Here is a 72089-nt window from a genome sequence, read left to right as displayed (position 1 = left end):
GTACGCCGGGTGGAGCCATCACTACTCACCTTCACGCCACACCCACCTTTCAACATCCTCTTCCTCTACGCAAGACCGCTCCATATCCAATCTTCGAGCAAGTCACATTCTTGCTCCTCTCATGGCTCTAGCCCATGGATGGCGCCCGCCAGCAAGAAAAGAAAAGTTGCGGCCTGTGGCACGAGCTCCACGGCCGCCGGGCCTTCTCTCATGCCATCCCGTGTCTCTAGGAGGAGGACATGGGACCAGTGCTCCCGCTGGTGGCCGACAACATGAACAAGGGGCGAGCAATCGACATATGGCCGGGTTCGCCAGCGTAGAGCAGCGTGGTGAAGACCACCTAGCCCTTCTTCCTCCACATCATCTATGTCGGGCTGGCCGGTCGTTCTTCAATATCATCTACGCCATCCTTTCCCATTTTAAACTCTAGGCTCTGCACCTTCATCCAACTTTGTCCTCCTGCTGGATATCTTCTCCTTTTACTGCGAGGTTATCGTGGGCATGAGGCCCTCGGTGGCGCTCTTTTTTCATTTCTTAAGGTTGCGGTTCACTGACCCGGGCAAAGCGCTCGGCGTGCGTCTCCTTCATTGATGTCGCGGGTGTAGGCACTCCCTAAAGGCTTGGAGGAAGGTGGAAGGCTATCGACACCACTGGGTCTTCATGGACGCAAGCCTGGAGGGTCCGCTCTTGGCGACCTCCATGGGTCCGCCAGAGCAAACCTTCGGCTGGAGCCACAAGAAGCTCACCGACCCGAGGGCGGGGCCTGCCTTGTGGCGAATTGGCACCCTTGCTGAGGCCCGCCCGATGGTGGCGATGATCATCAAGGAGTTCCTGGGGCATCCCATTGCTGCACTTTAGGCGCACTCGCGTCCCTTGTGGCCTACACGTCGGCGGCGTGATGCACGACGAGATGGATGGAACCTTGGGGGATCTACTTAGGTCCGGACCCGAGGACCTTCCGAGCGCCACGCCACCGCTATATGCCTGCGATGACATGAAGGAAGTGATCACAGAGATACTTGTCTTTGACGAGTGGGGGCTTGTAGGGTCGCACAACGGTTACACCATCATGGTGTTGTCCTCGGGCGAGGACGGAAAGCGACTAGGACTCGGAGGCGATCGAAGGAGAGGAGGATGCCGGCCGGATACCACCGCCCAATCAGCATCCGTCCTTGCGCAACCTTGGGGAGGACGTTGTCGTGGATGAGCGGCACCACGCAATTCCCCTTGGGCTGTGGCCGCAGGAGAAGGAGCGGGGTCAGGTCCCATGGCAACTGATGCGCTGGTGGCGGGAGCCTCTCATGATGGGGTGATGTGTGCCCTAGCGATGGATGTATCTCTCCGAGGGGCCCCTCAGCCCCCCGGATTGGAGGGAGGCCAGGGTAAACTTGTCGTGGACCGCGTCGAAAGCCCCTCTCATGGCGGCATGGAGACACGTGAAGGCGGCGAGGGCATGCCACCCGCCATTGAGAAGAAGAGGAAGTGGGCCACCAGGGACAAGTAAGTACCTTAGTCCATCTTCATATTGTTCACCCGCGACTGGTTTACTCAAGCCAACCCTTCTTTGGCGCAAGCGCCCCGGTAGCGGCGAGGACAAGAAGAAGAGGTCCACCATTGGGGCGAAGGTGATGCATATCTTGAGGGAGCCTTCATCCCTTGTTTGGAGTCTTGGCGGGCGCAGGGGCGGCTTGCACCGATCGGGTGCCGTGCTCGGGCGTATGGGCGCCACTTCGGCTCCAAGTGTCCCCTCTGTGCGGTGAGGGAGCTCGAGCATCGAGGTTGCGACGGCATAGCCCCTGGTGCCTCCAGCCATGGCCACGACGGTCTAGCCCCCGGCACCATCTGTCGATGTCACGGTGGTCCAAACTCTGGTGCCACTTGTCGAGGCCGTGGCCACCCTTGGGGTCCCAGAGGTTGGTGCGACTGCCTCCACAGGTGCGCTGTGGACGCCAAACACGAGGGAGAACCCACAGCCCATGTGCCTCAAGCGGAGGGTGTCGGTGTCGCTCTAGTTACAGTAGCGGGCAGCATCGGGCTGACACCCCCTCACGAGGTCCTTGATGTGGTGGTCCAGGACGCCTTGCTCAGGCATGTGGCCCAGACCGATTCCCGTGACCCGTCGCCTAGATGGAGGTGGATTTCCGAGGCGTTGAGGTACGTTTAGCTGCGGAGCACACGAGGTTAGCCGCCGGGTGGCGCCAACTTGATGCCTCCGCCAAGGAGGCCCAAGGTAGGATTGATGCCTTCCCAACTGAGGTCCAGAGTGTGGATGCCGAGGCGAAGTCCGCTCGTGCAAGTGCTCTTGCCGGGAAGGAGGCCCTCGCCAAGCGCTGCAAACAAACAGAGTCCAGCTTGAAGGTGCTTCAGGAGTGGGTTGAGGAGACGCAACAACTCTAGCTGCAGCAGGAGGGCGTCAGGGCCCGCAAGGCAAACTTGGAGACCGCAACTCCGAGCGCACGAAAGTGGCGGCCGAATAGGCTACGGAGCATGGGTGCTTGGAGGTGTTATAACGCAAGGTGGCCGAGGCCCAGGACACCCATGCCAAGTGAGTCTTCGAGGCCAACCCCAGGACACCCTTCGGGACGAGGAGATTGAAGCCGCTGCCAATGTGAAGGAGGTAGCTCACCGTTCCACGCTCTCCTCTATGGAAATTAGGGCCCGCCAGGCCGTGAGCACCATCTGTAGGCTGGAGCTCGAGTCTCCCCTCATCCCTAAGGGTGCCAGCTATGCCGAGCTTTCCTTTGAGCTTTTGAAGGATCTCGAGGGCACATCTAAGTGGGTGGACAACATCCTGGAGGAGGAATGACACGACCTCTTCTTCGTGGCGGCGACCCGCATCTTCAGCTATCTCCTCCTTCGAGATCCCATGTTTAAGTTCGACGAGGTGATCGGCCCCATGCCTACGGAATCCCGTGGAAACTTGGCAGCAGCCATGGAGGGCCACGTGAACACACTAATGGGGAAGTTCCTCTGCGGTGATGGCGAGGAACCCGGTGAGGAGCCCCATGTCGTCGTCCGGAAATAGATTGCTCTTTCCTCGAGGAGGGGTCATATGACAATTTTATTGTATGGAACAATTTGAACTTTCTAATAACTGTTTCTAATCCAAAACTTTCTTTCCCATGCTCGGTTTCCCTCTTTCATGCCTTTGGGCCCAATCCTATGCATACCACAGCCGCGACTAGAACACTAGGCGGTGATGGGCTACAGGACTAGTGCAGGTTCCTGAGACGCGATGCTCAAGAACCCCCCCTTTTATGCGCAGGCGGCTCTCTTGAGGGCCTTCACGTTTACCGTTGGGAGCCTTTGAGCTCTGCGTCCGTAGGTCCTAGACCTGCACGTACCTCAGCCGCCACTGGAACACCATGTGGTTAGCGTCTACATGACTAATGAAGGTTCATGAGACGTGATGCTCAAGAACCCCCCCCCCCCCCCCCCCCCGCTTGAAGCGCAAGCAACTCACATTTCGTGTTAAGAGCCTTTGTATTGTGCGTCAGCAGGGCCCAGCCCTGTGCGTACCTAAACCGCCACTGGAATGCCAGGGGGTGAGAGGCGATGCTCAAGAACCCCCCCTTGACTCTCAAGCGGCTCTCACACGGACGAATTGGTCGGAGCGTCGTGCGCCTACATGTTTACACTTGGGTGTTGCACGAGGAAACCACACACCAAGGACCCCAGGAGGTGAAATGCATGGTGGTAAGCCCGCGAGATAGAGCTCGATCACATTGTCACTACAGGGAATAACCCGAGCACAGGCACCATGTCCAGCCCCTACTTGCGCGAGGTACAAGGGGAATCTGGCGAGCATGGAGTTCTAACGATCTTACCCAACACGATGCATGGGGCTTCCAGTTGCACATGGGCATAGTCATTGTTCGACAGTAATTCCGCTAGCACGGAGCATGAGGACTCAAACTTGGGCGCGGGCGGGAGCCCTCTACCGAGGCAACAATGCGGCTCACTGTGGCTTCCACTTAGGATGCTCCGGGGCGTGTAGATCCCCAAACTCATTATTACGTGAGAGTGACATGAGCGGCGATTACAGAGGTGTCGGACACCCCAGGTACATGCCTCAAGCGCTTCTAGTATCAGTCTTCATGTGGGTCGCGACTCATACTTTGTGCATCAGCGCGCTTATGGAACTTTTGACATGGGGGCTACATGCACCGGGTGATCATCGTGAGGCACTGCATAGACAGTAATTCAGATAGAGCTCGTTCACTCGGTTTGAGCAACACTTCAGGGACGAACCGGAGCACAGATGTCGCGCCAGGTCCCTTCATGGAATGACTAAGGGAAAATCACCCATCGCATGGCACACGAGGGGACGAAGTGCCAAACTGGTAGTAGAGCATATTAAACCGTGCCCCAACTCGCCCGTTCATAGTAACCCAGTGAGGGGTGAGACACCAAGGACCTGAGGAGGTGACGTGCATGGGAGCCAGCCCGTTAGACAGAGCTCGGTCATTTGGATTTATCAACGCTGTTGCGACGACCCCGAGGGCAGACATCGTGTCTAGCACCTCCTAGAGATATCTGAGAGGTGGGTTGCGGGAGTGCGGCGACTTCAATTGGTGGCGAGGCACCGAATGCAGTGTTTAAGAAAATGACATAAGCTTTGGAGGGAAATAACATGGTTTACCACAAAACCAAAAAGTGAGAATTGCATGGGGTCGAGCCCTCGCGCGTGAGGATAACGCACCCGAAGGGTTCCCTCGATCTCGAACACAAGAAAAATTTACTTGGTGATTGCATTTTCGTGGGAGATCCACGTTGCTTGTTGAAGTGCATCGCGAAGGGCCGTCCCTTAGGGGTCGGCTGCCTCCCGCAAAACTGGGGCCCGCCAGGTCCCGGAGCCATGCGAGGCGCCATTGCGAGCCGTGCCAACATTTGGAAGGTAGCATCGGGATTCTCCGGGCCAAAGGGCACGTGAATGTGGTCAGCGACGGCGCCTCGTCTTAAGCCTCCACGCGAAGGCCAAAAGGAGCTTCGAGAGGCGACCCCATTGAGGCCCGTGACTTTGATGAAGATGCATACCTCACCGGTCCTCCCGGTAGCGATGATCCTCCTGACGAGGCGCTCCGCGCGACGCTCGCAACGCATGGCACGCGCCTCCTCCAACTTGTCCACTTCCTAGGCCACGAACTCCTTGCCCCAGTGCCTGGTGCCGTGCCCTGTGCTCACGAGCGAGAGCATTGAGGCGCGCCTCCATGTGGTTCCCGAGCACCTCTCTCGATGTACCGGCTAGGTTAGATGCTTTCCAGGTGGAAGGCCCCAAGCCCGACCCGAGGGAGGCGCCGAGCCTACCTTCCTATGTCGAAAGGGGTGAGACATCGACAACATGCACGGGGCTCGCAACCATGGCATCAGTAGCCGAACACTTCTCCTTGGCGTAGCTAAAGGTGACCACACACTCCTTCCTTGGGGGTGCGACCTTGCAAGGCACATAGTCCCCAACATCATTGGAGCGCTCCACTGCAGTGACCTTGTAGGCATGCATGAGGGATCATGCCACGTCTATTCATCACAGGTTGTCAGTCCCCTCCGACCGAGGGTGCCCAGGCCCATCTACCTGCGGACCTAGGCACAGAGCGGATGCACAAGACTGGCCCGACCCATCGATGGGAAAAACAAGGAAGACCCTCGTGAGGGACCTATCATCATAAGGTGAACATGTGAGGATCATTGTCCAAGACCAAGAGAGGGCTCTCACTCCGAGGGCGTGCCCTGAGGCTACCCCCGAGGCCCTATCGGGGCAAATTCGCCAAGGGCAACCCGATGGGGGCACCGTGTGCGTGTGACCTGCGTGGGTGATGTAGGATGCACAGGTGGTGCATGAGCGGTGCCAACGGACATGAACAGGGGGGATTTCCACTTTCGGGCAAAGAAAGCGGGACCAACTGGCGGGCCCCGAAAGCATCTCCCAAAGGTTTCCTAATCGATGCAAGAGGACCAATGTTGGGGCACTAGGACCGGGGGTACCCAGGGCCGCTGATCTGTGGTCCAAGGCCCGCTATGCTTTGTGGGCCTCAGGACGCTCCCAATTATGGCCCTAGGATGTGGCACTCATGTGGTGCCCTCTTCGTGAGGGGCCACTCGCGGGGCCCTCTCCCGGTAAGACCTCTCGTGAGGCTCGCGAGAGGAAGTACCTCCTGACGACCCTCCTCCCGAGGGGTGGGTCTTCCAAGGGAGGCTTGCCGGGGTTGTGCGGTCTGACCTCTCCTTGTGCGTGACATGAGCCACACTGTGCGGCGCCACGGGTGGTACCAGCAGGCACAGACGGAGAGGTTTTTCCATTTGGTGTTAAGGGTATAGAGGCGTCGGGAACCCGCGAAAATATTCCTAATCTATGCAAGAGGACAAAGGTTGGGGGATCGACAGGACAGAGATCACCCTCGAGCCCACCCGCACGTGACCAAGAGAAGCTTTTGCAAGCGAAGACCGCAATAGTCAGGGCGTGCTACAATCTTGTCCCCTTTCAAAATGGCCGTTGTGGCTACCATTCCCACCGAGTGTGTTTTTGAGCAAGCGGACCAAGTCTGATATAAAAGAGAGGCCCGTCCTCCATAGAGAGGGACCAGAGGTCAAGTGTGTTGTATTAGGTAAAGAACCCACCTTTGTACCCTTCTTCCACCTCGAGCAATCTATGGAAGCAGGAGTAGGGTTTTACACCACAGGGTGACCCGAACCTGGGTAATCTTTCGCGGGTTCTAGCTCATCGTCCTAGCTCATGCCGCCGTAGAGTCATCGTGAGGTTCAGAGTTTGAACAGGGTTGGAGAGCGACCGTACCCTAGTGTCCGAACGTTTCCTTGGGTTTGTGGAGCCCCGATCCAGACATTTGGTGCGCAAGGTAGGGGTGCGCAGCCGCTTTTCCGCTCGGGTTTCGCTCCAGGTTCACCAACCCCATGGCTAACATTGTGTCACACCGCAAAAATTTAATAATATTTTTATAAAATGAAATATTGCCTAGAATAATATATTTTAGAAATAATTTGCTTCATGACTCTTTTCAAAGCCTATTTCCAAAAAAATCCTTTCAAATGGCATTTTAAAGATCATTTAGTTCTTGAGCCCTTGCTTGAGATCATTTTAAATTTCTTATTTAATTAAATGGGGATATTATTTTGGTCATGTTTATTTAATATCTGAATTTCTGGGTTTTCAATTGATTTTTGAACCATTGCTTTTCCATAGTTTATAAAATTCTTCTCCAAGTAAACATGAGTGCTTGCATCAAGACATTTATTTTCTTCTCACAAATTCATAAGAGATTTTATTTTTAATACTTTTTCCAAGGTTTCTTTTATTAAAAATTTACTTTTAGTTCGTTTAAGAACCTGTTTTGCACTACAACCTTTTGACAACTTCTTCTAAAAATTCTATAAAAACATGAAGATGACCTATGATGTCCCTGGCTCACATTTTTGTAAAAACTTAGCCATATGTTATGAAAAATTTGAGCACATTAACTTCATTTATATTCTGCCCCAAAGTGGAGTTTGTACTACAACCCCGAGATATAATCTTTCAAAATTTCCATAAAAAATTGCGAATGTCAAGTAATGCATGGGATTCATTTTTATGCAAAAACCCAACCTTGCGCTTTGGAAAAATTTAGTAGAACAAATCATTTTCTGTTCTGGTCCAGTTTGGTACTTTGTACTGCAACCATGTTTTACCTTGCTCTGATTGCCTTAAGATTTTGCATGCTTGTATAACACGCTAACAAAACCTTAAGTTCATGAGTTTAGCCCCATTGGAGGATTTTACATGCATGCAATATTAGCCTCAAGTTTCTGGCCACAAATGATTTTCTCAAACTATTGCATTGATAAGTTTTTCTTTTTTCCAAACAAGCCTTGCCATCCTGACCAACAACTAAAGAGACCCCAGACTGGTAACTTTGGTGGCCAGAGGAGGCTTCTAGGTGCCCCTGTCATTTTATCGAACATCTAGAGTACATTTCCAGATCTAGCATGATCATTCTTTGCATTTTTGAGTGGCTCCCGTCACCCTAAAACATTTTCCATCATCTTGGTCATAACCCATAACATAAACCTGTTTAGTTTAAGAAGTTTTGGATGTGTGTATAAGTGTGGGGCATTGTGTAGAGCACCTTATGTGCGTGCTCTGGGCGCGCCCAGAGCGCACGTTTTGCATGCACGGGTCCGAGCCGCCGTGTCCACACACCCCCTTGCCCTCTGGTCAGCTGCGGAGTCGCGACAACGCCCCTCCCCGATCGATGGTCACCCTGCTCTCTGCTTCGTAGTGCTTCGCCATGTTAGCACTGGCAGCCTGCTGACGGCAACAGACTGCCACAACGACGTCAGCACCGCCCAAGCCACCTTCGGTCGACAGCTGGCCACGGTCCCTCCCCGTATCGTTTCCCAGCAGTTGTAGCACCTGCTGAGCCCCTGCCATCGCCTTGCTGCTCCACTGTCATTGCCAGAAGCTGCCGCCGTCGAGCCTATCCAAAAGCCTAGGGAAACTTCATCGATACGACTATAAGAAGGAGCCCCGAGCCTGCTTGAGCAACAGGCAACATCTTTTGACCCACAGCTCCCCCTGCATCAATTCGGCTAGAGCGGCGACCCTCCTCCCCACGGACAACTTCGGCCACCGCCGCCTTCTGGTGAGATTCGCCGCAGCCAAAGCCCCTAACCTCATCCACCCCACCAGCTGCACTCCCCTGACCCGCTCGAAGCCGTGCCGCCGCTCGAACTTGTTGCGGAGCCACCGTAGGCAAAACTCATCGGAACCGAAGCCACCTTCCGCCATTGTTGGAACACCGCCGAGCCTCGATCTTGGTCGCGCCCATAGCCTCCAAAAATGAATGCAGTAATTTCCCCTGAGCTCATAGATGTGCCGAGCATCAAAAACGACGTCCTCTAGTGCTGGCTAGCCTTGCTGAAGCTCGCCACTGCTCCCTGCCCAGGGAAACATGAAAGGTGGGAGACGTACCCGATAGGTGGGGTCACCTATCGGTCAGTCATCGTGCCCCTGGTGGCGGCAGCCGGCTGGGACGTTTCCCCTTTGAGTAAGCGCCTTCTTCTCAACGTGTTTCGAGTTATGAAAGGCGTATTCCTCCCCGAACCATGTCTGCTCTGATTCTTTTTAAAAATAGTTCTAAAATTGACCATAGTTCCAAATGGACTGATTATTTTTCCTACCTCTTTCAAATTGCCTCTTGTTTATTGACATATTTATTTCAAAAATATTCAAACAACTTTTATGTGTGGCTTTAAATTTTTGTGTTAATTTAGATATTCTCAAAATAAGATTTTGGAGAGAGGAGACTCACTTCAAATATTTTGTGGTACACATCACCTTCCTGAAACTCGAAAGGCAAGCATCTTGAACTCTGATTTGCATAAAGTTGTGTGATGTTTGTGGCGTGCATCTATTGCATGATTTTAGGTTATGTTAATAAATATCTCACATGAAATCCGCATTGCATAAGAGCATGTGGTGGATATTTTTCTTGCTAAGTGTGTGGAAGGCAAGTGGTGAGTGGGTTCTGCCTCATGCCTCGTATGCTATGTTGGTCTGGACAACCTAGGGGTAAGGTGTGTCGTGGTGGAAATGAGACCATGGGGTGAGATCTCGTGGGACAAGAGTAGTCCGTGAAAGCATGCCGGGGTGTGATGGTAGTAACCCTGAGATAATTCCTTCAGAAAAATTGTGTGGTACTAACCCTTGCAGGAAAATATTAAACCTCCTAAGTCGACCGTAGAACGATTCGTGTCTGTGTGTCACCTTACCTTTCGTGCTGCCACGGGTCTTTCCTAAACGGAATACAGTCTAGTAGGTCTTAAATCTATCACCAGGTACATACCAAGTAGAGAGGCTGGGATGAAGGTATCCATGGCCCTGGACTAAATCCAATCATCCGGTCAGGGGGCATGGGTGTTTCCGGTCTGGGACCGATAGGGAATGGCCATTCCCTCGTAGCGCACGGTAAAAAATTGATCCCATGCTAGTCGAGGTTGGAGCCTCCCCGTCTTATGGTTTTTCCCTAGGAGAGTTGTTTGGGTGAAGCCGGATTTCGGTGGGTTAAAAATGGGTGTGTACTGGTTTTAAGAGTTTACTTCTGAAAACCGTACGCGGGATTAGTTCGAGTGACTAATGAAACCCGTGGGTTGTGGGTAAAGAGTACACCCTTTGTAGAGTCAAAACTATTCGAGTAGCCGTGTCCACGGTTAAGGACGACTGGTTGAATAGTTAAGTGTCGGTATTTGGAGGAAGTTAAAGAAATCGTGAGACTAATCAGGAAATATGGTGGAAGATTATACTATTATTATTATTACTATGGACTAACGCTACGATTATGATTGTTGGGTATCCCTGGGACGGTTCTACCTCCGCGATATTCAATATTTATTATTGTTTCATATAAACCCTTGTTGTGGTGTCGCTCAAACGCCGGACTGTGGCATGCTCGTTATTATATCTTATAAGCCCGTTCTGTGGTGTCGCTTAGACGCCCGACTGTGGCACCTATTATTACTTGCATATGAGCCCTTTAGGCGGTGTCACTCCGATGCCCGATTGCCGCACGCATGTTATTACTTATTCATGTTTACCTTCCTTGCTTGTTTATACAACATTGGTGGAGTTTTTTTATGTGCATAAATGCATCCATGAATTAAATTCTAATGGCATGGTAGAGTTATTAAGTGGATTATGCATGCATCTCACTTGCTTTTCTTGATGTTTGCAAGTACATTCAACGTACTCACTCGCATGTCCCAGGCTATTGTCTTGGATAGATTGCGTTTGGAGAGGAGCACGATGCCGTCAACCCCGGAACCTAGGATCCCAGGATAGCATCCTTGTGAGATAGGAATTTATCTAGGTCAACTGTTCCTGTGGGAATGGAGTCCCATGGACACTGGAGATTCCTCGAGTCGCTTCCGCCGTCAACCTCAGAGTTTTGTCCAAACAAGTAGACCTTTATGGTCTTGTAACCCAGATTTTGTATTTTGCTTGGATATTCTGTATCAACTGAGTGTCTACTAGCTAACAGTACTCATAGGGCTGATAAACACAAAGACCTGCTTTCTGGAAATTATTTTCTGAAGAACCGGTCGCTACACGCTCGCTTTGTGCGCGCCGAGGGAAGGGCTGCGCGGGTCGTGGTGACCGCACCCGCTGGCCTCGCTGTCCGCTGTCACTCCGCCGGGGCCGAGGCCGCGGCCACCGACCCTGCGGCCCATGAGCAGCAAGCTTCGTCCACCACCCTTCCGTGCAGAGGGAAGGCTGCACCGCCATGGCTTCCTCCTCCCACATCCGTATGGAGCGGGTGAATGTGAAGGCCGTGCTGCTCATGGCCCGTGAGCTACTCCGTTACCGTCTGACGGAAGCCGGCTACGACGCATAGCTGGCATGGATCACCCAGCTCGTCACCACCGCCGGGGAGGCCCGGGCGCCCTCTTGTTCGCTCCGCCCCCTCCATCCCGCGATGACGAGGAGGCCCCAGGGGCGTCACCACCGCCCCCTCCCATGCGTGGTGGCCATGTCGAGCCCGGGTGATGCGCACGCCCGGGAAACCCACCTCTTGAGCCACCACCATGTGCCCAGGGGGATGGAGACAACTGTCACATCATCCAGTGCAAGGCAGCGATGGATGCGCGTGCGTTCCTCAAGCATCAGTATGAGCGCTTTGACAGGGTCATCCAGGGTGTCGCCGCCGCCAGTCGTCCAACAGCAGCATGAGCGCTTTGACTGGGCTACACTCATGCCCGGTGGCCATGCAATCACCGTGGGTTGCCGTTCCTTCACTGGCGAGCTGCCCCCGTGCTGCGACGGCTCCCTTGACCCTTGAGGGTTTAAGCGGCGGGCGGCGATGAAAAGGTCATGGCGAACTGGCTCCTGATGGCACTTAAGGATAGCGCGCGTTCCTCGCTCCTGAACCTGCCCGAGGGCTCGGACTCTTCATGGAGTGGCCTCTACGAGTTGTTCGTTGCCAACTTCAAGGGCACACACGACCTCCCTCTTTGCATCAACGACCTGCTTTGCGTGAAGGAGCACCCTGGCGAGTCCCTCCGCAAGTACATCCAAAGGTTTAGACAGGTGCGCAACAAGATCTCGCGCGCCATTGAGCAGGAGGTCATCACGATGTTCGCTAACATCGTCAAGGACCTCAAGACGTGGAAAAAGCTCACCTTCAACGACACCCTGTGCACGGCCATGGAATTGTTCTACTTCGCCGACAAGTGCGCCAAGGCTGAAGAGGCCTCCTATTCGCTAGCGACAACCCTGACAACGTGTGCGACGCCACCAAGGCCAATGCCAAGGAGGCCAAGCGCAAGGGGACTACCGTGCTCAGAGGCGAGACCGAGAAGAAGCGTGGCCGCAAGCGAAGCGTGCCCAGAAGGAGCGTCGTCCGTACTGCATCTACCACGATGTGCACAACCATGAAACTGAAGATTGCCAGGAGCTCGAGGGTACTCCGGGACAAGCAAGTCATCCCGCGGCCGGAGCACAATGATCATGGTGCTGTCCGCGTCGGTGGCCGTGGCGGCGATAGATGGGCGGCTACAACGGAAACTCTCACAGGGCTGGTACAATCAACTTCATGACAACGGTTGGCGCAAACAGCCTCGTGTGATGCGCTCTCGGGACAATGCGCAGTTCCCTCCATCGCCTCCAATGCCTCCACGAAGGAACAAGGGCAACCAATGCGATGAGCAGGCCAGGGCCTACCAGGAGCCTTGCACGGTGGCCTCCATCCTCGGTGGGGCCCATACCCCATCGTCGAACCGCCACTTCAAGCAACTCTGCCACGAGGTGAATGTCATTCTCCTGAAGCCAGGGGATGCGAAGCCCCTCAAGTGGTCCCAATATTCCATCACTTTCACGCCTATGACAGCCTGTAGTCCGCGACTGTCGCGGGCACACTCCCCATGATGTGCACTCCCACTATCAGCAATGTAGCAGTCACCAGGACCCTCAGCAACGAGAGCGCGGACCTCAACGTGATCTCTGTCAAAACCTTTGACACGCTCCAGGTGCCTACTCACCAGCTGATGTCGACCAGGCTGTTCTCGGGGGTGACTAGTGGCTCCACCATCCCACTAGGACAGGTTTCCCTCTCGGCCACCTTCGACTCGCACGACAACAATCACAACGAACACATCGACTTCGACGCGGCACACATCGGGCTCGCGTACAACGCCATCCTTGGCTATCGTGCACTGGCCAAGTTCATGGATGCGACACACCATCGCTACAATGTCCTCAAGATGCCGGGATGCAGCGACATCATCACCATCACGTGCAAGGAGAAGGAAGCAGTCTTCTCCCTGGAGCACGCTTACAAGTCCGTTGCCATGGAACGCTCACACAATGCCGCAGGCAATGGGCCTTGCGGGTCCGCACCTCCGAGGAAGAGGCAGTCGCTGCGTGCCTTTGGTTCTGCCAAGGCAAAAGGCCTGGTGGCCGATGCCAAGGCCACGAGCCCCGCACGTGCCACGGGTGCTTTCCCTCCTAAGTCATAGGGAAGCACGTCGGGCACCCCCTTAGGTTTGGCTCGGGGGCTTCCATCTGGAAGGCATCTGACCTGGCCGCTGCACTGAGTGAGGAGCTCCGGCACCACCTGGAGAGGCCCCTCGGCACGCGCCCTTACGAGCAAGGAGTACAACGGTAGGCGCCGGGGGCTCAGGAGTTCATCGCCCAGGAAACCGACAAGCTACAGAAAGCACACGCCATGCACGGCGGGGGCCGCATGGAGTGCTGCCTTAGGAGGCTCATCACTCTTGAGGGGGATTTCACGATGTGCATGTGCGTCAATGTCCCAGGCCTTAATAGGATCGCTTCCCGGAGTTCCTTTTGTCCTGCGAGAGTTGGGCCAGGACGAAACGTTCGCGCGGGCCATCTTCACATACTTTTTGGTATGGGGAACGTTGCAGCGGCCTTCCAAGGGCTAGCTCGGCTCACGCTAGTCCATCGCACGATGTCGGGGCTCAGGAGCCCGCAGAGCCCAGCGAGGAAATGACCCGTGAGAAGATCCACCATTACCGCAAGCTTCATTCGGCGACCCGGCTCATCCACGACAAAGTTGCCCGGTGAAGTTACGCCCCACCCGAGACCGAGGGTGCCCATCCAGCTGCACAACCCTCTGACGTGAGAGCCTGCCCACGTGAAGTTCTCACTTTTTTGTTGTGTGGTAAACTTTGTAACTTCCCTTCAAAACTTATGTTGTTCGCTTGGAATGCTTCACTGCTAGTTTGGTGCTTCGTCGCTCCAGGCACTATGCGACGGGTGATTTTTTGCTTGATCGTTCCATGAAGGAGCCTGGCATCGCATCTGTGCTCGGGTTCGTCCCTACAACATCACTAAATCTGAGTGAATGGGCTCTAAATGAAGGGCTTGCGCCTATATACGTCACCTCCTGGGGTCCTCAATGCCTAACATCTTTTTACGGTGACCTAGCAGCGGTCACCTGGCGCATGTTGCCCCCGTTTAGTGTTGCACGTCCCATGAGCATGTTGATGCGCAAAGAATGAGGTACAACTCGCCACAATGTTGAGGCTAGGAATTCCTAAGCTTTGTACCTCGGGCAGCCGAGTCCTCAGTAAATCGCTGCCCGTGACCCTGTCACGTAAAAACGAGTTTCGGTTGTACACGCCCGGAGCATCCCGAAGTGGAAGCCCACGATGGTCCGTGTCGTGGTCTTGGGAGGGGGTTCCGCCCACGCCCAAGTGGAAGTCCCAAAGCTCCGTGCTGGCGGAATTATTGACGACCCGCGACTATGCCCACGTCTAAGTGGAAGCCCCATCCATCCTGCTGGGGAAGATCGTTGGAGATCCACACCCTCCAGATCCCTCTCATACCTCGCATGGGCTTGGACTACACATGGTGCCTCTGCTTGGGTTCATCCCTGCAGCTCCCAAAAATCCAAGCGATCGAGCTTTGCCTCCCGGGCTCACCCCCGTGCACATCACCTCCTAAGGTCCTTTGTGTCTAGTTCCCGCGTGACACCCAAGGGCAAGCAGATGGGCGCTCGGAGCTCTCACCAATTCTCCCATATGGGAACCGCTTGCGCTTCAAGGGGAGGTGCGTGAGCATCACTAATCAGGACCTTCACTGGCCCTCTAGCCTTTCACCCCGTGGTAATCTAGTGGCGGATGAGATAAGCGCAGGGTTGGCCCGTGCCGACGCAGAGCTCAAGGCCCTCATCATGGAGTGGGAGTTGCTTGCGCATCAAGGGGGTGCCTGAGCATCGTGACTCAGGACCTTCACTCATCGTGTAGCCTCTCAACCCTGGTAATCTAGTGGCGGCTGAGATACGCGCATGGTTGGGCACCGCCGATGCCGAGTGCAAAGGCTCCACACGTGAGTATTTGGATCCTCAAGGAAGTCACTTGCACTTCAAACGGGGGCGTCTAAGCATGGTGACTCAGGGCCTTCACTGGACCTATAGCCTCTCACTCCATGGTAATCAAGTGGCGGCTGAGATACGTGCAGGGTTGGGCCCTGCCGACGTAGAGCACCAAGGCCTCCGGAGGAGAACGTAGGGTTCTGAAGGGAGTCGATTGCGTGTCAATGGGTGGCACTTGAGCATCGCGAGTCAGGGCCTTCACTAGCCTTCTACTCTCTCACCCCTTGGTAGTCTAGTGGTGGCTGAGATACATGCAGGGTTGGGCCCTGCTGATGTAGAGCGCCAAGGCTTCTGGGGGAAAACATAGGGTCTTCAAGGGAGTCCCTTGTGCGTCCAGGGAGGGGGCGCCTGAGCATCGCGACTTAGGGCCTTCACTGGCCCTATAGTCTCTCACCCCATGGTAATCCAGCGGCTTTGAGATACGCGCAGGGTTGGGCCCTGCCGACGTAGAGCATCAAAGCTCCCAAGGAAGAACGAGGAGGTCCTCAACCAAATTGCTTGCGCCTCAAGGGGGGCACCTGAGCATCGTGACTCAGGGCCTTCACTGGCCATGCGGCCTCTCACCTCCTGGTAATCCAACGACGGCTAGGACACGTGCACGGTTGGGCCCTACCGAAGCAGAGCACAAATACAAGCAAGATAAAAACCAAGCGCGAAAATAGGCACTACCAGTCGCAAGCAATTTTTACAAAATTCAAGTTGTTCCATACAATCCTAATGCCTCCTCGAGGCAAAGATGATATATTACACAGCATGGCGGGGGTCTCCTCGTCATCATTGTAGGAGAACTTCTTAAGCAGCGTATGCACGTTGCCTCGATGGCGGTCACCAGATGGCAGCAGGACTCCTCACACACAGGGCCCATCACACGTGCAAACTTGAAGCGAGGATCACAAGGGATGAGATGTATGAAGACGCGGGTTGCGGCCACGACGTAGAGGTCGCGACACTCCTCCAGGACGTTGTCCACCTTTTTGATCGCATCTTCGAGCTCCTTCACGAGCTGGGAAGAAAACTCGGCGTATCCGGCATCCTGAGAAACGAAGGAAGACTTGAGCCTTGACCTACAAATGCAACCCAGCGCCCGGCAGGCCTTGAGGTTCAGAGAACAGAGCACAGCACGATCCCGTGCCATCTTTGCATTGGCCGCAGATATATGCTTCGCGTGGGCATCCCAAGCCTCGACCACCTCGCGCTGGAGCGCCTCCATATGCCCGCATTTCGTGACCTGCACGGTTGCCGCCCTTACTAGGACATAGTCGCGATGGGCAAGCACCGCCTCACGGGTATTGGTGGCCTCCTGAAGAACCTTGAGGCTAGCCTCTACTTGCTCGCAGTGCTTAACGAGCTCTTCCTTATCGGTGAGGGAGCTCGCGCAGGCGGCCTCCCACCCTCGGCACAGACTTCCTTTGCATCTCTTTGGAACGCCTTTAGCAGAGGCATTAAGTTGACTCCATCCCTCGGCCAACCTCGCGCGCTCCGCGACAAGACGCGCCTCAGCGTCCTGAAAGTCCACCTTGAGACGGGGGAGCAGGTTCAACACGTAGGTCAGAGCCCCGTGCCGGAGCAACCCATCTCGGCCTAGCGGGGCAAGGTTTTCCAGAGTTGCCACCACCCCGGCGTTGCCCAATGCTGCGGCGAGAGCAACCTCGATCGCCTCTTCCTGGGGCGCCAGGCGCTCTGGGCCTCCTCCTCGCTCCGGGCATCCGTAGCCTGCGCACGAGGGTGATCGCCCCCTCTTCCGGGGTCATGGCATAGACAGCTGCCCTGAAAGTTAGGACCGGGGGTTAGACCGCCACTACCCGGGCCGGCAGCATCGATGGGGGGGTCTTCGTGGCCCGCATAATAGCGTCTCCTCGCCACGTGGTGGAGACGCATGAGGAGGCAGCGGGGCCCGCGTCCCCAAGCACGACGCCCAGCTTACGCGGACTACCTCCACGACTAACGGTCCCCCGAGCAAGGGTGAAGGCGCCCTTGAGACCTACACCACCTTCGCCCCGATGATTGTCTTCTTCTTTCCAAGATCATCATTGACTGCTTTTAGTAACTCATTCTCTTGCTCCAACTTGAGCTTCTTGGAGCATAGCTTCTCATGAGTTCTTGTAAGCTCTCTCTAATCTTCTAAAGTAGTATCATGAGCTAACTTGTAGGACCGAAAGTATGCCAGGGGGGTGATTAGACTACTTGACAAGATTTTTTTTTGCCTTTTTTCCAATTTTACTTGAGAGGCAGCTACGACAATTATAACAAGTCAAGTACACCCTACACATGTAGTTCTCATTGTATAGCAGCGGAAAGTAAACATGCAAGTGTATATAGAGGAGTAAGGTAGGGAGATCAAATGCATGAGGTTGACACGGCGATTTTTGGCATGGTTACGATTGGTGGCGCTATCATACATCCATGTTAGTGGAGACTTCAACCCACGGAGGGTAACGGCTGCGATAGTCCACGGAGGGCTCCACGACGGAGGGTCCACAAAGAAGCGGCCTTGTCTATCCCACCACGGCTTCACGAAGTAGGCGATCTCCTTGCTCTTACAAATATCTTGGTTCAACTCCACAACACGAAGTAGGAGTCTCTCAAGCGATACCTAACCAATCTAGGAGGCACTACCCTCGAAAAGGTAATAGATGGGGTAGATCAGTGAACTCCTTGCTCTTGTGCTTCTAAAGATAGTCTCCTCAACACAAATCACTCTCTCACAAAATAAGCATGGGTAGGAGAGGTTGATTTGGTGGAAAGAAGTTTGGGGAGGAAAGAGATCAAGTTTCAAATGATTGGATTGGAGTATCTTGGTCTCAACACATGAGTAAGTGGTTCTCTCTCAGAAAATGGATCTCGAAATGAAGTGTGTGTTCTGAGTGCTTGTCCCACGAATGAGAGGTGCATGAAGGGATATATATAGGCAGCAGCCAAAATCCGACCATTACACACAAAAGAGCAAACTCGGTGACACCGAAGTTGGAAACTCGGTGGTACCGACTAGCACTAAAGGTGTGAACTTTTGAATCTCGGTGAGACCGATATATATAACTCGGTGGCACAAAAAAGGTGAATAACGGTCAGATGGCCAAACTCGGTGGCACCAATACTCAAACTCGGAAATTGCAATTTTGTGTATGTTGGCAACAGAATGTTGGTCACACTGAACTTGGTAGCACCGATGGAGTTTCGATTGCACCGATTTGGTGGGAATGGCTATAGTTTCGTCTAAGGTTCAAACTCGGTGGGTCCAATGTGGAAATGTTGGTGACACCGAATCTGTGAATGTGGAACTTGACACAGTGGATATATGGGAAAAATGAATAAGTGTTTTGGTGGCTAACTTTGAGCATTTGAGCAATTAGTTCATTTTACTACCTCACCCCATTTTAATAGTATTGGCTTTCCTACGGACTCAAAAGTGATTTCTCACAAATATTAAATGAAGATTCTTCTAGCTTGAAGCTTGAGCCAACATTATTCCTTTCTTGCATCCAGGGGCATATCCACATAAACCTTAAGCCATAGCATCTTTTGAACTTTTCTGAAATATACTTTGAAAACACATTAGTCCAATGATGCATATGTTGTGATGAATTATCAAAACCACCCTAGGGAGAAATTGTGCTTTCAATCTCCCCCTTTGTGGTAATTGATGAAAACATATAGATCGAAGCTTCGACAAAAGATATAATAAATGATTAGCATCGATGCTTTGAGAAGTACGTGAAAAGCAAGAGCTCTCCCTAAATTTTTGCATTATTTAAAATGTGTGGTTGAATGCAAATGCACAATCGATTAGGATCATGGGTTACTCTTCCATGTCAGATACATCTTGGTGGTGCGTAAAAATAATAGCAATGCACATGCCACCAACAAGATAAGTGAGTGATCATCACAAGGATAACTAAGAGATGATATCGTAGCATCACCTAGGATAAAGCGTATGATCAATCACACAGATAAGATAAAGTCATCCAACAACCAAAGGTTTTAAAACCAAATGAGAGGAAATAAAGTCAAAAGCTCTCTCTCACACGAAGTCTATGATCTATACATTTCTCCCCCTTTGGCAACAAGTTACCAAAAAGTTCAAAAGTATAGAACTACTCATCTCTCTAGGCAGTTGATGATGGAGTCCATAGAGAAGCGTGTCCAAAGGCTTCAATGGACTGTCCTGGAGCTGGAGGAGTTGATACTCAAGGAGATTGAGCTGGAGCTGGTGCTTAAGGTGCTGAAGCTTGTGCTGAAGATGTTTGTCGTGTCTCCTGAGCTGGAACAGCAACTGACCGAAGCTTGGTGCTGAACCTAGTAGAAGTGGGAGGAGGAGACTCATTCTCGTCATCATCATCATCATCTTCATCTTCATCCTCTCAGCATCGAATCTCCACAGAGTCAACTTCATGTTGAAGTTGTCTGACAATGGTGGTCAACTCAGTTACCTTCACATCCATGTTGTGGAATTTTGTCTCCACAACTCTCTCAAGACTCTTTTGATTTTTCATGATCTCTTGGATGTTCTTCTCCATGCCTTGGATAGTGCTCACTAGAAATGCCATTTCCTCAGCTTGTGTTCTCAGCTGTGGAACTAGAGGTGGCCTATTTCTAGCAGCTTCAGCCTCTACTGCGTCTCCTACCATTCTTGCTGCAGCTGAGTTGGGATCATTGTCATCCATCTCAACCTCATTATCTTCAAATTCAGGATGAAAAGGTAGATGGGGACCATCAAGTAGATATGCATGCTTGCCTAGCTTGGCATTGGTGAGCATCTGAATGTAAGGTGCATATCCACAGAATCTCTTCTAATCCGCAGCAGTTCTCCCGATAGTCTCAACTATCAAATCCATCACTCTAAATCTGGTATGTGTGTCTATCAAGTGCAGCAGGTTGATAGAATATCCTCTGATCATCTTCTCATCACCTGACTTAGGCATGAGGGTGCATCGCAGTATAGTGTTCGTAGTAGGAATGCCAGCTTGCAGAAAGTACACTAAACCAAACTTGTGACTAGCCAAGTACTGATGTGGAATGGTCTTGTACATATTGTCCATGGAGTTGTGATTCGGCTTAGCTTCTGCATACACATCTACATCTAATTCTTCCTACTTGGGGCACCAATGATAGCAGCCGATTCAACAATTGTGGCTTCATACTTGTGACCATTAGTCATCCAGACTAAATAGTCATCATAGAAATGAACAGTTGCATATAATTTCATGATCAACTCGTCATTCCATGGGGTCATATCTTTCCCAACAAATTCTTCTATGTCAACTAGCCTGAAGTTCTCTTGAACATGTGGAAAGAAATTCTCATTTTCCTTGATATATGCCCAGTCGACAAACCTCATATCACGGACAGCAAGACTCTTTTCATACAAGACAGTCTCATAAAAATCTTGGTGTTCCTTGATGTGAAACCTTTGATCAACAATAGTTCTTCTTCTGACAGCATATGGATCATTAGCTCTCTACTTTCTTAGTTCGGCATCCTTCCTCTTCTTCATATCTTCTGCTTTAGGATGAGCAACATTGTGAATTGGAAGGGTTGGTCTAAGCTTCCTGAGAATTGGAGCATTCTCATATTCTTCTTCCTTTGCAGCATGGTCACTGGATGCATGGCCTTTGCTCTTAGCAGCTGCACGAATATCTTTGGTGGTCTTCCTGGAAGTTGGAGCCTTTTTTTCTTTAGCAGCACGCTTAGGGGCAGACTTCATGGCGTCAGCCATCAACTTCTTCTTCTCGGGAGGAACTGGGATCTCCTTAGGAGCTTCTTCCTTGGCCTCTTCTGGGTCTTCGAACATTGAAGTTTTTCTGCGAACAAGATGGACAGTTCTCTTCCTGGGCATCTTCACACCAGCCTTCTTTGCAGGTGCATCCTTGGAAAGTGATGTGCTTTTCCTGGCATACTCAGGTGCTCTCAGATTAGCTGGGGTAGGAGTTACTTTAATGACATCTATCCTTGGAGCCTTTGAAGGAGATGAAGTTTATTCTGGCAAAAAATCTGAGTCCTCTTCATCAGAAACTAGCTTCTTCCTTTGCCTGGTGGCTGCCTTGGGCAAGCCATGGGAGCTGGGAGAACTTGTGTTTGAAGCAGACTTCTCTGGACTAGTGCCTGAGTCCATCTCAACACTTTGCTCTCTGAAGTCATTCTGACTATCATCTGAACCTAACATACTGACAGACACGCTCAGCAGCAAACAATAGAACCTATGAAGTGGATATAGGAAAGACAAAATGGATGAGCATCACAAAATTCAGATATTTTTTGAAGAATTGAAGTCTCAAACTTAGGGTATGATCTTCTGCAGGATGTAAATCGGTGGTTCCGGAGTTGGCATTTTTGGAGTCACAGAGAAAGCTTACTCTCTTAATAGAAACTTGGGAGTCATTTTCTCTCGCACCGAAAAGAGCTGCTCGGTCTCACCGAGTTGCTTCTCAGCAACCCTAAAACAAGAATCAATTCCAAAATTTCTACTTCTTCTACACTACGAGATTCATATGGTGGAAGGAAGGGTTGGCACATGGAAAGAAAATCTTTCCTAATGCATATGAATCAGATAGCAGAACGCAAAAGGAAATCGGATTCGTAAGCTAACTTGGTGGCGGTCCAGCTATGGCGGCTACGACGGTGATGATTATATCGATGGCGGAGAATCCCAGAGGCAGAGGCGCTCGGAGAGGCAAAGGCGATGACTTGGGGTCTTGGGGGGCAGCGAGGGTTTGGCGAACGAACGGTTTTGACAAAGTGAAGTCAAAAGATTCGGTCCACGAATATATATATACCCGTGCGCTCTTATTGTCACCGAGATGCAAAAATCGGTGTCACCAAGTTCCTCAACAGACAGTAAACAAGGACACTCGGTGTAACCGAGTTGGCAATTTCAGTGGTACCGAGATAGGAAAACCTTATCAACTTTGAAAAATTGGTGGCGCCCAGTTTGTGGAGTTGGTCACACCACGTTTCTCAAAGAGGTTTTGGAAGGCAACCTTTGACGATACGTAACTCCGAGTGCACCTTCACACAACGGGATCGACACGTGCTTGTTCAAGTTTTGTGATGAAGCATGAATAGAACTTGAGATGAGATAGCATAGATAGCTAGAGAAGGGTCCTATGCATTCTTGTCCATCCAATTGGCAAAAGATAAATCAAAAGCCAAATAACAACAATTGGATGTCCTCGAATGATCAAACACATGTAGACCAACATGCTCACACAATAATAATGATGAATAAAACATGGTGAACACGGAAAGTTTTTCAAATAGGTTTTGGAAGGCAACCTTTGACGATACGGAACTCTGAGTGCACCTTCACACAACGGGATCGACAAGTGCTTGTTCAAGTTTTGAGATGAAGCATGAATAGAACTTGAGATGAGATAGCATAGATAGATAGAGAAGGGTCCTATGCATTCTTGTCCATCCAATTGGCAAAAGATAAATCAAAAGCCAAATAACAACAATTGGATGTCCTCGAATGATCAAACACATGTAGACCAACATGCTCACACAATAATAATGATGAATAAAACATGGTGAACACGGAAAAACATCCTAGCACCTATCAAGCACCCGGGATCAACTTCCCGGTCGGTCACCCATCCTAGAACTACTCCAAGCCGAGCACGCTTACGGTCACCCATCCTAGAACTACTCCAAGCCGATCACGCTTAACCTGAGAGTTCTGTTTGAATGGGCTCCCGGAAAAGAAGGAATTCCTTATTGATATGAGTAGTCTATCATCCCTAATAAGCCAGGCTATCACATACACCACCACTCAGAGGAACCGACGTCCTCGTCGGGCCATAGGAGCGTTCCCTCTTGGCACAAACGTCTGTGCATCCATTCCAGTACATGTGCCATGTCATGTGCCACGATGGGTCACAAACGTCATGAACAACATGACTGCACACCTGTCCGCAAACATCCGTGTAACCACGAGGGTCGGCTCTGATACCAAACTTGTAACGCCCCGGACACACCCGCCGGTGATCGTTACTCCTGGCGGGATCTAGACTAGCCCCACATTCAATACTAGTCTTTTTTGCACACTTTGTCCTCACTCATGCGCACCCGAGATCAACTTCCTAGTTAGTCACCCATCCTAGAACTACTCCAAGCTGAGCACGCTTAACCTGAGAGTTCTGTTCGAATGGGCTCCCGGAAAAGAAGGAATTCCTTATTGATATGAGTAGTTTATCATCCCTAATAAGCTAGGCTATCAGAATTGACATAGCAGCCAAGTAAAATACTTGATCATCGGTCATACTCATCGTTAAGCACAAGTGGGGTTACCACTCTTACATAAGCATTAATGTGTTATGCCCTTAGGATATGCTTATACTCAAGTCTTAGAGTAAATCTCCCCCTTGATATGATATCCCCACAAAGAGTGATCAACTAACCTTGGGTTTTGTTGTAGAAGACTCGAAGTAGGAGAAGTAGTGGTAGATGCTTAATGTTGATGCAGATCGTCTTGAGTTGGGAGGAATCCTTGTTGTTTTCATACTCCTTTCACCTACATGGGTTAGTCTCAAAACAAAAGGAACATATGCAAGAATATCTGTGGACATGGAGTGAAGCACACATGGTATAATGTCCAAAGATGCATTAGTTACCTTGTTCCTTGCTTACCTTTGAGGGAATGTTTGACTCCTTGAACTAATGCATATGGTTGAGGTTGATTGCATATAGTTGACACAGAGATCAGACGCATGAGGTTGACACGGCACTTTTTGGCATGGTTCCGATAGGTGGCGCTATCATACGTCCATGTTAGTGGAGACTTCAACCCACGGAGGGTAACGGCTGCGACAATCCATGGAGGGCTCCACCCATGGAGGTTCCACAAAGAAGCGGACTTGTATATTCCATCACGTCTTTCGTACACGGAGTACTAGGCTTACTCAAGGTATATCTTCACAAAGTAGGAGATCTCCTTGCCCTTACAAACATCTTGGTTCCACTCCACAACACGAAGTAGGAGCCTCCTAAGCAAACACCTAACAAATCTTGGAGGCACCACCCTCCAAAACGTAATAGATGGGGTAGATCAATGAACTCCTTGCTCTTGTGCTTCAAAAGATAATCTCCTCAACACAAATCACTCTCTCACAGAATATGCATGGGTAGGAGAGGTTGATTTGGTGGAAAGAAGTTTCGGGAGGCTAGAGGTCAAGTTTCAAATGATTGGATTGGAATATCTTGGTCTCAGCACATGAGTAGGTTGTTTTGTCTCGGAAAATGGATCTGGAATTGAAGTGTGTGTTCCGAGTGCTTGTCCCATGAATGGGAGGTGGGTGAACGGTTATATATAGGCAACAGCCAAAATCCAACCGTTACACACAAAAGAGCAAACTCGGTGACACCAAAGTTGGACACTCGGTGGTACCAACTAGCACTAAAGGTGTGAAATTTTGAATCTCGGTAAGACCGATATAAACAACTCGGTGGCACCGAAAAGGTGACTAATGGTGAGATGGCCAAACTCGGTGGCACCGATACTAAAACTTGGAAATTCCAATTGTGTGTATCTAGGCAACAAAATGGTGGTCATACTGAACTCGGTAGCACCGATGCAGTTTTGGTTGCACCGATTTGGTGGGAATGGCTAGGGTTCTGTCTATGGTTCGAACTCGGTGGGTCTGATGTGGGAATGTTGGTGACACCGAATTTGTGAATGTGGAAAAAATGACTGAGTGTTTTGGTGGCTAACTTTGAGCATTTGAGCAGTTAGTTCATTTTACTACCTCACCCCTTTTAATATTAATGGCTTTCTTATGGACTCAAAAGTGATTTCTCACAAATATAAAATGAAGTGTCTTTTAGCTTGAAGCTTGAGCCAACATTATTCCTTTCTTGCATCCAAGGGCATCTCCACATAAACCTTAAGCCATAACATCTTTTGAAATTTTCTGAAACATACTTGGAAAACACATTAATCCAGTGATGCATATGTTGTGATCAATTATCAAAACCACCCTAGGGAGCAATTGTGATTTCATAACTTAAGAGTGTCTAATTCTTTAGTTAGTTATTTAATCTCTTTCTTATCATCATCATTCGATTTCTCTTGACTATAATGAAAATGCGGAAGTTCATTTTCAGCATTAACACTAGTCTTATAAGAAGTAAGTCATCTTATCCTAACAAGTCATCCTCGTCGTTATAAAAATCAAGATATTCGGGATGTGATACCTTGGGGCCTTTAGCCATGAAGCAGTTTCCGAACCCCTCATTTGGTGAGTCAAATAAGTCTTAGGAGTTGGAGGAAACAAGTGAAATGCTGGTAACACCTTCATCTTGAGTATAGTCATGGTTGGAGTATAGCTTCTCTCGGATTGGTTGTGAGACTCGAAGCCAGAAACACATTCATCAACATGAGATTGATGTCTTCTTCTAGAGATACTCTTGGTGTATTTGTCCTTCTTCTATGATTCCTTGTCTCTCTGTGAGTGTCTTCGTTCATAACGATCTTCTCTACTCCTTCTCTCTATGAGAGGTGACTCATCTCTTGATCATCGTCTTCGAGGTGACTCTTTTATTCGTTTCTAGGAAGCCGAGCAACAATTGGAGTAGTGTGTGGGATTCCCACAGTTGTAGCAGTTTCAGTCACGACTGGACGAACACTTCTCATCATGTCTTCGGCTTGAGGTTTTCTCTTTGCCTCTACTCTTGTACAACTTGTTGAATTTTCTGACCGTGAGGCTTATCTCTTCATTGGTAACAAGTTTGTCCTTTGATGTAGCGGGAGAATGAATCGAAGCTTTGTAAGCACCGCTTGACTTGTTGCGCAGCTCATCTTTGTCCTTGAGTGACATCTCATGAGCGACAATCCTACCAATGACTTCCGTTGGCTTGAGATCTTTGTAGTTTGGCATCATTTGGATCAATGTGCACATAGTGTCATACTTGCCATCTGGAGCTCTCAGTATCTTTTTGATGATGAATTTGTCGGTCATCTCTTTGCTTCTCAAGCCAGAAATCTCATTTGTGATGAGAGCTAGCCTAAAGTACATTTCAACGACTCCATCACCATCCTTCATCTTGAAATTGTCAAGTTGACTTCTAAGCACATCCGACTTAGATTCTCTAACAGAATCATTATCTTCGTTCATATCAACCCAAGTATCCCAAATTTATTTTGCATTCTCAAGGCGGCTGATTTGTTTGAATACTTTGGGGCATAGGTAGTTGAAGATGATGTCGCAAGCTTGTGCGTTGCATTGCAACATCTTCGGTTCTTCCGCTGCCGCATCACGATCCAGTTCAGGCCCTTCTCTGAAGAATTTCCCTTGCACACTAACATGAATAACAACCCATACGGAAGGATTAAAACCAAGAATATGCATTTTCATGTTATGCTACCAACTAGCAAAATTTGTGCCATCAAAATATGGACCTCTACGATGATAACTTCCCTCACTAGACGCCATTCTCTCGTAGGTTGTGAAACCAATTCCATGGAGACAAAAGCTCTGATAGCAATTGTAGGATCAAAAGTATGTCTAGAGGGGGTGACTAGACTACTTGACCAATAAAAACTTATCCTTTTCCCAATTTTAGTTGTGGGCAAGTTTTACCAATTATGGCAAGTCAAGTACACCCTGCACATGCACATCTAAGAATATAGCAGCGGAATGTAAAACATGCAAGTGTAAGGTAATGGGAGTAAGGTAGGGAGATCAAACACAAGAGTTTGACACGGTGAATTTTGGCATGATTCTGATATGTGGCACTGTCATACAACCATGTTAGTGGAGAGTTCAACCCATGGAGGGTACCGATTGCAAGAGTCCATGGAGGGCACCACCCACAAGGGGTCCACGAAGAAGCGGCCTTGTCTATTCCACCACGGCTTCCACCCACACAAGGCTAGTCTCACTCATGGTAGATCTTCACGAAGTAGGCGATCTCCCTGCCCTTGCAAACATCTTGGTTCAACTCCACAACACGAAGTAGGAGGCTACCAAGCGATACGTAAGAAATCTAGGAGGCCCCACCCTCCAAAAGGTAATAGATGTGGTAGAACAATGAACTCCTTGCTCTTTTGCTTCTAAAGATAGTCTCCTCAACACTCAATCACTCTCTCAAAGAATAGACATGGGTAGGAGGGATTGATTTGGTGTAAAGCAACTTGGAGAGGCTAGAGATCAAATTTCAAATGGATGGATTGGAATATATTGATCTCAACACATGAGTAGGTGGCTCTCTCTTAGAAAAATGGTTCTCGCAATGAAGTGTGTTCTGAGTGCTTCTTTTACGAATGAGAGGTAGGTGTATGGGTATATATAGGCAGCACCCAAAATCCAACCATACACCTAAAGTGACAACCTCGGTGACACTAAAGTCATAAACTCGGTGGTACCGACTTGCACAAAAGGCAACAACTTTTGAATCTTAGTGAGACCGATATACACAACTCGGTGGAACCGAAAAGGTGGCTAATGGTCAAATGGCCCAACTCGGTGACAACAATACCAAAACTCGGAAATTTCGAGTTTGTGTACTATTGGGGATATTATCCCATTGTAAGACCCACCCTGTGGGCCGGGTCAGGATAATGGTGGCTATATTCCCATGAATAAGATGGGTCATTATTAAAGAAGCGGAAAGCGCCAGATGGGACGGTTGGTCCAAGACTCAACAAAGGTGAGTTGCAGTCCATGTAAGGAAACAGACACCAGGAGTTTCCTTGCGTGGGAGACAAGGCGATTTAGAGATAAACCGGCTCACAAATTGTAATAAGAATTGGACTCTTGTAAGACTTAGAGCCTCGACATGTTTATAAAGGTGAGTCTCTAGGGCAGATAGGGTTAAGTTAATGTCAGTCGAGAGCTAGGTCAGGCGAATCCACAACATTGTAATCGATTCCCACATCAATATACACAAAGCAGGACGTAGGCTTTTACCTCAACCAGATGGGACGAACCTGGGTAAATTCGCTTCCCATTTCCCAATCAACCCCTTTGATTCTCCACATAGCTATGATGGCCTCATCACTAAGTCCTTTCAGGAGGACATATGTCATGACAAAACCACAACATGTACCAAGGCAAGAGAAAGGTGGTCATGTGAACTCGGTAGCACTGATGTAGAATTGGTTGTACCAGAATGGTAGGTTTTGCTAGGGTTCTGTGTGGGTTGAAAATTGGTAGGACCGAATTTGAAAAACTTGGTGGTACAAATTTTGGATATGTAGCTCTTGACAGAAGTGTTATGTGGAAAAATAACTGAGTAATTTTGGTGGCTATCTTTGAGCACTTGAGCAATCAGTTGATTTTACTACCTCACGCCCTTTTAATAGTATTGGCTTTCCTATCGACTCAAAAGTGATTTATCACAAATATAAAACGAAGAGTCTTCTAGCTTGAAGCTTGAGCCAATCTTATTCCTTTCTTGCACCAAGGGGATTCTCCACATAAACATTTAGCCAAAGTATCTTTTGAACTTTTCCAAAATATAATAGGATAAGATCATTAGTCCAATGATGCATATGTTGTGAACAATTATCAAAACCACCTTAGTGAGCAATTGTGCTTTCAGCCTCACCACTTAACCATACCTCACCCATTAAGCTTTGCTAGTCTTTATATCTTTGGAAATGATATTGTTGAGTCCTTGTGGTTCACAGATTACTACAACCATAGTTATAGGTACAGGTAAAGCGATACTTTGACGTGAGTGCAATGATTGTTCTATTTGGAGTTTCTTGTTCTTAGTCTTCATCGATCTAGGATGGGTTCTAGGCCGACAGCCTAGGATAGCAAGGATGGACGTCATTCTTTTATCATTTTATTTCATCCATAGTCAGACCCTCCTCTTCTACATGATGATTGAATGTATTGTTGAATTTATATTTTTCATGTTGTAGCTTGTGGCGAGTGTAAGACAATTCCATATACTCATCTCTTTTGTACATGTACATGTAACGATATCCATTCTCGTAAAACGACGAGATGGACTTCTATCCCTATCGAGGCCCTCGTTCCAAAATAAAGATAGGATCGCATCATAGGTGTTACAAGTTGGTATATGAGTAGTACCGACCTAGGAGTGCCTTGATTGATCAAACATGGCTGAGTCGTGTCTAGTGAAAAATTACTTTCAGTCTAGTTATATATCACAGAGTAGTATTTATGTTTATTCCTCTTCTATGCACTCGTGCGGAATCTTGATGTGTGAATTTTAATTCTACTCCTCTTCTCACTCAATTTTTTTATGATCATGCAGGTTTTTGGAACCTCTATGATGTTGTTATGACCGAGATTTTGTTCTTGGTGCCTCCTGTTATCGAGGAGTTTCACTCCAGGGGATTCTTCTCACACTTGTTAGTTTCCAGTTTCCTTAGTATCTACGGACGGAGGACGTTCGAAATTGCTTCAATACTCTTTGTCGTGAGAGGAGTTTGACATTATCTAGTACTAGTGGAGAGCGTCTAGATGTACTACCATAATTAGTATCGTTGTGATTACAAGGGTCTGAGCTAGATGGGTTTCCGAGATCTCTGGTTATGTGTTGACAGATGTGATAGACAAGACAAGTAGTGTTATTGCTAGGAGTTGAGTGATGAATTTTACTCCTTGTATCCATAGGCCCGATTGCATAACCAGAATAATTCGAGAGTTCTTTGGTGGATATTCAAGTAGTTACCTAGGATTATCTTCTGACAGCTTCATGACATGAGGTTGGGGTTCGAAATCCAGTGGATTCGTTTGTTCACGGTCTTTCTTACAGTGGTTCTCGTTGTGTCTTAAAGAGTCCATGTAGCTTGCTAAGACAAGGAGATGCTTCGTATGTCGTGTGCACTACCTTGTACATGATGGCTATTGTAGGAGAGAGCCCGTGAGAACCTTACCACAAAAATATTGAATGTAATCTCTTTCATGAATTTGTTCTGCCTTAATTTGCAAGCCTCCTCCTTGTTTTTATGGAATATGGTAATTCAAGTTGCTTCGATGTCAAGTGGTGATTTCAAATCTTTCCAAAGTGGTGTTGTCATATTTCCATGTCAGTACTGATATTTTGCTCAATCATATTATCTTATCAATTCTTTTCAAACCAGAGTCGTCAAGCCAATTCTTTCAATCCGACGTGCTTCTCTTCAAGTTAATTCAATCATTTTCAATATTTGCAAGATCGATCTCTTATTATTTTCTAATGTTCTTCTCATTTGTCCCATGTTGCCTTTGTTTTCCCACCCTCCCTCCTTTTTCTTCAATGATTCAATTATCATCCAAATAGCTTTTTCTTTTGTTATTGCTTCCGCTATCTCCTCTTTTGTGTTGTATCTGGCGATTCATTGCAAAGATGCTCATGAGTTTCGAGTTCATCATTCTCCACCTAGCCCATCTTCACAGCCCACTAGACCCACCTAGCCCTTCCCTTCGTTTGTGGTCATTGGATCGTGATCAGACGGACGAGGTCCACCCCGACATATATCATTCCCTATATAAGCCCATCTTGTGAAGAGAGCCTCTTACTTCACTAGGGTTTCCCCCGGCCAAAATTGCAGCCACGCCTCCTAGAAAACCCCACGTTCTAGCCCCACATACTTGTAATCCTGAGATGAACTCCTAGCCATCCATTTTGAGCCCCAAAAATCCGAAATAGGGTAAAAATATTTCGTCTTGCAGCCCCGCCGGACATGTTTGCGGCCAACCCGGACATGTGTGGGCGACCACAGCTAACCACCCCGCTGATCGCAGCAGCCGCGTGCGAGCTCCCACCGTTGCCGCCTCCAGCCGCCCTCGTCAGAACCCTCTGCCGCACGGAAGCGTCGAGGCTCCGCCCTCAGCTGTCGTCGGCTCGTCCGAGGAGCCCCGCCGATGACGTCTCTTGCTGGAAAGCCATGCAACCTCTACCGTCATGAAACTCCTCCATGCTACCGCTCGCCAATAGCTTGCTGCCGGAGCTCCATCGCCGTTGTCACGACCTGGATCCGACTGCGGGAAGAGATCTGCCCATCCCTGGTCGTGCCCCGCCGCTGGTGCCCTCGTGATGCCCGTCTCCAGCGCCGGCCACCATGGACGACGCCATGTGATCCTGCTCGCTTTGACCCTGCTCCAGCGTCCCGTGGACTGCAGCCTCCTCCATGCCCAGCCACCCCGGCCTCCTCCACGCCCAGCCTATCGTTCCTAGCAAGCCCAGCCCCAGGATCCCCCGGCTCGCCTCCAACCTGGGCCGCATCTGGCACGACCGACCCAGCCTCCCCTCCAACTTGGTCTCAGTCCGCTATGGTGAGCTACCCCCTTGCCTATATGATGCATGTGTGTTCTGTAGCTATGCTGCCCTCGCCCCTATTTAGGCCTAGTTGTAGATTCGGCCCGGTTAACATTTTTTTCATAGAACGATTTTCCCAATTTATCGAGGACATTTAAATTACAAAAAAGTTGCATGATTTAAAATGTTAATAACTAATTAACCGTGCATCATATGCAAAAACCTTAGATATGTAAAATGTCCAGAGTTTTGTGTATATTAATAATTTCAAACTTCCATCCATGTCAAAAATGTTTAAACTTGTCGTATAATTAAAATTGCGTAGATGTCATGTTGAAATGGTTTCATTCATAACTAATTAACCATAGCTCCGATTTTAATATTTTATATATGTAAGTTGGCCAGAACAATGCGTGGAATAACATGGCGAGATTTATTTTGCTGTTTAACAAATCTAAAATTATGTTATAGGCAGAAGAGTATCGAATCTATTTTGCATATGTGGACTTTCCGGAATTGTTTTCGTGCTCGAGCCTCAATTAAACTTGCCTAGAATTTCCTTTAGCACCATAATATCTTGTTCACCCTTGATTAACATGTTATGGCTGTCATTTGCATGCATTTTGCATTCATGGCATATCATCTTGTGTTGCTCATATCTTTTGGAACGTAGCTCCTTTTTAAATGATCTATATATGTAAATTAACTAGAATGACGTGTAGAATCAAATGGTCCACTTTATTTTTTTGTTTAATAAATATAAAAATGTGTTTACTATAGATCTGGACCAATTTGGAAATTAACATATGGGTTGATTTTGGAAACACTATATGTTGTTTCCGACCTCATTTAAAATGCCTAGATAGTGTAGTTATTTATGCTTCATCTCTTCCCATGTTTAACAATATTTAAAGTTGTCGTGTAACTAAATGGGAGAGAACTAGGTAATTAAAATATGGAGTTTCGTCAATATGCAACTCGTCGCATATTGAGCTTCATTTAATGTGTTGTACTAAGTTGTTGTGATTTGTCGTGTCGGGCATAATTAAATAGACATGCATCATGATTGCTTGCACATCATGTCATGAATATGTTGTGGTGTTTATCATGTGTAGATTGTTTGTTTCGAGATTGTTTCTTATCGATAGTGTTCCGAATCGCTTCGGAGCGTGAGGATTTGTCCGACTATGTTGGTTCATTTGCCTCATGATTCGTTCTTCTTCCAAGCGGGATCTGCTACCTATTGAGCTTGCGTTGGTTTTTACCTTGAAGAGGAAAGGGTGATGCAGCACAGTAGCAGTAAGTATTTCCCTCAGTTTGTGAACTAAGGTATCAATCCAGTAGGAGTATCAAGTCAAGGCACCAATGTACCTGCGGAAAAACAAACAAAATTACACCCAACGCAATAAAGGGGTTGTCAATCCCTTCATGATTATTTGCAAGGTGATATCTGAAGGTGGAAAGTGCAACAAAGTAAAAGTATAGATCTGAAAATATGATGTGAAGTAGACCCGGGGGCCATAGTGTTCACTAGACGCTTCTCTCATGATAGCAAGTATTACGGTGGGTGAACAAATTACTGTCGACAAATTGATAGAATCGCGCAAATTCATGATGATATCTAAGGCAATGATCATACATATAGGCATCACGTCCGAGACAAGTAGAACGATACTATCTGCATCTACTACTATTACTCCACACATCGACAGCTATCCAGCATGCATCTAGTGTATTAAGTTCATAACAAACGGAGTAACGCATTAAGCAAGATGACATGATGTAGAGTGATAAATTCATGCAATAGATATAAACCCCATCTTTTTACCCTTGATGGCAACAACACGATGCGTGCCTCGCTACCCCTTCTGTCACTAGGTGAGGACACCGCACGGTATGAACCCAAAACCAAGCACTTCTCCCATTGCAAGAATTATATATCAAGTTGGCCAAACGAAACCCACAACTCGAAGAGAATTACAAGGGTACGAAATCATGCATATAAGAGATCAGAGGAGACTCAAATAATATTCATAGATAATCTGATCATAAATCCATAATTCATCGGATCTCGACAAACACACCGCAAAAGAAGGTTACATCGGATAGATCTCCATGAAGATCATGGAGAACTTTGTATTGAAGATGCAAGAGAGAGAAGAAGCCATCTAGGTACTAGCTATGGACCAGAAGGTCTATGGTGAACTACTCACGCATCATCGGAGAGGCAATGGTGTTGATGAAGAAGCCCTCCGTGTCCGAATCCCCCCTCCGGCAGGGCACTAGAACCTGCGTCAGATGGGATCTTGCGGAGACAGAAGCTTGCAGCGGCGGAAAAGTATTTTCGTGGCCCTCTCTTGTGGTTTTGGATTTTTGAAGAATTTATAGGGGGAAGAAGTAGGGCAGAGGAGCCACGGGGAGCCCACAAGCCTGCTAGGACCCCTAGTCTGGGGCTAGGGGGCTTGTGACCTCCTCCGAGGTCCCCTGCCTTGGTTCTCAAGTCTCCTGTGTATCTTCTGTTATGGAAAAAATTATTCCGCGGGTTTTATTCCGTTTGGACTTCGTTTAATATTCTCCTCTGAAAAAGGTCAAAAACACGGAAAAAACAGAAACTGGCACTTGGCACTGAGTTAATAGGTTAGTCCCAAAAAAGCTATAAAATAGCATATTCATGCATACAAAACATCCAAAGTTGACATGATAATAGCATGGAACCATCAACAATTATAGATACGTTAGAGACGTATCAAGCATCCCCAAGCTTAACTCCTGCTCGTCCTCGAGTAGGGAAGTGATAAAGAGTGAACTTTTGATGTGGAATGCTACCTAACATATTTGTCCTTTGTAACTTCTTTCTTGTGGCATGGATGTTCAGATCCGTAAGATTCAAAATAATATTTTACTATTGACATTAATACAATAATACTTCAAGCAAACTAGCAACGTAATCATGAACTTTTGAAATAACAAGGCCAAAGAAAGTTATCCCTACAAAATCATATAGTCTTGCTATGCTCCATCATCCCCACACAACGAATTTAAATCATGCACAACCCCGGTATTGGCCAAGTAATTGTTTTCGCACTCTTACTTTCTCAAACTTTTTCAACTCTCATGCAATACATGAGCACGAGCCATGGATATAGCACTATAGGAGGAATAGAGTGTGGTGGAGGTTGTGAGGCAAAAATGAGGAGATGGTCACATTGACTTGGCGTATTGATGGGCTATGGAGACGCCCATCAATAGATATCAATGTGAATGAGTAGGGATTACCATCCAACGGATGCACTTAGAGCTATAAGTGTGTGAAAGCTCAATAGGAGAACTAGTGGGTGTGCACCCAACTTGCTTGCTCACGAAGACCTAGGGCAATTTTGAGGAAACCCATCATTAGAATATACAAGCCAAGTTATATAACCAAAATTCCCACTAGTATATGGAAGTGTCAAAACAAGAGACTCTCTATCATGAAGAACATGGTGCTATTTTGAAAGACAAGTGTGGAAAAAGATAGTAGCATTGTCCCTTCTCTCTTTTTATCTCTTTTTTTTGTTTGGGCTCTTTGGCCTCTTTTCATTTTTTTGTGGGCATCTTTGGCCTCTCTTTTATTCCTCACGTGGGACAATGCTCTAATAATGATGATCATCACACTTTTATTTACTCACAACTCAATACTTAGAACAATGATGACTCTATAGGAAATGCCTCCGGCAGTGTACCGGGATGTGCAACGATCTAGCTTAGCGTATGACATTGAAACATCTCGCTAGCTATCTTCTGATCATGCAAAGGCAATATGAAAGTGACGGCACAAGTCATGAGACGGAACGGTGGGAGTTGCATGGCAATATATCTCGAAATGGTTATGAAAATGCCATAATAGGTAGGTATGGTGGCTGTTTTGAGGAAGGTATATGGTGGGTTTGTGCGTCGGCGAAATTTGCGCGACACTAGAGAGGCTAGCAATGGTGGAAGGTGAAAGTGCATCTACACCATGGACTCACATTAGTCATGAAGAACTCATATACTTATTGCAAAAGTTTTATTAGTAATCGAAACAAAGTGCTAAATGCATACTCCTAGGGGAAGGGTTGGTAGGTGTTAACCATCGCGCGATCCCGACCGCCACACAAAGGATGACAATCAATAAATCAATTATGCTCCGACTTCCAAACATAGCGGTTCACCATACGTGCATGCTACGGGAATCACTAACTTCAACACAGGTATTTCTAGATTCACAACACCATACTAACATAACTCTAACATTACCAAATCCATATCTCAAAACTTAATTGTTAGGAATCAAACTTCTCTTACTAATCAATGCACTTGAATATGGAAGTTTTTATTATATCCTCTTTGGATGCCTATCATCTTTAGGACTACTTACATAGCACACTCCAATTACCAAGTTACTGAGAGAGAGCACTCTCAAAAAAGATATAAGTGAAGATCGAGAGTTTTTATTTCTACAAAATATGACACCGCCGTGCTCTACAAATATTTAAGTGAAGCACTAGAGAAAAATTATCTAGCTCAAAAGATATAAGTGAAGCACATACGAGCTAAATTGCCTAACTCAAAAGATATAAGTGAAGCTCAATGAGTATTCTAGCAAAATCACTATGAGTGCATGTCCCTCTCAAAAAGGTGTGCAGCAAGGATGATTGTGACAAAAAAGGCTCCTATAATACACTACGCTCCAAGCAAAACACATATCATGTGGTGAATAAAAATATAGCTCCAAGTAACGTTACGGATGGATTGAAGACGAAAGAGGGGATGCCTTCCCGGGGCATCCCCAAGCTGAGTCTTTTTGGTGTCCTTTAATTTGGCTTGGGATGCCTTGGGCATCCCCAAGCTTAAGCTCTTTCAACTATTTATCCCATTGTCCATGAGAACATCACCCAAAACTTGAAAACTTCACAACACAAAACTTAAACAGAAACTCGTGATATCATTAGCATAAGAAAACAAACTACCAACTCTTTAGGTACTATAGTAAACTTGATTTCTATTTAGATTGATGTTAGATTACTGTATTCTCACTTCTCCATGGCTAGTACCCCGGATAATATCCATAGTTTCATCAAAATAAGCAATGAACACAACAAAAACAGAATCTGTCAAAAATAGACTAGTCTGTAGGAATATGTATACTTAGTATACTTCTGGTATCTCACAAATTTTAAAAAAATATGAAAATTAGGGAAATTTTCATATAAACCAGCATAAAAAATAATGAACTCAAAAGATCTTTCTGGATAGGAACTAAAAATAATTTCGTGAGCACAAAGTTTGTGTCTTCTTTCAGCATGATCAAACAACCATCACCAAAACTAATCATAAAGGTTCTACTTGGCACAAACACAAAAAGAAACACAAAAAACAATCATAACAGAATTATGATGGTGTGGACACAACAAAATGTAAAGCAAAAATCAAAGATAAATTCATTGGTTTGCCTCCCAACAAGCGCTATTTTTTAACATCCTTGGCTAGGCATAAGGCGATAGAATCAAGTATCGTCGTCTTTGGTGCTCAAACCATAAGTAGGGTGAACACTCAACATTTTAAGATCTTCATCTCTCTTACTAGATGTTTCACCACTTTTTTTAGGAACAAAAACAAACTTGGTGACTTTATTGTGGCCAAAATTTGGAGTGTTCTGAACAGCGGCAAAAGCGGAACCCAAGTTGGTGATAACATCCTCTAGTTTGCCAATTCTAGCGGAATCATGACCTAGTTTTTCTATAACTTTGGGTTCCCTTTCCTTTAAATTTTTCAAAGTCATTCCCACCTTGGATTCATATTGAGTGATTTGATTGTGGATCTTTCTATCCAAACTTTCAATGAGTTCAATCGTAGCAACTTTATTTTCAATGATATCCAGCCTACGCATCACATGTTCCAGAGTTAAGGTAGTCCCATTAACCATGTGTGGGGGTGAGCCTACCAGATTTATTAAGGCACCGTAACAATCAATGGTATGGCTACCCAAGAAATTTCGGCCTACGATTGTGTCAAGAACATACCTATTCCAAGGGGAAATACCCACATAAAAGTTGCGAAGCCGAACTATAGTAGATTGCTTACGAGTAGATCTATTTTGAGCATTGCAAATCCTATACCAAGCATCATTTAAGTTTTATCCCTCATTTTCTTTTAAATTAAGAACTTCGCTCTCGGGAGTATCGTTCAGAGCGATAGGACTAGCCATAAGGATAGGTAGACTATCCCACACAAGCAAACAGAAAGCAAGCGAAAGAAAAGGGCGAACGAAAAAGGCAAATATTTTTGTAATTTTTGTTTTTCAGAAGTGGGGGAGAGGAAAACGAGAGGCAAAAGGAAAAAAAGTAAATGCAAGAGATGAGTTTGCAATAGTTACTTGGATTGAATACTCCCCGACAACGGCGCCAGAAATTGGCACGTTGACGGGAGACTATTCTTTACTTGATACTCCCCGGCAACGGCGCCAGAAATTGGCACGTCGACGGGAGACTATTCTTGACTTGATAATTCCCGGCAACGGCGCAAGAAATTCTTCTTGCTACCTCTTGAGCTTGCGTTGTTTTTTCCCTTGAAGAAGAAAGGGTGATGCAGCACAGTAGCAGTAAGTATTTCCCTCAGTTTGAGAACTAAGGTATCAATCCAGTAGGAGTATGAAGACAAGGCACCAATGTACCTACACAAAAACAAACAAACTTGCACCCAACGCTATAAAGGGATTGTCAATACCTTCACAATTATTTGCAAGGTGAGATCTGAATGTGGAAAGTGCAACAAAGTAAAAGTGTAGATCTGAAAATATGATGTGAAGTAGACCCGGGGGCCATAGTTTTCACTAGAGGCTTCTCTCATGATAGTAAGTATTACGGTGGGTGAACAAATTACTGTCGAGCAATTGAAAGAATCGCGCAAAGTCGTGATGATATCTAAGGCAATGATCATACATATAGCCATCACGTTCGAGACAAGTAGACCGATACTGTCCGCATCTACTACTATTACTCCACACATCGACCGCTATCCAGCATGCATCTAGTGTATTAAGTTCATAATAAATGGAGTAACGCCTTAAGCAAGATGACATGATATAGAGGGATAAATTCATGCAATAGGTATAAACCCCATCTTTTTACCCTTGATGGCAACAACACGATGCGTGCCTCACTAGCCCTTCTGTCACTAGGTGAGGACACCACACGGTATGAACCCAAAACCAAGCACTGCTCCCATTGCAAGAATTATAGATCAAGTTGGCCAAACGAAACCCACAACTCAAAGAGAATTACAAGGGTACGAAATCATGCATATAAGAGATCAGAGGAGACTCAAATATATTCATAGATAATCTGATCATAAATCCACAATTCATCGAATCTCGACAAACACACCGCAAAAGAAGGTTACATCAGATAGATCTCCTTGAAGATCATGGAGAACTTTGTATTGAAGATCCAAGAGAGAGAAGAAGCCATCTAGCTGCTAGCTATGGAACCGAAGGTAGTTGTTGAACTACTCACGCATCATCGGAGAGGAAATGGTGTTGATGAAGAAGCCCTCCGTGTCCGAATCCCCCCTCTCGCAGGGCACCAGAACGTGCCGCAGATGGGATCTTGCGGAGAAAGAAGCTTGCGCGTCGAAAAAGTATTTTCGTGGCTCTCTCTGGTGGTTTTGGATTTTTGGAGAATTTATAGGCGGAACAAGTAGGGCAGAGGATCCATGGGAGCCCACAAGCCTGCTAGGCCCGCCCCATAGGCCGGGGCTAGGGGGCTTATGACCTCCTCTGAGGTACCCTGCCTTGGTTCTCAAGTCTCCTGCGTATCTTCTGTTATGGAAGAAATCATTCCGCAGGTTTTATCCCGTTTGGACTCCGTTTAATATTCTCCTATGAAAAAGGTCAAAAACACGAAAAAATAGAAATTGGCACTTGGCACTGAGTTAATAAGTTAGTCCCAAAAAAGATATAAAATAGCATATCCATGCATACAAAACATCCAAAGTTGACATGATAATAGCATGGAACCATCAAAAATTATAGATACGTTGGAGACGTATGAGGATCACAGGCAAGATGACCATTTTCATAGATACCAGTACTATCATTGCCATGCTAGTTATCTCGTTTCTATTGCTATGTCTCGCTGCCTACTTACTTTTTATTTTAACCTCACAACATTGCCATGAAAATCCTCTAACCCCTCAACATCCTAGCAAACCACTTTTTGGCTATGTTACTGCTTGCTCAGCCTTTTTATAGCATTGCTAGTTGTAGGTGCAGTTGCTTCCATGTGAAAACATGGGTTCCTTGTTATATCACCATATTATTGCTAATTAATTTAATGCACCTATATTTTGCGTAAAAGGTGTAAGGCTTGGCCTTCTAGCCTGCTGATTTGGTCCACCTTTGCTGCCATATTTACTTGTGCACCGGTGTTATGTTCCATAATTGAGCACTTCTAACATTCTTGGGATTGTTAAGGGGACCTCCTAGATTTTTGTTTTGGGATAAAACTCGTCGGCCACGTCCCAACATTGGTACTACATTTGCGTAATAACTAATAAAAAGCATAGGGACCCACCGGCAGCCACGGATAATTAATAAACCCCTGGGCCAATGCTCCTCATGACTGTTGGTCCAAAATGGGTAGAATGTGGAGCCACCGTAGGGAAACTCGTGGTTTGGTTTTACTCGTAAGATTTCTTGTCTAGTCGTGTCCTGAGAACGAGATACACGACTCCTATCGGGTTCGTCGACACGTCGGGCGGCCTTGTTAGATTTGTTCTACCCTTCTTGAACATCTTGTGCAACGGATTTCAAAGATACATTGGGCTATCTCGAGGTTGAGGTTTTTCAATAGGATTTCAAGGAGATCATGGGTTTTCCATGGTCGAGGTTTCCGATGCATCTTGTGGTTGTTTGTTATGGACTAGTTGGAGGATCTCTGAAGGGTTAAATCTTTATGAGAGTCGTGCCCGTGGTTATGTGGCAACTTGGAAACTTTGTTTAACACCCGGTCAAAGCGATACTTTGGCATGAGCATGATGATTTTTCTATTTGGAGTTTCTTCTTCTTCTTCTACATCGATCTAGGATGGGTTCGAGGCCGACAGGCTGGGATAGCAAGGATAAACGTCGTTCTTTTATCGTTTTATTTCGTTCGTAGTTGGACCATGGTCTTGTACATGATGAATGAATGTATTGTTGTAGCTTGTGGTGATTGTAACACAATTCCATATACTCATCTCTTATGTACAAGTTGGCGAGGCCCTCATGCCAAGATAAGGATAGGATCGCATCTTGGGCATTACAAGTTGGTATCAGAGCAATACCGAGCTAGGAGCCCCCTTGATTGACTGAACTTGGGCGGGTCGTTTCTAGTGAAAAATTTCTTTCAGTCTAGTTATATATATCAGAGAGTAGGATTCTTTTTACTTCTCTTCAATGCTCTGGTGCGGAATCTTGACGTGGGAATTTTAATTCTACCCCTCTTCTCACTCAAAAATATTTAGGATCACGCGGGTATTTTGGAACCTCTATGATGTTGTTGTGACCAGGATTTTGTTCCTGGTGCCTCCTATTATCGTGTAGTTTAGCTCCACGGGATTCTTGTCACACTTGTTATTTTCTAGTTTCCTTATTATCCCAGGATGGAGGATTTTCAAAATGTCTTCAATACTCTTTGCGACAAGAGAAGTTTGACGTCACCCAGTACTGGTGGAGAGCGTTGAGATGTACTACCATAATTAGTATCATTGTGATTACTAGGGTCTGGCATAGATGAGTTTCTAAGATCTCTGGTTATGTGTTGACGGATGTGATACACTAGATGGGTAGTGTTATTTCTAGGAGTTGAGTGATGGATTTTACTGCTTGTATCCCTAGGCCCGATTGCATAACTAGAAAATTTAGTGTGTTCTTAGGTGGGAATTCAAGGAGAGACCTAGGATTATCTTCCAACAAATGCACGATGGGAGGTTGGGGTTCGACATCCAGTTCTGAGGTGGATTCATTTGTTCACAATCTTTCGACATCCAGTTCTGAGGTGGATTCGTTTGTTCACAGTCTTTCTTACAGTAGTTCTCGTTGTGTCTTAAAGAGTCCGTGTAGCTTGCTACGACTCAGGATGCTTTGTATGTCGTGTGCACTACCTTGTACATGATGGCTGCTATAGGATAGAGCATGTGCGAACCTTACCACGAAAATATCAAACGGAATATCTGCATGAATTTTTTCTGGCTTAATTTGCAAGCCTCCTCCTTGTTTTTTTGGAATATGGTAATTCAAGTTGCTTCGATGTCAAGTGGTGATTTGAAATCTTTCTCGAGTGGCGTTCTCACATTTCTATGTCAGTGCTAATCTTTTGCTATCAAATTATCTTACGAATTCTTTTCAAATGTAAGTCGTCATGCCAATTCTTTCCATCTGACATGCTTCTCTTCAAGTTAATTCAATCTTTTTCAATATTTGCAAGATCGATCTCTTATTTATTACCGAAGTTTGCCTCATATGTCCCATGTTGCCTTTGTTTTCCAGCCCTCCCGCCCTTTTCTTCAATGATTCAATTATCATCCAAATACCTTTCTTATTCATTATTGCTTCCGCTATCTTCTCTTTTGTGTTGTATGTGGCGATTCATTGTGAAGATGCTAACGAGTTTAGAGTTCATCATTCTTCATTCTTGTTTTCTTCTATGATGGATTCAATTCTAGCTCTTGATGTTCATCATATGCTTTTCTTCCGTTAAATGCTTTTCCGTGTTGGAAAATCTTATCCAAGCCTTTCTTGTTTTATTCAACCCTCTCTATTCTATCGGAGTGCCGAAGATGTTTCACAAGATTCATGTTTTCATTTAATCCTTCCAATTATTTCGAGGGTGTCAACTCATCAAGTTTTTTATTTATACCGGTGCAATCTCTCTCTTCCTAAGAAATTGATGCAACGGTGTTCTTCTGAGTGGGCCCATAACCCATAGGTTTTTTCCAGGTTCTTACCTAGCTCTTCTAATCTTTTCTGGAGATCTCTAATACTTCTTAAATGTGAAGTATGTATGAATTCCATCTGCCATATTCCTTCATCAAGTTAGCTTTGAGTTATTTCTCATCATTGGCTCAACATTTCCTTATTCATTATTCCGGAGTGTCTGAGTAATTGATGGTTGTGTTCTCGTCATCATTCTCAGTTTGGAAGACTGAAGAAGTGTTTCTCTTAAATCTTGTCTATTCTTCTGAAGATTCTTCATGTCAGATTGTGGTGATCCTCTTAAATTGTTTCCAAACATGAGTCATTCCTTCCATATCTATCCAGTGCCTTTCAGTGTGGTTTTCATTTTGATCCTCCGAAGGTCATCATTTCATAAGATTTCTTTGTTCTCAAATTCTTCTCAAGTGTGGCCTCTTCGTTTGTATCTAAATTATTTTGGTGCTTTATTCAAGTTTTCTTATAGGTGTACCATGATCTCCTTGTGCTCTTGTATCTCCATTCATTCTTGGTATCCCCATTCGTTTGAAATTATTATCTGTGGCTTGTTCAAGCATTCTTCAATAAAATCATGTTATGTTTGTCCTCATGTAGCCCAGTTCATTTGTATTATCCTCTTTCATTAAAAATTCTTAACGATGTTTCTTCCAAGAATTCTTCAAGTTTGTGCTCTCTCTCTCTCTCCATGATTTGAAGAAGAATAAGTGGTTTGCTAAATTTTTGCTTGTCATCAATTTAACTTGATGAAGGATAAGCATAACATAATTCTTACTCTTATTTCATCAAAGTGATTTGAACCTTTCTTCTGGAGTTGTTCATGATATCTAATTTTTATTCCACATGTTCTTATCTTTTGTTTTCCGGAGTTCCAATTCTTTTGTGAAGTATCTCATCGTGAAGCTTCATCTAAATCATTGCAAGGCCTTAAGCTTATTCTTCTCAACCTTCGTTCTTTCCATCATTCTTTTGTATATGGAGGTTTTTCATCGAGGTTCTTCAAGGATTCCATTCTTTTCCAAAGCGTTCTTCAAGTTTCTTGTGGGAGAAGCTCAAGTATTCTTCTCTTGCATTTCGTAGTGCAATTCTTCCTCTGTTATCCTTTGAGGTGGTGTTACTGCATTATTTACTCATGAGGAGTTCAGAAGGGAATTTGTTTCAAGAATGAGATATTTAAAACCACCAATTCTTTGATCATGACATATTTTCAACTCATGATTTCCTCATTGATGTTGTCTTGGATTGGATGTCACCTAAAGCGTTTCCCAAGGATGGTTGCTATCATGGTGATTATCGTTGATCCAAGTTCTCAATGTATCCTCTTGGTGAAAGAAGTTTTGCATATATTGTTGCTCCCAAACAATATTTGTTTCCGTTAGTGGCTGGTTGTCACCTCATATTTTGAGATGTTCTCCATAAGCCGACAACAAATTGTTTCTTTTCATGTTTATTCTCGAACAACTCCGTTCAAATCTTCTTGTATGAATGCTTATCAAATTCAATGGTGGTAGAAGTTGCCATTTTGTTCTCCGTCAAATGATCTAGTTTATATTCTTTGTTCAGAATGCTTTGTGATGTTGCTCTCTTTCATGCATCATCTAGTTTTATCAAGATCATGTTATTCCCTTGATTGTCCATTTAACTCGAGTGTTGTCAAATCTTTCCATGTTCTTTCCGTTTTATCAAGTTTTGCCTCTCTTTCCTACCGAAGTGCTGCCGAAATTTATTTTCAAATCTTGCTTGTTCCTCATGTCATTCTTCATATTTTTGCAACCTTCAAGAGTCATTGGATTCACTCGTTTGTCAACAAGAAACTAAGTTTTTACCTATTCCTTTCTTCTTCCTCTTCCTCTTCCCCGTTTCATTCTTAGATCTTAGTGCGAGATCTCTTATTAGTGTAGTAGAGTTGTAACAGCCCGGAACCGTCGCTTCAGAAGATTCCCCTCTTATTCTGCTGTCATCGTGTGATTCTTTTGTTTGTCACATTCATCATTGCATCATTCACATCATCTGCATTGCATCAGCACTCCTTGGCCGCCAGTTTTCAAAAACTTGCACCCGTTCGTACTTGCCGGTTGTCTATGTTTTTGTCGTTGACCGTTTTGAGACCAATCACACACGCACGCGCCCACAACACTGCTAAAATATTGTTTTAAAAGTGTGTGTAAAACTTTCCCGGATTAGGTTGAAACCTGACGTGCGGGCGAAATATAGTGTAGGTAGACCGTGTGCCAAATTTCGTCGCAATGAGAGTTCGTTCAATACTCGAATCGTTAAACATATTGCGGCGCTGTAGCCGGTCAAATCTTAGACATTTTCGGTTGATAAAACTTTGTCACGGTCCACAAACCTCCCTCTCATCACCACCTAGCCCTTCTTCACAGCCAACTAGACCCACCTAGCCCCTCCCTCCCTTTGTGGTCATCGGATCGCGATCGGAAGGACAAGGTCCACCCCACCATAGACCTTTCCCTATATAAGCCCACCTTGTGGAGAGAGCCTCTCACTGCACTAGGGTTTCTCCCTTGCCAAAATTGTAGCCACCCCCTAGAAAACCCCACCTTCTAGCCCCACATTCCTGTAATCCCGAGATGCGCTCCTAGCCATCCATTTTAGCCCCAAAATTCCGAAATTAGGATAAAACATTTCGTCCTGCAGCCTCACCGGACATGTCCGCAGCCAACCTGGACATGTTTGACCGACCATAGCCAACTACCCCGCCGTCCGCAGAAGCAGCCCGCGAGCTCCCGCGTTGCCCCCTCCCGTCGCCCTTGTCTGAACCCACCGCACACGGAAGCCTCGCGGCTCCGCCCTCAGCCGTCGTCACCTTGTCGAAGGAACACCACCGGCGACGTCTCCCACCGGAAAGCCATGCAGCCACTGCTGCCACGAAGCTCCTCCATGCCGCCGCTTGCCCGCAGTTCACCGCTAGAGCTCCATCGCCGCTGTCGTGACCTGGATCCGGCTGTGCGGGGCCAGATCTGACTATCCCCGGTCGTGCCTCGCCACCAGTGCCCTTGCCATTCCCACTATCGGCGCCCGCCGCCATGGACGACGCCCCGTGACCCTGCTCGCATTGACCCTGCCTCGGGCATTCGCCTGCTCTAGTGCCGTGTGGGTTGTAGCCTCCTAAAATGCTCAGCCACCAGGGCCTCCTCCATGCCCAGCCCAGCGATCCCACCCGACCGATTGTGGGGACCCCGACTTACGAGTCAAGATCACCGAATGAACGTGTATAGTGATCCTAGAGATCAATGCTCAGTGAACACACATATACTGAATAACAAGAGTCTTACATATATGATTAAAGTTTGATAGAAATAACGACCATTATGGTCAAGTCTTACATTGACAGGGCCACGAAGGCTAATCACACCAAACTCAATTACTAGCGCAATTCTTGTTAGTAAACATGAACCCGTGCCATCACCCTTAACCTACGGGCATTCTGACTAAGAAGCGTCCTAGTTCGCGTGTCCGTCTCCGACGACGAATTCTTCTCCATATTCTGGTTCCTCCATGTCTGGTCAATAAAAAAACCAGTGTCAAGCCAATTATTACTTTGAGTGTACTCGCAAACAGCTTATGATGCAGATTATGCAATTGAGTGAAATATGAAGTGTAATGTAGCCTTTACGGAAAGCAGGTTTTATAAGTGCATAAACATGGTCATGTATTTAGATAGTCATGCATCAGTAAGTAAATAGTAGCCATAAAACAGGTTATAGATATCAACAGAAATATTTCGAGGACTGAACACCTCATGTTCATCCTCCATGTCAAGTCACCAAACTTGACCAATTAATCACTTTCCCATGTAACACCTTTGTACACACGCACGCTTGGTTTATGCGGAAAACACTAAACATAGTTTAAGAAACACCATCCAACTTTCCTTGACCATGGACACGGCTATTCGAATAGTTTTACACTGTGTAGAGGTTGCACGTTGTACCCAAGAGATCCGGGAAACTTCCGTGTCATCCACAACTCGCGGTATATAATATACCCGAGGTAAGTACCCGCTCAATGCCTTTCCCTTAAAGACACTAGAAAAAGAGTCTACTCGATTGGTACCCAACCCATATGATGTACGTCTTACGAGCACCAACTCTAGACTGTATCATCAATGCACAGACCAATGGTGTGCCCGGAACACGTAAAAATGGCATAGTCGTTCTTCCTGGCATGACCCCGTCACGAGAGTGACTATATCACTCCCGCCACTAGTAATGCGGGCTCCTTTCTAGCATGACCAGAGTAATCAACACAGGCCCGTGGCATAAAGGGGAATCGTGGTTGCACATGTAAGGTTGGGACAGTCGACAAATCTTAACTCTAACCCCATTTCCCAAACCACTCACATAAAACCTTCCGGTACACCACTTCTTTCTCAAGTGGTCATCCGTCTCAACACCATCACCCTTGGGCATTAGTGGCACCTGATGGGGTTTTCGAAAAACCTTTGATATCACCTTTATTTACCATCACCATGCATATGCTCATCCTATGCCCAGCACCACTATCTACTTGTCAACTTCATCTGCATGACCCTCATAGATGGTAAGGTCATGCTTAAATGCAACTGCTCCACATGAGCTGTTGGTAACACCATATCGAGGATTTACCGATAAATCATGATCATATGCATCGGAGTAAGTAGTCAATATGGCACGCATAAATATTTTCTCACACATGGTCAAAGGGTTGCTTGCCTTGATCAGCTAGGTATCCGGGGTCTTCGAGGTCTTCGGGTCCAAGTCCTACGTCAAACGCATGATCTATCATCGTAATAGCAATAATAATAATAATAAGGACTACAACCAAAATATATTACAAACTCACATGAAAAATGTTACTCTATTATGTAAAATCCTATTATTATTTAGCAAAATATTTGTCTCTCGTTTTGGACAAAAAAAGTATTTTTAAAGTCTTTTTAATTGGAGTTAAAAATACTTAAACTAGATTTTAAAATAAATTTATGCATAAAAGTTTTCATAAAAATTCCACAAACAACACTATTAATTACTACACAATTCTAAAAGAATTGTGGTGGAATAATATTTAAGTTTATGTAAGTAATTAATCTTGTGGATTTATTTTTAATAACCAGAAATAAACTAAAGGAAAAAGTACAGCTCACTAGCCTGACTCGGCCAGCAGCTGGCCCGGCCCAGCTGGCCAACTACCCGGCAAGCCAGCCAGCCAGCCTAGGCGCGCGTGTGCGGTTAGATTCAAACCTGACGCGCGGGCCCCAGCGGCCAGCGAGAGAGAGGAGAGAGAGAGGGGAAGAGAGGGCGCCGACATGTGGGGTCCTCTCATCGGGGTCGTCTTCTTCCTCCGGACAGAGGAAAGGGGCGGCTCATCGGAGGCAGCTACGGGGTCCTCGCGGCCAGGTGAGCACGGGAATGGACTCGTGACACTTACGCCTACGTGATAAGGGTCGAGGGGTCAATGAAGATGGCCTGAGTCGCCGGTGACGATGAAGCCGCGGCGGAGACCTTTCATGAAGGTGATGGGAATGGTGGTCCAAGTAGGGAGAAGGATGGGGGTGTGGTGGAGATGGTTCGGGAGGTCTTTGTGGTCACGTGGCAAGTGAAAGGAGCCCAAGATTGACGGAACCTCGACGCGGTGGTGCCTCGGTCGATATTGAGTATCGAGGCTCTCTTAGCTCAAGGGGGTGCTCAAGGTGGTCGATTAGAGTGGAGAGGGAGGTTCTGGTGGTGCAGAGGAGTGTGGGGGAGCCTTTATATAGGCAGGTGATGAGTCACCGAACGGTGGAGCTCCGGCGGTTTTGCTGCGGCGGCAGGAGAGGGAAAGATTGCTCGAACACGAAACTGTGGTATTGTAGACACGGTTTAGGACCACGCGACATCTTCATGAGGAGCAGGGGCAGCCTCTTGGTGTGTGGAGGAGCAACGTCCTTGTGGCCGCTTTGGCCGTGCGCGGGCACGTGTCGCCAGGGGCAGAGGAGGGGGAGAACAGGGGCCCGATGCTGCCCTGGACTCGGTCGTCGATGTGGTCAATGTGGGGCAACGGGTGGAGGCGAGAACTGGCTGGTGCTCGTCCCCTCGGGCTCGGGTGCACCCTGTAGCATGTCCAGAGCGTAGCTTTGGCATGCCACGGCATGCTGCCGCGCTATGGCGTGTCTTGGCCGTGCCTAGGGTGTCTAGGAGATGGGGTAGATGCTCCTTGGATGCTAGGAACCGAGAAGAATCAAGTTGGCCAAGGGGAGAGAGTTAAAGTGGTGCTGCCAGCCTTGATTCAGGAGCTAAAATGGAGATTTTGGCTCCCTCTCATTGAACCAGTTCTGGGCCTCTCGTCTGAAGTTGAGGAGGGGCACATGCCATTTGTGACATGAGTTTGGAGCGAAGGGAGTAAGTGTGGTGGTTGCTAGATGTTGTTTTTCAAATCTAGCAAATGGTGTTTGATGCATGTTTTGGGAAGTTAACCTGCTCCAAATGTATTGGAAGTTAGCAAGATTTGGTTTTAGGTATAATTAGCAGGCTCCACCAAATTTGAGCTCCATTGGACAAGTTTGACAATTTAAATTTGAAAATACCCACAAATCGGAAGATCTGCATTCTTGTGAGAAGATGTGAGCAAATCAATTCCCACAAATCCAAATCTTGGCATGGTCTCCTTATTTGGGATATTGAGCACTCGTGCAAAGTTTGAGACCAAATGGATAAACTTGGTAATGTAGAGTTGCTCCAACTTGATTCTGGATAGAAAGGGTTACTGAATTATTTGGTGAATCAGATCACCTTGGATGGAGGTGACACTTGGCATGATCAGGAAATATATCATGTGGGGCGTGCTAGAATTTTCTTAGAATTTATTGAGAATATTTCCTTTGAAAATATTTCAAAAGTTCAAAACAGACATAATTGTTTTTCAAGGGTTTGCTCAAATATTTTGAACAGGATTGGGGGTTAAAACTCTTATGTATGGAAAGTATATGTCCTCTAAGTATTCCCAAATTTTCTCAGATTTTGCTAAGGTAGAAAAATAATTTTCCAGCCAGAAATACCATTTCTACCCTTAGAAAGAACATCTAAATAAAATAGGAATATGACTTTAATAATAATAATCATTTCATGGTTTGAACAGTTATATTAATTTTAGAATCAAACTACAATCTTTGCGTGAAAGCACTCCCTTCAATTCAGGGACTTGCAGTGCAAACCCCAAAGCAAGTTTTTTGCATAACAAAATAATTTAAAAGGATTTTTCGAAATAATATTTTATAAAAACTGTTTTTGTGATCTTCTCACAAGCACACATTCAGGAATGACAATCAAGGCACTCAAGGCGTTCACGTAAAAAGTTCTAATTTATACCAAATTTTGGAAGAAAGACACCACAGACAAAGTGATGTGAAAACAAGGTGTGACAGACCTATCCCCCTTAAAAGAATCTTGTCACCGAGATTCCTAAGCTAGGTGCTAAAAAGGTACGGAAATTCAGATCTAAGATAGTCTTCGCATTCCCATGTTGCCTCTGCCTCGATGTGGTTGCTCCACTAGACCTTGAATTACTTGATGGTACGGCTTCGGGTACAATGCTCGACTTCGTCCAGAATGCGGATCGGTCTCTCGCGATAAGTAAGGTGTGAGTGAAGGTCAATCGCTTGATGATCGATATCCTTATAAAGGTCTGGACGACATAGCGCTTGAAGGCACTTCTAGTGTTGTGACACGTGGAAGACGTTGTGCACACCCGAAAGTTCTGGAGGTAGCTCCAACTGGTAAGCAACTTCTCCACGCCTGGCAGTGATCTTAAGTGGTCCAATATACCTTGGAGCAAGCTTTCCCTGGACATGGACACACTTTGTCCCCTTAAGAGGCATGACGCGGAGGTACACTTGATCTACAGGGTTGAGCTCCACTTCTCGGCGGTGTGAATCCGCGTAGCTCTTTTGTCGTGACTTGGCAGCCTTTAAGTGCTCCCTCACAAGTTGCACCTTCTCCTGTGCTTCACGGAGGATGTCTGGCCCAAATATCAATCCTTCACCACTCTCAGACCAGTTGAGGGGAGTGCTGCACTTACGTCCGTACAACACCTCAAATGGGGCCATCTGGAGACTGGGCTGGTAGCTGTTGTTGTAAGAGAACTCGGCAAAAGGAAGACAATCTTCCCATTTGCTTCTGTGTGCCAAGACACAAGCGCGGAGCATATCCTCAAAAAACTGATTTACTCGTTCCATTTGCCCGCCGGTGTGCGGGTGGAAGGTGGTGCTGAAGGAGAGTTTGGTTCGGAGAGCTTCTTGGAACTTCTTGCAGAATCTTGAGGTGAATTGTGTGCCTTGGTCAGACACAATCTCTTTGGGAACCCCATGAAGACTCACGATATAATGGATGTACAGATTGGCCAGCTGGTACATGGTGCTGACAGGGTTGAAGTGGGCCACCTTGGTCAGATGGTCTACAATGACCCATATGGAGTCGTGTCCTTGCCTGACTTAGGCAGACCAATGATGAAGTCCATAGCGACTTTATCCCACTTCCATTCAGGTACTTGGAGAGGTTGTAGCAGCCCAGCAGATCGCTGACGCTCAGCTTTGACTCACTGGCATACGTCGCACTTGGAGACATATGAAGCTATTTCCCTCTTCATGACATGTCACCAGAATCTTTCTCTGAGGTCTTGATACATCTTGGTCCCACCAGGGTGAATTGAGTATGGAGTGTTGTCGGCTTCTTTGAAGATTAGATTCTTTAGTCAGCCTTGTTGGGTACGCATATGTGATTCCCAAACCACACAACTCCATGTGCATCCACTGAGAACCCTGGGGCCTTGCCTTCCTTGATCTTCCTCTTAATACCTTCAATGCTCTCGTGTCCCTTCTCAGCCTCTTTAATGTCATTCATTAGCGTGGGTTTGGTTTCGAGGTTTGTATGAATCTTTGTTCAACTAGCTCCAACCCGAAGCTTTCAAGCTCCTCATATAGAGCGGCTAGCCTTTCCTTGATCATGGCATTCAAGGTGCAAGCCTTTCAGCTCAAGGTGTATGCTACCACATTGGCCTTACCAGGATGGTATTGAATGCTGAGGTCGTAGTATTTAATCAACTCCAACCATCTTCGTTGCCTCATATACAATTCCTTATGGGTAAAAATATACTTCAGACTCTTGTGGTCGGTGTATATTTCGCACCGCTTCCCGAAAAGGTAATGCTTCCATGTTTTCAAGGCATGAACTACGGCCGCCAACTCGAGGTCATGCGTGGCGTAGTTCTCTTCATGAGGGCGCAATTGTCGTGACAGATAAGCCACAAATATGCAGTCTTGCATTAAAATGCCACCGAGCCCGATTCTTGATGCATCGCAGTATATCACGAACTCCTTGTTGATATCTGGAGTGGCCAGTGCTAGGGCGGTGGTTAACCTCTTCTTCAGTTCTTGAAAACTTTCTTCGCACTCCGGCATCGATTCGAACTTTTTTCCCTTATTCAGGAGCTGAGTCGTTGGTCGGGCATTGCAAGAGAATCCTTCCATAACTTGCAGTAATATCCCACAAGTCCGAGGAAGCTTCTGACTTCCTTCACATCAATGGGCGACTCCCTGTTTGTTACCGTAGTAATCTTGGCGGGATCGACCGCCAATCCATCTGCTGTCATGGTATGACCCAACAATCCAACTTCGCATAGCCAAAATTTGCACTTGCTGAATTTGGTATAAAGTTGATGCTCTCGAAGTTTTTCCAACAACATCCTCAAGTGTTGCTCATGCTCTTCTTCGGACTTGGACAAGATGAGTATGTCATCGATAAAGACAACAATAAACTTGTCCAGGTATTCCATGAAGACTTTGTTCATGACGTACATGAAGTAGGCTGGGGCATTGGTCAACCCAAATGATATGACGGCGCACTCCTACATGCCATACCTAGTCACGAATGTCGTCTTTGGTATGTCTTCGGGCCGAATCTTTAGTTGGTAGTACCCAGATCTGAGGTCGATCTTGGAGCATACCTTGGCACCATTTAACTGGTCGAATAGGTCTTCAATCTTGGGGAGTGGATACTTGTTCTTTACCGTGACTTCATTGAGGGAACGGTAATCAACGCAGACCCTGATAATCCCATCCTTCTTGGACACGAATAGAACAGGTGATCCGCAAGGTGAGGCACGAGGACGAATAAATTCAAAGTGTGTTATATCGACTAGAGGGAGGGTGAATAGGCGATTTTTACAATTTCATCACTGAGGAAATTCCTAGTGAGGAAAGTCCTCAGTCATGAAGTGAGTGCATCGGAAATAGTACAAGGTCAGAAGTGCAAAAACGTCTACAACATAATACTCAGCGTGATTTCGGAGGTTCTGTTTGCACAGGTCACAAGTACAAGATAAGTAGGTGAAGATTAACTCAGGTGAAGAATTTGAGGTGAGAAATTCACTGAAAGTCTTCAGTCAAATTCTTCAAATAGTACAAATGAAAGTCTTCAACATGCCATTGAGGAAATGAGAGAGTTGAGGAAATAGAACCAGTAGCTTGATGAAGACAGGTGTTGATGACCCAGTTCCAGCTGTTGTGATAGTTGTACGTCTGGTTTGAAGCGGCTTGGTATTGAAACCGAAGGACACACAGTCCCTACCGTATTCTCCTTGAGCTAAGGACACATAGTACTCACTCAACACTCAAGGTAAGTCTTGAGGGAAGACTTCCAAACCCTCACAAATTCGGTCACCAGGCGATCCACAACTGACTGCTGGATGCTCTAGACCATGACGCCTAGCCGTTTGGAGGATGCACAATCCTCAAAGGTAACAAGTGTCGGTTCCCCACAGGAATAACTTCTTCAGTGATGCTCAATCACTTTGGTTTTGGTTTTGGTTTGGTTGTTTGGGGTATTTCCTCACTTGATGATTTTCACTCAAAGGCTTTGAGGAATTTTGGTTGCTCTAAATGACTAGTGTCAGTTTCTCTCAGAGCAGCCAACCAACTAGTGCTTGTGGGGTGGCTATTTATAGGTTGGGAGCATCCCGACATGATTTGACAGAAATGCCCTTTAATATTATGACCGTTGGGTGGATAATATCTAGGACAGGTGGCGCATGTCGCGGCAACGGTCAAAACTTTCAACTGTGAAAGTCCTCATGTCTCTCATATTCCTCACTTTGAGGACTTGGTAGATGTAGGTTTGGGTTCAGCATCATGAGGAAATTCGTTCCATAGTTTTACCTCGACCCCCTTTAAGAGTACGGTGTTGCTATGACTCAAGTGTAAAGAAAATGAAACAGAAAGAGTAAATCTTCATGCTTCAAAGTCTTTAGAGTGTTTTCTTCATGACACAATGAATTCCTCATCTTCAATATCTTCATGAGGAATATCAATCTCTTCGCAAGTTCTTCGCGGTCAAAGTCTTCAAGGAATGACCAAAGTCTTCACCCGAAGACATACACTTTTAGGGTTCGATTTTCATCGAATAACTCAAACACCTCAGCGATTTATAGAGCCTGTGTACACTCACAAACATATTAGTCTCTTAACCTATAAGTCTTCAAACCACCAAAATCACTAAGGGGTACTAGATGCACTTACAATCTCTCCCTTTTTGGTGGTTGATGACAAATACGTTAACTTTTCAACGGGGGTAATAATATGGAATGTAAGTAAAGAGTTTGAGGAATTTGAAGTCAAGATACAGAGAAACTCCTCCTGAAGATGTGCATGTTCTGAGGAGTTTGCTTTGAACAACAGATGGACATTGATGATATATATCATCGAGATCTCTCCCTGTATCTTGTAATTCATCCATGCATTTGACATATAGTATGACGAATTTTAAATGCATGATGAAAAATGGTGCTTGACGAATTTTAGCATGCATGCATTTGTTAACTTGAGGAATAAGCATGCGAAGAAAATCGTTCAAAAGTGTCAGAACACCATCGGGCTTAAGCTACAACTCATTACATCAAAAACTTTAGAAGAACCAAGAGTTTGTAACTTCATGAAGTTTATAATACCATAAATTTATCCCGCTTGAAGACTAACTCTCAGATTTCTCCCCCTTTGTCATCAAGTGACGAAAAGGGATGAATCTGAGGACTAACGCGCATGAAGAATTTCACTTCTGTTTTGAAGTAGAGGCGTGAGCATTCTTGGGGACAGACTTCCTTGTTGGGCCATGAAAGTGCGTTATATCGACTAGAGGAGCAGCGAATAGGACATCTTTATAATTTCATCACTCAGTAAATTCCTTGTGAGGAAAGTCCTAAGGTATGAACTTAGTGCAGCGGAAATAGTTTAGGATCAGGACTGAAAAAATGACTACAACAAAGTACTCGATGAAATTTAAGAAATTCGGTTTGCACAGTTCGCAAGTACAGAGTAAGAAGGTGAATATTAACTCAAGTGAAGAATTTGAGGTTGAGTAAATTCAGAGAAAGTCTTCAGACAAATTCTTCAAACATCACACATGAAAGTCCTAAACATACAATTGAGGAAATGAATGAGTTGAAGGAATAGAACCCGTAGCTCGATGGAGACAGTTGTTGATGACCCAGTTCTAACTGATGTGGGAGTTGTACGTCTGGTTCTGAGCGGCTTGGTATTGAAACCAAAAAGGACACACAGTCCCGGGACACACAAACCCTACCGTATTCTCATTGAGCTAAGGACACACAGTCCTCACCCAACACTCGTGGTAAGTCTTCAGGGTAGACTTCCAAACCCTCACAAACTCGTTCACCCGCCGATCCACAATTGCCTGCTGGATGCTCTGGACCATGTCGCCTAACCGTCTGGAGGATGCACAATTCGCAAAGGTAAAAGACATCGGCTCCACACAGGAACAACTTCTTCAGTGATGGGGTTTTTGGTTTGGGTTTGGTGTTTGGGGGTATTTCCTCACTTGATGATTTTCTCTCGAAGAGTCTGAGGAATTTGGGTTGCTCAAAATGACAAGTGTCAGTTTCTCTCGAAGCATCCAACCAGCAAGTGGTTGTGGGGCGGCTATTTATAGCCTCGGAGCATCCCGACATGATTTGACATAAATGCCCGTAAATGATATGACCATTGGGTGGATAAGATCAGTGACGTGGCGCGAGGCGCGGCAACGGTTAGAACATTCAACTGTGGAAGTCCTCATGTCTCTCATATTCCTCACTTTGACGCTTCAGTAGATTTTGTCTTGGGTTGAGCATCAAGAGGAAAAACATTCCATAGCTTTACCTCAACCCCCTTTAACAGTACGGTGTTCCTATGACTCAAGTGTAAAGAAAATGAAACAGAAAGAGTAAATCTTCACGCTTCAAAGTCTTCAGAGTGTTTTCATCACAACACACCAAATTCCTCATCTTCAATATCTTCATGAGGAATATCAATTTCATCCCAATTTCTCTGCGAACAAAGTCTTCAGCCGAAAACATATATTTTTAGGGGTCGATATTCATCGTATAAATAAAACTCCTTAGAGACTTATAGAGCATGTGTACACTCACAAACACATTAGTCTCTTAACCTATAAGTCTTCAAACCACCAAAATCACTAAGGGGCACTAGATGCACTTACAATCTCCCCCTTTTTGGTGGTTGTTGACAATTAGGTTAAGTATATAACGGAGATAATATTATGGAGTGTAAGTACAAAGTTTGAGGAATTTGAAATCAAGATACAGAGAAACTCCCCCGGAAGATGTGCATATATTGAGGAATCTGCTTTGAACAACTGATGCACATTAATGATTTATGTCATGGAGATCTCCCCCTGTATCTTAAAATTCATGCATGCATTTGAGATATAGTATGAGAAACTAGAAATGCAAGATGAAAAATGGTGTCTGACGAATTTCAGCATGCCTTCATTTATAAACTTTGAGGAATAAGCATGCGAGGAAAACGTTCAAAATAGTCAAAACACCATCGGTCTTAAGTTACAACTCATTACATCGAAAACTTCAGAAGAACCAAGAGTTTGTAACTTAATATAGTTTATAAGCCCATAATGTATCCCGCTTGAAGAGTAATTCTCAGATTTGTCCCCCTTTGTCATCAAGTGACGAAAAGGGACAAAACTGAGGACTAACGCCCTTGAATAAATTCACTTCTGTGTCGATGTAGAGGCATGATCATCCTTAGAGACAAGCTTCTTCCTTGGACTAGTTGCAGTGTCCTCTAGGTCTTTATTTGATTCTGAAGTGTGAAATGAAGAAAATGAACTGTCCTCCAAGTCAGGAACTGGAATTGGCTTGAATTTCTTCTTTGGAGGCCACGACCAGTCAACGTCTTGAGTAAATTCCATTTCCGCAAGTTTCTCTGGAGTCTTCAGGTGAGCCAAAGTGTCCCAAGTGTGATCAAAAACCTCATGAAGATAATAGTGATTTTTCTTCACTGCATTTTGAGTCTCATTGAGGGTTTTCACAATGGTACCATACTGGCGTTTCACCCACTTGTGATTGCGATCAACTTTCTGGTGAAGACTGAGGAGAAGCTCTCTGTTAGTCATCACGTGAGGGGCGGTTGGGCTTGGAGGTTATTGAGTAGAAATATCATCATATGAAGAATATGAATTAGCATTGGGAAATTGGCCTTCTAGGGGCCGATTTCCTTCATCAATCACGGACTTTCCTTTGCCTTCAACAGGTTCGAAAGATTGCTTGATGACTTTTATAGGCGGTGATATCCGACGTGATTCCGAAAGTCAACTTGATAATTATTGCCCGATCTGTTCCTGTTGAACCTCATAATCCACGGTGCATAAATCTTCAGCTCATATGGTGTCAAAGCGTTGTCTGCCAAAGTCCTCAAGAGGAAATCATGGAGATCCATGGGAATGCCATGAATGACGTTGAATAGGATATTCTTCATGATGCCTAGAACTTCTTCTTCATTGCCATGCCCTTTGATTGGAGCAAAGGAATATGACAAGATTCGATAGATGGTTCTGGGCTCATACTTCAGATCCTTTATGAGGAATCTGGTCCTTGGAGGTTGGCCTTGAGCCAAAGGCTTCATCAATACTTCCATGAGCTTGTTCGGCATTTCTCGTTCATCATACATTTTGACAGCATCCTCTGAGGGAATTGATATTGGAGAGCTCGAAACAGTTCTGTGGATGGAGCTTTGTAATGCATGTGCTGAGTCATCCAAACCAAGACCCATGTGTTGACGTCTTTGGGGACGCTTGAGATATGTAGTGTGGCATAGAATTGAAGAATTATGTCTGTTGTCCAATCACTGATGTCTTTGCAGAAAGGTAGTAGCCCAACTTCATGAAGAACATTGAGGACTAGGGCGAAGCAATCAAGTATTTCCTCTATGTCACAATGAGGAATATGGGTGTGAAGAAATATCTTCTTTCTTCCACAGAGCGCAGAGGCATAATAGTTAAGTTGATTTCTGGTCCAGAATTTTCTGTGCCTGATGTGAAGTTTATCATAGGGGTTTGCACGTGTGAAGTAATGACGTTTATCAAAGAATGCTTCCTTCTGAAACTATGGCCACCTATACAAAGGTTGATTAGGCTTCGACTGAAGATTGTGCTGTTGTGCATCTTGAGGAGTTGTGGCCACCAAAATGGGAGTTTAGTGATTCACCACGACAAGTGCAGTTTCAGCATTTGGGGCAGAATCTATTTCTTCAACTTGAGGAATTTGTTGACTTGAGGAAGCAGTTGCAGTTTTTGTTGCTGCATTTTCTTCACCTGATACAGCTGATTCGTGGTCTTGCGTTGATTCCTCATGTATGCTCTTTTCATTAGAGCGTGACAGAATTTCAGTGTTAGCCAGAGTTTGAGGAATTTGGGTTGTTCTTGGTGAGTTAGGGTGAGCTTGTTCCCAAAACTCATCATGGATCATAGGTGTGTTGCATCCAATTTCTATATCACCCTCCTTTTTTCAGTTGTCATATGAGGTGTTCTGGTTTGTGGAATATCGTCAATTTGAATTTCCTCATCTATCGGTGTGGATGCACGAGAGCAGTTATCTTCCATTTCTTCATCCTCTTTAGGGACGATGTATTCCTCACCGAATAGAACCATCATATACGATGGTGCTACATTTAGAGGAGTAGCATCCATTGGGGCTGATGAAGATTATGAAGGCATAATCTTCAGACGTTTGGCTTCTGACGATTCTGAAGCCATTGAAGCTTTTCTATTTTTAGCTTCTTTTTCAGCCCCTTTGGTTTCTTCATGTCTGTTGCAGACGGAGTCACTTTCTTCACCTTTGAGGATTTAGGTGAAGGAGCAAATTCATCACGCGCTATTTTATCAGAGTCAGGCCTAGCAGATTCTTGAGCTGGAATGTCCTGAGGAATTTCTTCAGCAACTGGTTCTTCATTTTCTTCTTCCTCGGGCAACTGAACAGTGTAGCTTGGGTGAGGGTTTTTCTGCTGCTTTGAAGCGGCCATTCTGCTATTGTATTCATCAATTGCAGCAGTTGCAGCTTTGAAGAATTGGACTTTGACCCCCTTACGATGAGCATAAAGACTTGTATACTTGGCCGTGAGGGTTTTCAATTCAGCCAGAGTTGAAACGAATTTCTCAGGCCATAGGTTGAGGAGGTTCTGCTTCAGAAATTTCTCCTTTTTAACTTTAGCACCCCTGGCTTGTTTGGCTTGATGTTCCTTCCATTTAGCTTCATTATTGAAAGTGGTAACCATGTGGCTTACACCAGGGGGAATCTTCATATCATCAATCAAAGTGTTTGGATATTCATACCAGAGGTCTCTGAAGACTAGCAATACCTTCGGGTCCATTGCAAGAGGAATGGAGCTGCCAGTGGCTTGTGCAACTCTTTCTTGTTTGTTTTTGATAATGGCTTGAAGTGTTTCATCATCAAATTATTCACTTCCATCTGATGCAGAAGGAACGTTGACAATTTTGCTAGGGCTTGACCTGGTACCTCTACCAATAGTCATCTTAGTTTTCAACAGACTGGATGAAGACTTTGACGGACAGCCAATGGCAGATGGAACAGAGGAACTAGGGTGTTCAGAGTGAATCTTACTGAGTTGTTGTTGCGGAGGGGGTGAAGACTTTGCTGTTGTTGAGGATTTTGCAGTCGTTGCAACTTTCTGAGGAAATTGCTCTTTTGACGCAGCTGTTGAGGCTTTTTGGTTTCTTCAGCAAAGCCTTCTTCTGAGGAATTTCAGTGGCAGAGGCCTCAGCAGCTGAAGAAGTGGTTGCAGCAGCATAGTCCTCATTGAAAGTCGTCACAGCATCTTTAGCCTTTTTCTGCAATTTCGACAAGTATTTGTCTTTTTCATTAGGGTAGTCCTCAATAGTGGCTACACTTGAGGGATGAACTGCTTGTTGATTTCCTTGTGGCAACCTTTTGCAGGGAGGTTTGAGGGAAAACTTCTTGGCATATTTTGGAGTCACATATCTATACTCTTTCCACTCTTTTGCCCACCTGCGTTCTATCTTTTGAAGCCTTTTCTTGCGCTTCGTCATGGTCTCTTTACCATGAATTTCCTCATCACGTGCACAGTAGTCAACATAGATTTCTTCAGGGATCTCAAAGGCAGTATTCTGTTCAATCTTCTTGCCACCTTTCTGTTTCCAGTCTTCGTCCATTTTCTTGAGATGAGGTTTTTGCTGGGGAATTTGAAATATTGATGATTCTGAAGACACAGGTAAGGTTTCTTCTAGAAATGCTGCAAATGAGTTAAGTTGATGAAAACCTAGTGATTGATCAACTGATATTTTGTACGTGTGAACAGAGTATAGGTGCGAAGAATTTGGAAAGGTCATATGCGTTCTCAGATGTAAGGAAATTGAAGAATTTCAAAAGTTGAGGAATTTGACAAGTGAGTTGAGTAATTTGACTAAGCATTCTGATCTTGGGTTTGAGAGTTGTGCAGATTAAAATTTTTACACAATTGAGGAATCTCGTGAAGAATTTTAGTGGCTTAGACAAATTTATCACGTGTTCTTGACATGAGTGTGCACAGCTGAGAGAATTTCTAAGGAAAAAACAGATTTTGCGAATCTAAATAGAATTAAGAGATCAACAGGGGCAATAAAATTGGATTTTATTTACCCTGTGCGAAGAACACGGTGAAAGCAATAAAAAGAGGAAGTTCTTCGGTTCAGATCTTCAGTGCACTAACTTGACGACTGAAGACACCTATGGCGGCAGCGGAGGAGGAAATTCCACAGCCGGCGTGAGTCTGGCGACGACGAGGGCGTGGTAGTGAAGCTTTTCCTCACCCGCGATGAAGATGCTAGCGGCAGCACTAGGGTTTGAGCTCGAGCGAAGAAGACGAAAGGGAGAGAAGAGTTTTGACTGAGAGGATTAAGGGGCTTTTATAGCTCAGGCGAAAAACTGTTCGGGCCAAAACTTTCGGACCGAACTGCCCTTGCCCCTTCGTCTCCGCTTGACACGTTGTACCCATGATTGAAGCGGTGGAGATCGTGGTTATTCGAACGTGAGTAGTGTGTGTGGTTACTGTTGTAACATTAACAAATTTGAATTTTTGAGGATTTCGTTCCAAAGTCCTCAGTTGACAAGGATTCCGTGAGGAATTTGAACAGATGTCAAATAGAATGCATACGAAGAATTGAGAATAGACGAGGTTGAACTTAGCATAGAGGGGAGTCGGGTCCGATCACATTCACTTAGAGGAAATATCAAATTGAAGATTGAGCGATAAGTGAATGTTGTTGAGGACATTCAAAGCTCATTATATATATACACTTCAATAAAGATCATCAAAAAGTTTTGAAGATTTTGAAGAATTTGAAAATTTCAGGATTTTGTGAAAAAGTATGAGATTGAAGAATTTCAACTTTGAAGAATTTCCAACTTGAAGAATTTCAAGGTTGGGTGGTGGCATGACCCACCGTATAAGAATGATGATTTCAGGCGCCGTGTACAATTTTCATCGGGTCGTGAGAACCAAATTTTTCATCGAATTCTTCATTGATTGAAGAAAATCGCTACTTTGTGTGTTGCACATCTAAGTCATAAATTTTGCATAAGTGTTAGGATGTGTGCATGTTTACAAGACATTCGAAGATTCTAGGATATTTAGCTCACACCGCAACTTGCAAAACCTTCTCTCATCCAAGGGCTTTATGAAGATATCTGCTAGTTGATCATCAGTCTTCACATGATCGATGATGATATTGCCCTTGAGAACATGGTGACGAAGAAAATGATGACGAATTTGGATGTGCTTGGTCTTCAAGTGTTGTACTTGGTTGTAGGCGATCTTGATTGCACTCTCTTTGTCGCAGTAGAGAGGCACATTCTTCATGTTGATGCCATAGTATTTGAGGGTTTGCTTCATCCATAGCAGTTGAGCACAACAAGATCCAGCAGAAATGTATTCAGCTTCGGCAGTGGAGAGAGAAACACAGTTCTGCTTCTTTGAGGACCAGCACACTAATGACCTTCTGAGGAAATGGCATGTGGTATATGTTGACTTGCATCCACACGGTCACCAACATAATCAGAATCAGAATATCCAACAAGGTGAAGATTTGAGCCCTTGGGGTACCATAATCCTAGTGTTGGCGTATGAGCTAGATATCGAAGAATATGTTTCACAACCTTATGGTGTGATTCATTCGGTTTTGCTTGAAAACGAGCACACATATGCAAACGCTAAGCATAATATTTGTCCTAGATGCACATAGGTACAATAAAGAGCCAATCATAGAGCGATATACCTGCTGATCGAAATCTTTACCATTTTCGTCAGTGCAGAGGTGGCCATTGGTACGCATAGGAATCTTGACGCCTTTGCATTCATCCATGTTGAATTTCCTCAAAACATCCTTGGGGTACTCCTGAGATATGAAGATGCCATTGCGTTGTTGACGAATTTGCAGACCTAGGAAGAATTTAAGCTTCCCCATCATAGACATTTGATATTCTTCACTCATCATGTAGGCAAATTCATCACTGTAACGGTTGTCATTACAACCAAAAATAATGTTGTCGACATATATTTGGCACACAAATAGTACATTATTCTCATAGGATTTTGTGATAAGAGTAGGACCAAGTGAACCGGGTTTGAAGGCTTTCTTCATGAGGATTCCTTCAATGTATCATACCACACCCGAGGGGCTTGCTTGAGGCCATAGAGTGCCTTTTTGAGTTTGAAGACTTTGTCCGGATGCTTCGGGTCTTCAAAACCTGGGAGTTGAGCAACATATACTTCTTCCTCAAGCTTACCATTGAGGAATGCACTTTTCACATCCATTTGATATAGAGTTATATTGTGATGATTAGCATAAGAAAGTAATATTCGAATAGCTTCAAGTCTAGAAACACGTGCAAAAGTTTCATCAAAGTCAATTCCTTCGACATGTGTGTAGGCTTGGGCTACAAGCCGTGCCTTGTTCCTCACAACCTGACCAGCCTCATCTTGCTTGTTTCGGCAGATCCACTTGGTGTCGATGATATTGTGCTTGCGAGGATCTGGTCTTTTGACGAGTTCCCACATGTCATTTAGCTTGAACTGAAGAAGTTCATCTTGCATGGCTTGAATCCACTCAGGTCCCATGAAGGCTTCAGCAACTTTTCAGGGTTCTATGATAGACACAAACGAGGAATGCCCACAAAAGTTAACTAAATGTGAAGCTTTTGAGGGAGTGAGAGGACCTGGCGCATTGTTTTCATCGAGGATTTTGTCAAGTTCTACTTCATTTGCTATCCTGGGATGAGATGGTTGAAAACTTTGGTTGGGTTGAGGAATTTAATGTATAGCATGTTCCTCAGGTGCACCTGCTTGAATTTCCTCAGTGTTAGGGACGACTTCTTCAACAAGGGGTTGTTCCTTAGTAGGAATGATATCTTCAGTTGCCTTGAGCTTGATGGCTTCCTTAGGAGGTAATTTATCATGCACAGGAGGCAGTTGCTCTCTTTGCGAGCCATTAGTTTCATCTAACGACACATCTATAGTTTCAACAACCGTGTTGTGATAGGTGTTGAAGACTCTGTAGGTGTGCGAGGCCTTTTCGTAACCAAGCATAAAACCCTCATGTGCTTTAGGTGCAAACTTTGAGGTATCGTGAGGATCTCTAATCCAGCATCTTGCACCGAAGACTTTGAAATAACTTACATTGTGTTTCTTGTTAGTGAGGAGTTCATATGAGGTTTTCTTGAGAATTTTGTGAAGGTATACCCGGTTGATGATGTGGAAAACAGTGTTGATTGCTTCAGGCCAGAAGCAACGAGGAGTCTGATATTCTTCAAGAATAGTCCTTGCCATTTCTACCAGACTCCTATTCTTGCGTTCGACGATGCCATTCTGTTGAGGAGTATAAGGAGCAGACAGTTCGTGAGTAATACCAAGTTCATCAAGATAATCATCAAGACCACTATTCTTGAATTTTGTTGCATTATCACTCCTGATGTGTTTGATCTTGACGCTGAAGTTCGTCAAGGCCCTTGAGGAGAATCGTTTGAAGACTTCCTGCAATTCAATTTTATACAGAATGATGTGTACCCAAGTGTAGCAAAAATAGTCATCAACGATGACAAAGCCATATAAAGATGCCGCATTTGTTAGAGTAGCATAATGAGTAGGTCCAAACGGATCCATGTGAAGCAATTCAAATGGGCAAGTAGTAGTCATGATAGTCTTCAAGGGGTGTTTGGAATTGGTAATATTTCTAGATTCACAAGAACCACAAAGATGGTGCTTGAGGAGTTTGACGGATTCAATGCCAATTACATGCTTCTTCTTCGCAAGTGTATGCAAATTCCTCATACCTGCATGACCAAGACGTCGATGCCATAGCCAACCTTCTAAGGTTTCTGCTAGTAAGCTTGTGGTTGGTTGAGGACCTGTGGAAAAATCAACAATGTACAAGTCTCCTGTCCTAATGCCTTCGAAGACTTAGGATTTGTCAGATTACATGATGACTACACATGTATATTTTCCAAAGATGACAATCATATCAAGATCACAAAGCATTGAGACAGACATGAGGTTAAATCCAAGGGATTCGACAAGCATGACTTTGTCCATGTGCCTGTCCTTGGTGATAGCCACTTTCCCAAGTCCCAATGCCTTGCTTTTATGTTTGTCAGCGTAAGTGATTTTCTTAAGTGGGGATGGAGTGAGTGGCATATTCATCAACAAGCTTTTATCAGCACTCATGTGATTTGTGCAACCAGTGTCAAGAACCAATTATGTATTCTTGGGTTTGTCATCCTGCAGATGAATTAGTACAACCTACCATCTCATATGCTTCAGACTTGAAGAATATGATATCAATTTCATCAGATAAGAATTTCATCATAAACAGTAAATTTGAGCACGTGTGAAATGTTATTATTTCATCATTTTAAGATTGCGTCCAATCAAGCAATTTCCTCAGGTCTCCAGCAAATTCTTCAGATGATGACTTTCATCTAGAGACCGGACGAGCAGAAGTGATTAGTTCAATTTCTTCACCACCCACATGTGAAGGGGTGGCAAAGAGTTCATCATCCTGCGAGCACCATATGAGAATGGAGGTATTGAAGCTAATGCACTTCTTTTCACAGTAGGGTGGTTAGAGTACTCAAATGAATAGGCACGGAAATTCTTTGAGGATTATGAACATGATGATTTGAGGAATAACACTCATATTCATGTCCCTTGTAGTTTCCCTGCATATCAGAAGCATTAGCACGAGTACGAGCATAATATCGACCATTTGAGGAATTTGATCCTCGTGAAGACTTTCGTGCACCTGAGGAAATTGATTTGGGTTTCTGGTGCTTCACAGGTGGTGTTATGAGGACATTCACCTGAAGATTTTTGAAGTAACTTTTGGGAACCCAGATTTTCCTCAGGGGTGGTCCATTCCTGCAGTTAGTTCCAACATATCGAGAAAATACTTCACAAGATTGATTTTTGAACAATTTATAGTTGGAGTCAAATGACTCATCAGAGAAATAGGATATTTCACATGCAAAGCCTGTTAGAGTGGATGCATCGACGGGAGGGCCTTTAGCAGCAACCCATGAGATTTTGGGGTACTGCTCAGGTTTCCAATATGATCCATCGGCATTCAATTTCCTCTCAAAGGCAATGCCTTCTTTCCTGTGGTTCTTGTTCAAAATATGCTTTTTGAGCATATCGCAAAGGGTTTGATGCCCTTTGAGACTTTTGTATATGTCTGTCACATACAATTCCTTCAACCCTGCATTTTCTTCAGTAGCATTTGTGGTTTCTTCAAGTGAAGAATTTGATACCATAGGGACAGTTGAAGAATTTGTAGCGATAGAAGCATTTGATGATTTTGGTGAAGAATTAGCAGTTTCACGCTCGATGCATTTCAAACATGGTGGAATGAATTCAACCACAGTGGTACTGATCTGTTTAGCATGCAATGAATCATGTTCCATTCGAAGATCATCATGAGACATTCTTAAGTTTTCAAGATCAATCTTCCTTCGAAGAAATTCATAGGAAAGTTTCTCATGATCAGCCAAGAGTGTTCCATAAAGATCTTGAAGACTATAAAATCTAGAATGAAGACTTTTCACATCTTTAGTGAGGACTTGAGTACGATTCATTTCATCATTCAACAGATCATCACTTTTGTCTAGCAGTTTCTGAAGCTTTTCAACGACACTTTGTTGCTTAGTGGCAATGTTAGCAAGTTTATAGTAACTGGGTTTTTGATAATCATCAGGATCACAGTCACTAGAATTAGAGGAGGAAGTATGACTTGGTACCTTTGAACCTTTTGCCATGAAGCAATACGTTGGAGCAAAGTCATCAGCATATTCATCAGTGTAGATAGTGTTGTAATTTTCTTCAAGGTTCAAGATTGACTTTCTGACGAATGTGGTAGCCAGTGCAAGACTTTCCACACCTAACTCTAACTCGACTTCAGAACCTTCCTCTTCATCATATTCCTCATATTATTCTTCAAAATCCATTTCCTTGCCAATCAGTGCGCGAGCCTTTCTGAAATTGGTCTTCTTGTGCGATGAGGACTTTCAAGATGAGGATTTTGAAGATTTCTTATTTTTCTTCGTGTCATCGAAACTTTCATCCTTGTATTTCTTCTTCCTTGATTCCTTCACCCAACAAGGACAGTCAGCAATGTAGTGACCATATTTCTTTTATTTGTGGCAGGTTCTTTTCTTGTAGTCCTCAGAGGAAGATTCTGATTTTCCTCATAGTTGTTCTTGAAGATTTAACAAACTGGCCATGCTTTGTGAACTTCTGGAATTTCCTCATGAGCATTGCAAGTTCCTGTCCAAGTTCTTCAGGGTCACCAATGCTGCAATTCGAGTCTTCTTCTTCAGATGAGGAAATAGCCTTAGCTTTCAGCGCACGAGGTTTTGAGTAGCTTGGTCCATAGAGATCTCTCATTTCTTCTTGTTGGAATTCATGAGTATTAAGTCTTTCGAGTATATCAGGAGGATCAAGCATTTTGTAGTCTCTTAATTCTTGAATCATCAGAACCAGTGTGTCAAATGATGGATCAAGATATCTTAGTAGTTTCTTCACAACTTCATGGTCGGTGATGTCTCTAGCTCCGAGAGCTTGCAGTTCATTTGAGATGTCAGTGAGGCGATCAAAGGTATCTTAGAAGCTTTCATTGTCGAGCCTATTGAAGCGATTGAAGAGATTGCGAAGAACATCAACACGAGAGTCGCGCTATGCTGAGACTCCCTCATTTAATTTGGTCAGCCTATCCCAGATAAGCTTGGTTGTCCCAAAGCACTCACTCTACCATACTGACCTTTGCTCAGATGGCCACAGATGATATTCTTCGCTTGCGAGTCAAGTTGCTTGAACTTCTTCACATCAGCGGCAGACATAGTAGCAGTGACGGAGTGAATACCATTTTCCAGAATATACCAGAGATCATTGTCAATAGTGTGACGCCCTGGGCTTAATCGTACGCTAACCATACACACAAATGCGTACGATCAAACCCAAGGACTCACGGGAAGATATCACAACACAACTCTAGACACAAATAAAATAACATCAGCTTCATATTACAAGCCAGGGGCCTCGAGGGCTAGAATACGAAAGCTCGATAAACACACGAGTCAGCGGAAGCAACAAATATCTGAGTACAGACATAAAACATGGGGTGCCTTAGAGAAGGCTAGCACAAAGATAGAACGATCGAACAAGGCGAGGCCTCCTGCCTGGGAACCTCCTAACTACTCCTGATCATCAGCGGCCTCCACGTAGTAGTAGGCACCGTCGGGGTAGCAGTCGTCGGTGGCGGGGACCTCCATCTCCTGGGCTTCATCATCTGGTCACAGCAAACGGATCAAGGGGACAAAAGGGAAGCAAAGCAGCGGTGAGTACTCATCCAAAGCACTCGGAAGTCTTACATCAGAACTATTCTAATTATGCATCAGTATCAAAGAAGGGGGTTATATGTGGACTGACTGCAGCAATGCGAGAAAAGAGAGAGAAGGCCTAGTCCTATCGAAGACTAGCATCTTCAGGGTCTTACAGCAATAGACGAGAGTAGAACAGGGGGTAACACATTAATAGTCATATTGTTGCAGCATTATTAAAGTGAGGTCACGCCTAAAGATCCTCCCTCGACTCCCTGCGAGGAAGCAATCCCGAGGCAAACTAATTCCAGTTAAGTAACAATTGTAGTTGTAAAAGATCGGGGCACAACTCCAAGTCGTCCTGTAACCGTGGACACGGCTATCCGAATAGTTAATTTTCATCCTTGCAGGGGTGCACCACATGTCCCGTCACGCTCGATAACACTCTGGCCGGACATACTTTTCTGGGTCCTGCCCGGCCTCGGAATATCGACACGTCGCAGCACCACCTAAGACTAATCAGAGAGGCCAGCCCGCCGGTCTAAATCCTAAGCACAAAGGGTTCATGGGCCCAGTTCCCCTTCACGCTCCTGCACGTGGCGTGGGCGGCCGACGTCAGTCCTAGCATCCCTTAATCACAAGCGCGATGCATCTCGGGACCACTCGGGCGCGCGCCGCTACACTGCTGGCATCTGAAAAGCTTCGGCTGATACCGCGACGCCGAGTACCCATAATTCTTCCCGCGTAGCCGGTTAGTGCGAAAAGGTCTCCGACCAACCCAGATCAAATACCCAAATCCATTAGCATTTTAATTAGGCCAGCAACACAGTCTCACGGGAATCCACCCGTCTTACAACTAATCACCGAAGATCCCAGTAACATGGTCGAGTAACTGTGTGGTTGTAACATCGGGGGAATCCGAGGTATCACCCTCGTTGGATTCCGAACGATGTACCCATCAAGGTGGGCTTAGAGGAATCACCCTCGGGGGTCCCACACTCGCGGGGTGGCACGACAGAGACGTCATCGGGAATGGTGAAAGAGGAATCACCCTCGATAACCACGACCGACTAGCTATACTACAGAGATATCATCAGGAGTACTTAGCGAGGTGTCACCCTCGGTACCCGATAGTACCTCTGTAGCGTCGTACAACAAGGGGGGGTGAATGTGCTGTGTCGGGTCTGGCTCGTCGATCAGAGATCGAGATTTGAAAACAAGCGGGGCAACTGATCTACGGGGTCAGAGGGGATGACTGCTCCACCTATACTAAGCATATTAAAAGTACAGGACTGAAAGTAGCAGTTCATCAAAAACAGGCTATGCATCAGATATAGGAGCTAACTACAACAGTAGCAAAATACTAATGCAAGCAGTAGGAAGAAAGACATAGGCGATATAGGAATGATCAAGGGGAGTTTGCTTGCCTTGCTGCTCTGCGGCAAAGGACTGATCGGCAGGGTCGTAGATGTACCCGGCAGCAGCGTCAGTCTCGGGGTCTACCGGTAAGAAGAGGGGGAAGAAACAATAAATAATAGCACCGATGCAACACAAAGCATGACATGAAAAGATGCACGCTAGACATGAGCTAACGCAGCAACATCCGTCATAGACGGGTCGGAAGAATATCTGACGATATTTTCCGGGTCTCGGGCTACTACCGGTTACACTGGAAACGGAGGAAAAGTTCCATGTTTGCTATGCTAGGGACGCGTGACAAACGAACGGGCCGTGTATCCGGGTTCGTCTCGCTTTGCTGATCAACTTTCATGTTGAAAATATTTTGATCTGACTTACGGATTATTTAATATTAATTTTCAAAGTTTTATTAATTATTTAGGAATTAAAAACAGATTTAAATATTTTAATAAAATCCCATTACGACATCATCGCGATGTCATGCTGACATCAACATTTGACCGGTCAACTGACCTGCGGGTCCCGAACGTCATAGGCACAAGTTTTTATTAAGATTAATTATTTATTAATCAGATTAATTCAACGAGGGACCCACGTGTCATACTCTAATTATGTTAATTAATTATTTTAACTAATATATCTATTTATTTATTTATTTAAGAAAAACATTATTTTTATAATTTATATTAGCTACCGCATGGGGCCTCCCTGTCATAGACAGCGGATGCATTGGCCCCACCGGTAAGTGGCCTAAGGTTATTATCTCATCTTTTTTATTATTAGATACCTAACCGTGCAAATACCGTATTCCTCTAAATATCCATATACGCAATACATACATCACATCTCATACATACATACATACATACGCATCTAATACATCATTTGTTATTATTTCTTTTTTCTTTTCTCTCACAACACTCATCTCTCTCTGTGTTAACACAAACACAGAACTCTCTCTGCTCCAACTCAACCTAGAGGAACCAAATATTCAAACCTTCCTACCGGAGTCTACCGTCGACGGATCGAGGCCCCGTTTGCCGGAACGGAACCGGTACGGCGAGGAGATCGACATGGTGGGAGGAGCCCGAGGAGGGGCTCAACGACGGTGACGAGACGGCCCGATGAAGCCGGAGTTCGCACGAAGGTGAAGGTGACGACGGTGACGCGGTTCCGGTGAAGACGGGCGTGGGGAGGCCCGGTGGGGGAGGGGCTCGCCAGCGTGGTGAAGGGGGCCGAGGAGAGCCGGTCTCCCTGCCCGGTCCCTCCTGGACCGAGCGGGAGGAAGGGGGCGCGACGGGGAGGGGGGCCCCTCGGTGAGGAGAGGAAGGGGGGCCGCCGGTGGGATGGAGGGCCGAGGTGAAGCTGCAGGCCGGCGCGGTGGAGGGGGGGCTCGCCGGCCGGCGAGTGGGAGGCCGACGGGGTGGCGAGATCCGGCGCATGAGGGAGAGGAGAGGCGACGCGGGGGAGGTGCGCCCCGACGGGGAGGGCGCGGGCGCTCGCTGGGAGGGGAGGCGACGGGAGGAGAGGAGGGTCGTGGAGGGGGCACTCGCCGGCGGGATGGGGAGGTCTGGGGGTCGGCTCGTGGGTTGCAGGGGGGAAGGGACTCGGTCCCTGGGGGGAGGCGAGCCAAGAGGAGGGGGGCCATGCGGGGAAAGTGGGGGGGGGCAGGGGCGATTGGATCGAGGGGAGGGAGTGGGGGATATGGCGTGGGGGTGGGGGCTCTCGTGGGGGTGGGGGCGAGAGGTGGGGAGTGGCGGCGCCCAGGGGGGGCTGACGAGGGAGGGAGGGTCTTGCGAGGGGGTGGGCTAGGGTTCCCAGCGGGGCTGGTGGGTGGCCTGGCTGGCTGGGCCACTAGGCCCAGTTGGGCCAGGTGGGGGGGTTGGGTTGTTTGCCCTTTTTTTCATTTGTTTTTTCTTTCTTTTACTTTCTGACATTCTATCATTATTATTTTCTTATATATTTATATCTTTCTGTTCTAACTATATAGGACTTTTAATACAATTAAAATGTCCGATTCGTTTTTATAACATATTAGGGAATTTGAACAACTCTCCCGACATTTTTACTTAACATCACGAAACGTTTCTCGTTCGACTTTATTCGTAAATTTCGAACTCGACTGGTTTTTCGACTACCACGAGATCCACGATAGAATTTATGATGACGTGGCTTCACTAGCGTGTGATTACTGTCGCTTGACTACAGGAGTTACTGTAGCACCAATCCGAGGATGTCACAAATAGCTTGAGGATGCATTTGCATCTTGGTCTTCCAGTAGGGAAAATCCTTTCCTTCGAAGGTAGGACATCCTGGAGTAACCTTGATCATACCTATGGTCGACATAACTAAAACTCCAAGTGGTTAAATCGAAATCACACAGAACAAGGGAGTACCTTGCTCTGATACCAACTGAAAGTGTATTATATCGACTAGAGAGGGGGTGAATAGGAGATTTTTAGAATTTTATCACTTAGGAAATTCCTTGTGAGGAAAGTCCTTAGTTATGAACTTAGTGCAGCGGAAATAGTACATGATCAGGATTGCAAAAATGACTACAACAAAGTACTCAATGAAATTTAAGAGATTCAGTTTGCACAGTTCGCAATTACAGAGTAAGAAGGTGAAGATTAACTCAAGTGAAGAATTTGAGGCTGAGGAAATTCAGAGAAAGTCTTCAGACAAATTCTTCAAAGATCGCAGTTGAAAGTCTTCAACATTCAATTGAGGAAATGAAAGAGTTGAAGAAATAGAACTCGTATGTCGATGGAGACAGTTGTTGATGACCCAGTTCCAACTGCTGTGACAGTTGTATGTCTCGTTCGGAGTGGCTCTGTATTGAAATTAAAAAGGACACATATTCCCGGGACACAC

Source organism: Hordeum vulgare, chromosome 3H (genome assembly GCF_904849725.1).
Source record: "Hordeum vulgare subsp. vulgare chromosome 3H, MorexV3_pseudomolecules_assembly, whole genome shotgun sequence".
In the NCBI taxonomy this organism is placed as follows: domain Eukaryota; kingdom Viridiplantae; phylum Streptophyta; class Magnoliopsida; order Poales; family Poaceae; genus Hordeum; species Hordeum vulgare.
The sequence above is the reverse complement of the archived record's forward strand: the minus strand, read 5'-3'. Positions refer to the sequence as shown.